Raw genomic sequence first — 72,089 nt, 5'->3', positions numbered from 1 at the left:
CTTGATAATCCGAGTGAAACTCTTCCTGAGCCTTTTACTTCAATTCTCAAACCAGAACAACAACCCATAAGTGCAGTCAACGTGATGCCTCAGATTGCAGAGGAGACACAGGTCCAACCAGAACCATCACACGAGAGCCTGAATCATCCGGATCCGATTGAAAGTCCATCATCACATCTAGAAATTTCTTCAACTCAAATGGCAGACCCTACTCTCTCCAACAGTTCAGCACCACAACCCGATTCCAGTATTCCGATGGATCCACCTCCGCCAATGCGTGCATCACCTTATCCCTTACGCATTCGTGAACCAAAGCGTCAATGGAAATCTTTCCAGTCAATCGACACCCAGCAAGCAGAAGTCTCTGAACCATCAAGTTTTTCTGAAGCTATGGAGTCCTCTGACGCGCATCTGTGGAAGGCCGCCATCCAAGAGGAATACGGTTCTCTCATGTCCAACAAGACCTGGTACCTTACAACACTACCACCTAATCGCACATCGATCAAGTCCCGATGGGTATTTAAAGTCAAACCGGGAGTCAATGGATCATCCCCTCGTTATAAAGCAAGATTGGTCGCGAAAGGCTTCTCCCAACGACCCGGGATCGATTTCGAAGAAACTTTCTCACCAGTTGTCAAGTATGACACTTTCCGAGTAATTCTTTCTCTTGTGGCTGCTCTTGATTTAGATATGTCGCAGCTGGATGTAAAGACAGCATTTCTTTACGGGGAGATAAGCGAAGAAATATATCTACAACAACCCGAAGGTTACGCTCTCGCCGGCCAAGAAAATCATGTGTGTCGCCTCCAGAAGTGTTTATATGGACTTAAACAAGCTTCACGAGATTGGAACCGACATTTTGACAGTTTTATCAAGAAGTTTGGATTGCAACCAAGTAACGCAGATCCCTGTCTTTACGTCCGCCGAAGCAAAAATGAACTTGTATTCGTAGTAATCTGGGTAGATGACTGTCTTGTCTTCAGTAACAACGGAGATATGGTAACTGAAATAATTGAATACTTGAGCAAGATATTTGAAATGCGGTGCACTCAGGCCAATCACTTTGTTGGCCTCTCCATTACTCGAAGCCGACAGGACAAAACTCTCTATTTATCTCAGCCCGACTACATCAAAAAAATTCTCAAACGTTTTCATATGACAGATTGACATCCTAAAGGAACTCCAGCTAAACCTGGATGCCGGTTGACCTACAATACAGATGGAGAATCCCTGAGTGATGTGCCATACAGAGAAGCGATCGGAAGTCTGCTGTATTTGACAATATCTTCCCGTCCAGATATAGCATTCGCCGTCGGCCAGGTGGCACAATTCGCCGAGAATCCTCAACAACATCATTGGGCTGCAGTTCGCAGAATTTTTCTTATCTCAAAGGCACGCAAGAATACGGAATTAGGTTCGGCCCAATCAATGACCAACTTAAAGGATATAGCGACTCGGATTTTGCCGGAGACACCACTACTCGACGATCAACCACAGGATTCATTTTTCTCCTCCATGGAGGTCCAGTCGCCTGGACCAGTCGACGTCAGCCATGTGTATCGTTGTCCTCCACAGAGGCAGAGTTTGTCGCGGCCAGTGAAGCAACCAAGGAAGCTGTCTGGCTCAAACGTTTGATGGAAGACATAACACCAGAATGGAACAAGCCCATACCTCTGATGTGCGACAATCAATCCGCAATTCAACTCATCAGAAACCCTGTATTTCACCAAAGAACCAAACACATTGATGTGAGGTATTATTTTGTTCGGGAGCGCCAAGAAGCCGGAGACGTGGATGTTTCATACATCTCTACCAAAGACCAGCTCGCGGATCCCCTCACTAAAGTCCTGCCGAATCCTCGATTCTCAGAACTGCGGCAATTGATTGGAATCGTATCTGTCCCATTCAAGGCATAGCAATAATTCTTTCTTTTGAAATTTTTCTAGCTTGAGTATGATCGTCACTGAAGGAAATATCAAATCTACTATCTCCGAAGAATGCATGAATAAGAAACCTACACACAAAATTCATTTATTTGCATTTATTTTATTTTATTATTATTATTTTATTAGTTCTATGAATTTTTATTTATTTTGTTATTTGTTTTGTTGTCTGTGAGTTCCCATTTCTGTATCATGTTAGAGGGGGAATGTTGAGAATTGCCAAACATGTTATAACCTAACGGCCGCCAGACGGCGCTGGTTGGAAGAACTCAGTGGGCTATCTCCTTTAATTTTCCTCTATTGCTGTTTAGAAACACCCTCTCTCTCTTCTACTGTCAGTCACGCTGGGACGACGTCCATTGACAGCCGTCAAGTATTCCTGTATTTCGTTTACTCACATTCATTCTATTCTGTTATCGGGTAATTGTCTTTTATCAACTTGTGTGCTTTGGTAATTATATAATGTGTCAAATAATGTTTATGCCAAGTATATTCAACAAGTTGGAACTATCTCATATCCTGTATTAAAGAATACAGAAGCCTCGCTCATACCTTTCCTTGTATATTTTCATCAGTATTCACATTGAATACAAGTATATTTGATTCTGATTACGTGTAGAAGTATAAACTCATAATATAACAGTGTATTCACATTGAATACAAGTATATTTGATTCTGTTTACATGTAGAAGGATAAACTCATAATATAACAGTGTAATCACAATAAATACAAGTATATTTGATCCTGTTTACATATAGAAGTAAAACTAATGGTATCACAGTGTATTCACATTGAATACAAGTATATTTGATTCTGTTTACATGTAGAAGTATAAACTCATAACATAACAGTGTATTCACATTTAATACAAGTATATTTGATCCTGTTTACATATAGACTTAAAAACTCATGGTATCACAGTGTATTCACATTGAATACAAGTATATTTGATTCTGTTTACATGTAGAAGTATCAACTCATAATATAACAGTGTATACACATTGAATACAAGTATATTTGATCCTGTTTACATATAGAAGTTAAAACACGTGATATCACAGTGTATTCACATTGAATACAAGTATATTTGATTATGTTTACATGTAGAAGTATATACTCATAATATAACAGTGTAATCACAATAAATACAAGTACATTTGATCCTGTTTACATATAGAAGTAAAACTAATGGTATCACAGTGTATTCTCATTGAATACAAGTATATTTGATCCTGTTTACATATAGAAGTAAAACTAATGATATCACAGTGTATTCACATTGAATACAAGTTTATTTGATTCTGTGTACATGTTGAAGTATAAACTCATAATATAACAGTGTATTCACATAGAATACAAGTATATTTGATTATTTTTACATGTAGAAGTATATACTCATAATATAACAGTGTATTTACATTGAATACAAGTATATTTGATCCTGTTTACATATAGAAGTTAAAACACGTGATATCACAGTGTATTCACATTGAATACAAGTATATTTGATTATGTTTACATGTAGAAGTATATACTCATAATATAACAGTGTATTCACATTGAATAGAAGTATATTTGAATCTGTTTACATGTAGAAGTAGAAACTCATAATATAACAGTGTATTCACACTGAATACAAGTATATTTCATTCTGTTTAGATGTAGAAATAAAAACTCATGGTATCACAGTGTATTCACATTGAATACAAGTATATTTGATTCTGTTTACATGTAGAAGTATAAACTCATAATATAACAGTGTATTCACATAGAATACATACACATAGTACATAGGCATATACTTGTATTCAATGTGAATACACTGTTATACCATGAGTTTTTACTTCTTTATGTAAACTGCATCAAATATACTTGTATTCAATGTGAATACACTGTTATACCATCAGTTTTTACTTCTATATGTAAACAGCATCAAATATACTTGTATTCAATGTGAATACACTGTTATACCATGAGTTTTTACTTCTATATGTAAACAGCATCACATATACTTGTATTCAATGTGAATACACTGTTATACCATGAGTTTTTACTTCTATTTGTATACTGCATCAAATATACTTGTATTCAATGTGAATACACTGTTATATCACGAGTTTTTACTTCTATATGTATACTGCATCAAATATACGAATTCTTATTATTTTTTCTAAACGAATTTTTTTAAACGCTTCTCTTTTTCCCAAAAAGCGATACCAAAGACCCCCCCAAATTTCAAAAATTTCAAAAACCCTATTTTTAACATGTAGTATCTCCCGAACGGCAGGGATTTTTAGAATTCTGAAAAAACAGGCAAATCCGGAGTAAAAAAATGGATAGGCCTGTATTTTTTAAAATTTTACAGCCCATAGCGGAATAAGAAAAAAAAACGGGGTCCATGAATTTGGTGCACTTGAGTGGTGGATTGCTTGTTAAACAGCATCAAATATACTTGTATTCAATGTGAATACACTGTTATACCATGAGTTTTTACTTCTATATGTAAACAGCATCAAATATACTTGTATTCAATGTGAATACACTGTTATACCACGAGTTTTTACTTCTATATGTAAACAGCATCAAATATACAGTACCCGCAAAAAGTGTCCGAACGCGGGCCTTGTTTTGGACTTTTTTACATTGAGTCTTACGGCGGCGGGTACCTAGCGCGGACCGGGAAATCGGGCTCAAATATGTCAGCAAAGCAATTAAATTTTACAGTTTTGCTGACAAAATAACAAGCTATAGGGTACTAATTTTTTAATTTTTTTTCTAATAGGATTTGTTGACCAGCATGCTGGTCAACAAATAAACGAACACTGCCCCTAATTTCTATAGCGTCTTATGGCACCATGCCCTATTTATAGATATTTATTTCGTATGTAAGGAATCATTATGTACATAATACAATTATTCCGTTACATAAAAAACTCTTTCGTTAATATTCTATGTTAATGGCTATAGTGTAATATCAATATTTAATTAAGGAGAATTTTTTTAAACAGGGAAGGTCATATCTTGTTACCCGACAAAACTAGTTTAATTTTTTTCCACCAGGGGCGCTGGTTTTACAAACGAAAAGGTTTTTTGTTTACTATATACTATTTAAAATGAATACCTGAATCTGTTTGACAAAAGGAGAAACACTTTTCAAAAACTCGACAAGGATTTGTCTACAAAAAATAGCGACTGCTGTCACCACAGATAGTTAGCTGTCAAAAAACTACTGGGCGAATACATCGCCCCTGGTGGAAAAAAATTAAACTAGTTTTGTCGGGTAACAAGATATGACCTTCCCTGTTTAAAAAAATTCTCCTTAATTAAATATTGATATTACACTATAGCCATTAACATAGAATATTAACGAAAGAGTTCTTTATGTAACGGAATAATTGTATTATGTACATAATGATTCCTTACATAAGAAATAAATATCTATAAATAGGGCATGGTGCCATAAGACGCTATAGAAATTAAGGGCAGTGTTCGTTTATTTGTTGACCAGCATGCTGGTCAACAAATCCTATTAGAAAAAAAATTAAAAAATTAGTACCCTATAGCTTGTTATTTTGTCAGCAAAACTGTAAAATTTAATTGCTTTGCTGACATATTTGAGCCCGATTTCCCGGTCCGCGCTAGGTACCCGCCGCCGTAAGACTCAATGTAAAAAAGTCCAAAACAAGGCCCGCGTTCGGACACTTTTTGCGGGTACTGTACTTGTATTCAATGTGAATACACTGTTATACCATGAGTTTTTACTTCTATATGTAAACAGCATCAAATATACTTTTATTCAATGTGAATACACTGTAATATCATGAGTTTTTACTTCTATATGTAGGGGAGAGCGGGGCTATTCTGAACAAAATTGTAAAAACTTTGTTAGAGTGAAAATATCTTTTAGTTCTTGAAAATAAACTTAATTATCTAATTACCATTTTGTAACCCTTTCTTTCTCCTTTAAAGCTACAATTGAAATTTTTTTTATGACTTATAGTTTTCTTTGTAGACATTGTTTAGTGAAACCGCTTTTTTGTTCAAAATAGCCCCCCCCCCTTTGGGCTAAACTGAACAGCTTAAAATATCATTTATTTCAAGCTTTATATTCATTTTTTGGATATATAAATGCAAAAATGTAATCAAACTAGCATTTTCTATATAAATTTATCAATATATTTCATGATTATGAAAACAAAAAAATAGAATTAATAAAAAAAGAAAAAATTGAAGAAAACAAGGGAATTTTTAAGGGAGGGAATTTTAAGGCGAAGCTTATTGTAGCAGACTGATTTTTTTATCAAGTCATAACGTGTTGAAAAACAGGCTGTTATTTCCTTTTAAATAGTTTTCTTATTTTGTAAAGTCTGTGGATCTTTTTATAATGGTGCGTGTATACAATAGGTTAAAGGAGAAACCTCCACCTACTGATAAAGAGATCCTTGATGCTTTAACCATGATTAAAATAAATGGCAAATCGTTTAGAGAAGTTGCTTTGTTAAGTGGTATCCCTATATCAACACTTCATTCCTACTTAAAACGCGTGAAAGACCCTTACAACGTATCACCAAACACGAAAATAAAACCATCATTCACCATCTTCAAGTGTTATCCCCAACACACGAGAAACATTTGTCAGATTATTTGATCGAATCTCAACAGAGAAGCCATGGCCTCAGTCCAACAAATTTGAAAAAGCTCGTCTACTCTTTTGCTATTTTTAATTCCATTCCGGTCCCTCCAAGTTGGGTGAAGAGTGAGACAGCTGGAAAAGATTGGTTCACCAACTTCCTGAAGCGAAACCAAAGACTCTCAATCCGTAAACCAGAAGCCACAAGCCAGGCTAGAGCTGCGGGTTTGAATAAAGTTGTTATGAAAAATTTTTATGGACAGGTAATTTGTTTTTGATAATAATTCTTTAGAAACTGTTACATATCACAGTTTTTTGTAGGTTAAGGAGCTCTATGAGAAGTACACATTTGGTCCAGAATCAATTTTTAATGAAGATGAGACAAACAACCCTACTGTTGTGGAGCTAGCAAAAATTATTGCCCAAAAAGGCAGTCATCAGGTATTATTTTTGTTTCTTTCAATAACTGTTCTTAATTAAATTTTTAAAACATTATAGGTGCATCAAATGACGTCTGCTGAAAGAGGCGTCAACGTAACCATGTTACCATTCGTGAATGCAGCTGGCAAGTTATTCCCTGGTGTTTTCGTTTTTCCCCGTAAAAAAGTGAATGACAAAATGAAGAACATGCCAGAAGGTTTCCTTCCATTGGCACACCCTTCTGGTTGGATGACAGAGGACACTTTTTTGATTGCCCTTAAACATTTACACTCAAAAGTGAAATGCACGAAAGAAAAGCCTATCTTACTTTTTATGGACAACCACATTAGTCATATGGGCTATTCTATTTGTGTTTTTGCAAAAGAAAACGGTGTCATCCTACAAACTTTGCCACCACACACTTCTCATGCATCTCAACCATTAGATAGAACAATCTATGGTCCATTTAAGTGTCATCTTGCCGAAAGTCATGCAAATTGGATGAGAGAGCATCCCGGACAACAAGTGTCAATTTATGATGTCCCGCTTCTTTCCAAACCAGCGATTCTGCGAGCATTTACCGAGACTAACATCAAGAAAGGGTTTCAGGCTACAGGTATATTCCCTTTAGATCAAAATGCCATCCCTAACAGTATGTTTGCTGAATCTATAATAACAGATTTACCAGGTATGCGTGTCATTAAACTATTTATTTTGTTTAAAAAATTTCATTTTTCCTTTACTTTTTTTAGCTACGCCCTCTTCTCAAAATGCTTCGCGCAGTAGTAATGGTCTAACGCTATCATCAATTATTAATCATTTTCCTATTCAAGGTTAAATTCTCTTGTATAAAATTATGTAATGTTGGTATAACCTTCTTTTTTGTTTATATAGACAATCAAACAATTGGAATTGAGATCCCACCAACTTTTACTATCGCTGAAAACAATGTGCAAACTCAAGAAGCACATAAGAGTCAGTATTTATTGAGCGTATCTTCTGCTGGAAAACTGACGTTGACTCCAATTACTATGGACTCCGTATTGCAAGAAGCATCGTCATCTTCCTCGTGTGAAATGATCTCATCTCAAATCACCTCATCTCACAAACAGCAGCAAGGGTCGTCACCGTCACTGTCAACAACCACGCCTTCTACCGTTGCTACTTCCCCAATTCCAAGAACAGAAATGCTGTTATCTACTCCAGTCAAATTTGTAGAACCTGTCTCTTTTCGTTCAATGTAAACAGCATCAAATATACTTGTATTCAATGTAAATACACTGTTATACCATGATTTTCTACTTCTACATGTAAACAGGATCAAATATACTTGTATTTAATGTGAATACACTGTTATACCATGAGTTTTTACTTCTATATGTAAACAGCATCAAATATACTTGTATTCAATGTGAATACACAGTTATACCATGAGTTTTTACTTCTATATGTATAATGCATCAAATATACTTGTATTCAATGTGAATACACTGTTATACCATGAGTTTTTACTTCTATAAGTAAACAGCATCAAATATACTTGTATTCAATGTGAATACACTGTTATACCAGGAGTTTTTACTTCTATATGTAAACAGCATCAAATATACTTGTATTCAATGTGAATGCACTGGTATAGCATGAGTTTTTACTTCTATATGTAAACAGCATCAAATATACTTGTATTAAATGTGAATACACTGTTATACCATGAGTTTTTACTTCAATATGTAAACAGCATCAAATATACTTGTATTCAATGTGAATACACTGTTATACCATGAGTTTTTACTTCAATATGTATACTGCATCAAATATACTTGTATTCAATGTGAATACACTGTTATACCATGAGTTTTTAATTCTATATGTAAACAGCATCAAATATACTTGTATTCAATGTGAATACACTGTTATACCATGAGTTTTTACTTCTATATATTTAAACAGCATCAAATATACTTGTATTCAATGTGAATACACTGTTATACCAGGAGTTTTTACTTCTATATGTAAACAGCATCAAATATACTTGTATTCAATGTGAATACACTGTTATAAAAAAATTTTTTTTTTTTTTTTAAAAAGTGAATACACTGTTATACCATGAGTTTTTACTTCTATATGTAAACAGCATCAAATATACTTGTATTCAATGTGAATACATTATTTTTTTTATAAATTTTTTTTTTTTTTTATTTAAAAAAATTAAAAAATATTTTTTTTTAATGTGAATACACTGTTATACCATGAGTTTTTACTTCTATATGTAAAAATTTTTTTTTTTTTTTAATAAAAAAAAAAAATATTTTTTTTTTAAAATAAAAAAATTTTTTTTCTATGAGTTTTTACTTCTATATGTAAACAGCATCAAATATACTTGTATTCAATGTGAATACATTTACATGAGTTTTTACTTTTTTTTTATTATAAAAAAAAATATATTTTTTTAAAACACTGGTATACCATGAGTTTTTACTTCTATATGTAAACAGCATCAAATATACTGGTATTCAATGTGAATACACTGTTATACCATGATTTTTTACTTCTATATGTAAACAGCATCAAATATACTTGTATTCAATGTGAATACACTGTTATACCATTAGTTTTTACTTCTATATATTTAAACAGCATCAAATATACTTGTATTCAATGTGAATACACTGTTATACCATGAGTTTTTACTTCTATATGTAAACAGCATCAAATATACTTGTATTCAATGTGAATACACTGTTATACCATGAGTTTTTACCTCTTTATGTAAACAGGATCAAATATACTTGTATTCAATGTGAATTCACTGTTATACCAAGAGTTTTTACTTCTATATGTATGCTGCACCAAATATACTTGTATTCAATGTGAATACACTGTTATACCATGAGTTTTTACTTCTATATATTTAAACAGCATCAAATATAGTTGTATTTAATGTGAATACACTGTTATACCATGAGTTTCTACCCTTATATGTAAACAGGATCAAATATACTTGTATTCATTGTGAATACACTGTTATACCATGACTTTTTACTTCTATATGTAAACAGCATAAAATATACTTGTATTCAATGTGAATACACTGTTATACCATGAGTTTTTACTTCTATATGTAAACAATGAATACACTGTTATACCATGAGTTTTTACTTCCATATGTAAACAGCATCAAATATACTTGTATTCAATGTGAATACACTGTTATACCATGAGTTTTTACTTCTATATGTATACTGCATCAAATATAGTTGTATTCAATTTGAATACAAGTTTTTACTTCTATATGTAAACAGCATCAAATATACTTGTATTCAACGTGAATACACTTTTATATCATGAGTTTCTACTTCAATATGTAAACAGCATCAAATATACTTGTATTCAATGTGAATACACTGTTATACCATGAGTTTTTACTTCAATATGTATACTGCATCAAATATACTTGTATTCAATGTGAATACACTGTTATACCATGAGTTTTTACTTCTATAAGTAAACAGCATCAAATATACTTGTATTCAATGTGAATACACTGTTATACCATGAGTTTTTACTTCTATATATTTAAACAGCATCAAATATACTTGTATTCAATGTGAATACACTGTTATACCAGGAGTTTTTACTTCTATATGTAAACAGCATCAAATATACTTGTATTCAATGTGAATACACTGTTATACCATGAGTTTTTACTTCTATATGTAAACAGTGAATACACTGTTATACCATGAGTTTTTACTCCTATATGTAAACAGCATCAAATATACTTGTATTCAATGTGAATACACTGGTATACCATGAGTTTTTACTTCTATATGTAAACAGCATCAAATATACTTGTATTCAATGTGAATACACTGTTATACCATGATTTTTTACTTCTATATGTAAACAGCATCAAATATACTTGTATTCAATGTGAATACACTGTTATACCATTAGTTTTTACTTCTATATATTTAAACAGCATCAAATATACTTGTATTCAATGTGAATACACTGTTATACCATGAGTTTTTACTTCTACATGTAAACAGCATCAAATATACTTGTATTCAATGTGAATACACTGTTATACCATGAGTTTTTACTTCTATACGTAAACAGCATCAAATATACTTTTATTCAATTTGAATACACTGTTATACCATGAGTTTTTATTTCTATATGTAAACAGCATCAAATATACTTGTATTCAATGTGAATACACTGTTATACCATGAGTTTTTACTTCTATATATTTAAACAGCATCAAATATAGTTGTATTCAATGTGAATACACTGTTATACCATGAGTTTCTACCCTTATATGTAAACAGGATCAACTATACTTGTATTCATTGTGAATACACTGTTATACCATGAGTTTTTACTTCTATATGTAAACAGCATAAAATATACTTGTATTCAATGTGAATACACTGTTACACCATGAGTTTTTACTTCTATATGTAAACAATGAATACACTGTTATACCATGAGTTTTTACTTCTATATGTAAAGAGCATCAAATATACTTGTATTCAACGTGAATACACTTTTATATCATGAGTTTCTACTTCTATATGTAAACAGGATAAAATATACTTGTATTTGTTGTGAATACACTGTTATACCATGAGTTTTTACTTCTATATATATACTGCATCAAATATACTTGTATTCAATGTGAATACACTGCTATACCATGAGATTTTACTTCTATATGTAAACAGCATCAAATATAGTTGTATTCAATGTGAATACACTGTTATACCATGAGTTCCTACTTCTACATGTAAACAGGATCAAATATACTTGTATTCAATGTGAATACACTGTTATACCATGAGTTTTTACTTCTATATATTTAAACAGCATCAAATATAGTTGTATTCAATGTAAATACACTGTTATACCATGAGCTTTTACTTCTATATGTAAAAAGGATCAAATAAACTTGTATTCAATGTGAATACACTGTTATACCATGAGTTTTTACTTCTATATGTAAACAGCATCAAATATACTTGTATTCAATGTGAATACACTGTTATACCATGAGTTTTTACTTCTATATGTATACTGCATCAAATATAGTTGTATTCAATTTGAATACAAGTTTTTACTTCTATATGTAAACAGCATCAAATATACTTGTATTCAATGTGAATACACTTTTATATCATGAGTTTCTACTTCTATATGTAAACAGGATCAAATATACTTGTATTTGTTGTGAATACACTGTTATACCATGAGTTTTTACTTCTATATGTATAATTCATCAAATATACATGAATTCAATGTGAACACACTGTTATACCATGATTTTTACTTCTTTATGTATACTGCATCAAATATACTTGTATTCAATGTGAATACACTGTTATACCATGAGTTTTTACTTCTATATGTAAACAGTGAATACACTGTTATACCATGAGTTTTTACTTCTATATGTAAACAGCATCAAATATACTTGTATTCAATGTGAATACACTGTTATACCATGATTTTCTACTTTTATATGTAAACAGGATCAAATATACTTGTATTCAATGTGAATACACTGTTATACCATGAGTTTTTACTTATATATGTAAACAGCATCAAATATACTTGTATTCAATGTGAATACACTGTTATACCATGAGTTTTTACTTCTATATGTAAACAGCATCAAATATACTTGAATTCAATGTGAATACACTGTTATACCATGAGTTTTTACTTCTATATATTTAAACACCATCAAATATAGTTGTATTCAATGTGAATACACTGTTATACCATGAGCTTTTACTTCTATATGTAAAAAGGATCAAATAAACTTATATTCAATGTGAATACACTGTTATACCATGAGTTTTTACTTCTATAAGTAAACAGCATCAAATATACTTGTATTTAATGTGAATACACTGTTATACCATGTGTTTTTACTTCTATATGTAAACAGCATCAAATATACTTTTATTCAATGTGAATACACTGTTATACCATGAGTTTTTACTTCTATATGTAAACAGCATCAAATATACTTGTATTCAATGTGAATACACTGTTATACCATGAGTTTTTACTTCTATATGTAAACAGCATCAAATATACTTGTATTCAATGTGAATACACTGTTATACCATGAGTTTTTACTTCAATATGTATACTGCATCAAATATACTTGTATTCAATGTGAATACACTGTTATGCCATGAGTTTTTACTTCTATATGTAAACAGCATCAAATATACTTGTATTCAATGTGAATACACTGTTATACCATGAGTTTTTACTTCTATATGTTAACAGCATCAAATATACTTGTATTCAATGTGAATACAATGTTATACCATGAGTTTTGACTTCTATATATTTAAACAGCATCGAATATACTTGTATTCGATGTGAATACACTGTTATACCAGGAGTTTTTACTTCTATATGTAAACAGCATCAAATATACTTGTATTCAATGTGAATAACTGTTATACCATGAGTTTTTACTTCTATATGTAAACAGTGAATACACTGTTATACCATAAGTTTTTACTTCTATATGTAAACAGCATCAAATATACTTGTATTCAATGTGAATACACTGGTATACCATGATTTTCTACTTTTATATGTAAACAGGATCAAATATACTTGTATTCAATGTGAATACACTGTTATACCATGTGTTTTTACTTCTATATGTAAACAGCATCAAATATACTTGTATTCAATGTGAATACACTGTTATACCATGAGTTTTTACTTCTATATGTAAACAGCATCAAATATACTTGAATTCAATGTGAATACACTGTTATACCATGAGTTTTTACTTCTATATATTTAAACACCATCAAATATAGTTGTATTCAATGTGAATACACTGTTATACCATGAGCTTTTACTTCTATATGTAAAAAGGATCAAATAAACTTGTATTCAATGTGAATACACTGTTATACCATGAGTTTTTACTTCTATAAGTAAACAGCATCAAATATACTTGTATTTAATGTGAATACACTGTTATACCATGAGTTTTTACTTCTATATGTAAACAGCATCAAATATACTTTTATTCAATGTGAATACACTGTTATACCATGAGTTTTTACTTCTATATGTAAACAGCATCAAATATACTTGTATTCAATGTGAATACACTGTTATACCATGAGTTTTTACTTCTATATGTAAACAGCATCAAATATACTTGTATTCAATGTGAATAACTGTTATACCATGAGTTTTTACTTCTATATGTAAACAGTGAATACACTGTTATACCATAAGTTTTTACTTCTATATGTAAACAGCATCAAATATACTTGTATTCAATGTGAATACACTGGTATACCATGAGTTTTTACTTCTATATGTAAACAGCATCAAATATACTTGTTTTCAATGTGAATACACTGTTATACCATGAGTTTTTACTTCTATATATATACTGCATCAAATATACTTGTATTCAATGTGAATACACTGCTATACCATGAGATTTTACTTCTATATGTAAACAGCATCAAATATAGTTGTATTCAATGTGAATACACTGTTATACCATGAGTTCCTACTTCTATATGTAAACAGGATCAAATATACTTGTATTCAATGTGAATACACTGTTATACCATGAGTTTTTACTTCTATATATTTAAACAGCATCAAATATAGTTGTATTCAATGTAAATACACTGTTATACCATGAGCTTTTACTTCTATATGTAAAAAGGATCAAATAAACTTGTATTCAATGTGAATACACTGTTATACCATGAGTTTTTACTTCTATATGTAAACAGCATCAAATATACTTGTATTCAATGTGAATACACTGTTATACCATGAGTTTTTACTTCTATATGTATACTGCATCAAATATAGTTGTATTCAATTTGAATACAAGTTTTTACTTCTATATGTAAACAGCATCAAATATACTTGTATTCAATGTGAATACACTTTTATATCATGAGTTTCTACTTCTATATGTAAACAGGATCAAATATACTTGTATTTGTTGTGAATACACTGTTATACCATGAGTTTTTACTTCTATATGTATAATTCATCAAATATACATGAATTCAATGTGAACACACTGTTATACCATGATTTTTTACTTCTTTATGTATACTGCATCAAATATACTTGTATTCAATGTGAATACACTGTTATACCATGAGTTTTTACTTCTATATGTAAACAGTGAATACACTGTTATACCATGAGTTTTTACTTCTATATGTAAACAGCATCAAATATACTTGTATTCAATGTGAATACACTGTTATACCATGATTTTCTACTTTTATATGTAAACAGGATCAAATATACTTGTATTCAATGTGAATACACTGTTATACCATGAGTTTTTACTTATATATGTAAACAGCATCAAATATACTTGTATTCAATGTGAATACACTGTTATACCATGAGTTTTTACTTCTATATGTAAACAGCATCAAATATACTTGAATTCAATGTGAATACACTGTTATACCATGAGTTTTTACTTCTATATATTTAAACACCATCAAATATAGTTGTATTCAATGTGAATACACTGTTATACCATGAGCTTTTACTTCTATATGTAAAAGGATCAAATAAACTTATATTCAATGTGAATACACTGTTATACCATGAGTTTTTACTTCTATAAGTAAACAGCATCAAATATACTTGTATTTAATGTGAATACACTGTTATACCATGTGTTTTTACTTCTATATGTAAACAGCATCAAATATACTTTTATTCAATGTGAATACACTGTTATACCATGAGTTTTTACTTCTATATGTAAACAGCATCAAATATACTTGTATTCAATGTGAATACACTGTAATAGCATGAGTTTTTACTTCTATATATTTAAACAGCATCAAATATAGTTGTATTCAAAGTGAATACACTGTTATACCATGAGCTTTTACTTCTATATGTAAAAAGGATCAAATTAACTTATATTCAATGTGAATACACTGTTATACCATGAGTTTTTACTTCTATATGTAAACAGCATCAAATATACTTGTATTTAATGTGAATACACTGTTATACCATGAGTTTTTACTTCTATAAGTAAACAGCATCAAATATACTTGTATTCAATGTGAATACACTGTTATACCATGAGTTTTTACTTCTATATGTTAACAGCATCAAATATACTTGTATTCAATGTGAATACAATGTTATACCATGAGTTTTGACTTCTATATATTTAAACAGCATCGAATATACTTGTATTCGATGTGAATACACTGTTATACCAGGAGTTTTTACTTCTATATGTAAACAGCATCAAATATACTTGTATTCAATGTGAATAACTGTTATACCATGAGTTTTTAATTCTATATGTAAACAGTGAATACACTGTTATACCATAAGTTTTTACTTCTATATGTAAACAGCATCAAATATACTTGTATTCAATGTGAATAACTGTTATACCATGAGTTTTTACTTCTATATGTAAACAGTGAATACACTGTTATACCATAAGTTTTTACTTCTATATGTAAACAGCATCAAATATACTTGTATTCAATGTGAATACACTGGTATACCATGAGTTTTTACTTCTATATGTAAACAGCATCAAATATACTTGTTTTCAATGTGAATACACTGTTATACCATGAGTTTTTACTTCTATATGTAAACAGCATCAAATATACTTGTATTCAATGTGAATACACTGTAATAGCATGAGTTTTTACTTCTATATATTTAAACAGCATCAAATATAGTTGTATTCAAAGTGAATACACTGTTATACCATGAGCTTTTACTTCTATATGTAAAAAGGATCAAATTAACTTATATTCAATGTGAATACACTGTTATACCATGAGTTTTTACTTCTATATGTAAACAGCATCAAATATACTTGTATTTAATGTGAATACACTGTTATACCATGAGTTTTTACTTCTATAAGTAAACAGCATCAAATATACTTGTATTTAATATGAATACACTGTTATACAATGAGTTTTTACTTCTATATGTAAAAAGCATCAAATATACTTGTATTCAATGTGAATACACTGTTATACCATGAGTTTTTACTTCTATATGTAAACAGCATCAAATATACTTGTATTTAATGTGAATACACTGTTACACCATGAGTTTCTAAATCTATGTGTAAACAGCATAAGATATACTTGTATTCATTGTGAATACACTGTTATACCATGAGTTTTTACTTCTATATGTAAACAGCATCAAATATACTTGTATTCAATGTGAATACACTGTTATACCATGAGTTTTTACTTCTATATGTAAACAGCTTCAAATATACTTGTATTCAATGTGAATACACTTTTATACCATGAGTTTTTACTTCTATAAGTAAACAGCATCAAATATACTTGTATTTAATGTGAATACACTGTTATATTATGAGTTAATACTTCTACATCTAAACAGAAACAAATATACTTGTATTCAATGTGAATACACTGTAATACCATGAGTTTTTACTTCTATATGTAAACAGGATCAAATATACTTGTATTCAATGTGAATACACTGTTATATTATGAGTTTATACTTCTACATGTAAACAGCATCAAATATACTTGTATTCAATGTGAATAAATTGTGATACCATGAGTTTTTACTTCTATATGTAAACAGGATCAAATATACTTGTATTCAATGTGAATACACTGTTATACCATGAGTTTTTACTTCTATATGTAAACAGGATAAATATACTTGTATTCAATGTGAATACACTGTTATATTATGAGTTTATACTTCTACATGTAAACAGAATCAAATATACTTGTATTCAATGTGAATACACTGTTATATTATGAGTTTATACCTCTACATGTAAACAGAATCAAATATACTTGTATTCAATGTGAATACACTGTTATACCATGAGTTTATACTTCTAAATGTAAACAGAATCAAATATACTTGTATTCAATGTGAATACACTGTTATATTATGAGTTTATACTTCTACATATAAACAGAATCAAACATACTTGTATTCAATGTGAATACACTGTTATATTATGAGTTTATACTTCTACATGTAAACAGAATCAAATATACTTGTATTCAATGTGAATACACTGATATACCATGCGTTTTTACTTCTATATGTAAACAGGATCAAATATACTTGTATTCAATGTGAATACACTGTTATATTATGAGTTTATACTTCTACATGTAAACAGGATCAAATATACTTGTATTCAATGTGAATACACTGTTATATTATGCGTTTATGATTCTACATGTAAACAGGATCAAATATACTTGTATTCAATGTGAATACACTGTTATACCATGAGTTTTTACTTCTATATGTAAACAGGATCAAATATACTTGTATTCAATGTGAATACACTGTTATATTATGAGTTTATACTTCTACATGTAAACAGAATCAAATATACTTGTATTCAATGTGAATATACTGTTATATTATGAGTTTATACTTCTACATGTAAACAGAATCAAATATATTTGTATTCAATGTGAATACACTGTTATACCATGAGTTTTTACTTCTATATGTAAACAGGATCAAATATACTTGTATTGAATGTGAATACACTGTTATATTATGAGTTTATACTTCTACATGTAAACAGAATCAAATATACTTGTATTCAATGTGAATACACTGTTATATTATGAGTTTATACTTCTACATGTAAACAGAATCAAATATACTTGTATTCAATGTGAATACACTGTTATATTATGAGTTTATACTTCTACATGTAAACAGAATCAAATATACTTGTATTCAATGTGAATACACTGTTATACCATGCGTTTGACTTCTATATGTAAACAGGATCAAATATACTTGTATTCAATGTGAATACACTGTTATATTATGAGTTTATACTTCTACATGTAAACAGAATAAAATATACTTGTATTCAATGTGAATATACTGTTATATTATGAGTTTATACTTCTACATGTAAACAGAATCAAATATATTTGTATTCAATGTGAATGCACTGTTATATTATGAGTTTATACTTCTACATGTAAACAGAATCAAATATACTTGTATTCAATGTGAATACACTGTTTTATTATGAGTTTATACTTCTACATGTAAACAGAATCAAATATACTTGTATTCAATGTGAATATACTGTTATATTATGCGTTTATGATTCTACATGTAAACAGAATCAAATATACTTGTATTCAATGTGAGTACACTGTTATACCATGAGTTTTTACTTCTATATGTAAACAGGATCAAATATACTTGTAATCAATGTGAATACACTGTTATATTATGAGTTTATACTTCTACATGTAAACAGAATCAAAAATACTTGTATTCGATGTGAATACACTGTTATACCATGCGTTTTTACTTCTATATGTAAACAGGATCAAATCTACTTGTATTCAATGTGAATACACTGTCATATTATGAGTTTATACTTCTACATGTAAACAGAATCAAATATACTTGTATTCAATGTGAATATACTGTTATATTATGAGTTTATACTTCTACATGTAAACAGAATCAAATATATTTGTATTCAATGTGAATGCACTGTTATACCATGAGTTTTTACTTCTATATGTAAACAGGATCAAATATACTTGTATTGAATGTGAATACACTGTTATATTATGAGTTTATACTTCTACATGTAAACAGAATCAAATATACTTGTATTCAATGTGAATACACTGTTATATTATGAGTTTATACTTCTACATGTAAACAGAATCAAATATACTTGTATTCAATGTGAATACACTGTTATTTTATGAGTTTATACTTCTACATGTAAACAGAATCAAATATACTTGTATTCAATGTGAATACACTGTTATACCATGAGTTTTTACTTCTACATGTAAACAGGATCAAACATACTTGTATTCAATGTGAATGCACTGTTATATTATGAGTTTATACTTCTACATGTAAACAGAATCAAATATACTTGTATTCAATGTGAATACACTGTTATATTATGAGTTTATACTTCTACATGTAAACAGAATCAAATATACTTGTTTTCAATGTGAATACACTGTTATACCATGCGTTTTTACTTCTATATGTTAACAGGATCAAATAAACTTGTATTCAATGTGAATACACTGTTATATTATGAGTTTATACTTCTACATGTAAACAGAATCAAATATACTTGTATTCAATGTGAATACACTGCTATATTATGAGTTTATACTTCTACATGTAAACAGAATCAAATATACTTGTATTCAATGTGAATACACTGTTATATTATGAGTTTATACTTCTACATATAAACAGAATCAAACATACTTGTATTCAATGTGAATACACTGTTATATTATGAGTTTATACTTCTACATGTAAACAGAATCAAATATACTTGTATTCAATGTGAATACACTGTTATACCATGCGTTTTTACTTCTATATCTAAAGAGGATCAAATATACTTGTATTCAATGTGAATACACTGTTATATTATGAGTTTATACTTCTACATGTAAACAGAATCAAATATACTTGTATTCAATGTGAATACACTGTTTTATTATGAGTTTATACTTCTACATGTAAACAGAATCAAATATACTTGTATTCAATGTGAATATACTGTTATATTATGAGTTTATACTTCTACATGTAAACAGAATCAAATATATTTGTATTCAATGTGAATGCACTGTTATACCACGAGTTTTTACTTCTATATGTAAACAGGATCAAATATACTTGTATTGAATGTGAATACACTGTTATATTATGAGTTTATACTTCTACATGTAAACAGAATCAAATATACTTGTATTCAATGTGAATACACTATTATATTATGAGTTTATACTTCTACATGTAAACAGAATCAAATATACTTGTATTCAATGTGAATACACTGTTATATTATGAGTTTATACTTCTACACGTAAGCAGAATCAAATATATTTGTATTCAATGTGAATACACTGTTATACCATGAGTTTTTACTTCTACATGTAAACAGGATCAAATATACTTGTATTCAATGTGAATACACTGTTATATTATGAGTTTATACTTCTACATGTAAACAGAATCAAATATACTTGTATTTAATGTGAATACACTGTTATACCATGCGTTTGAATTCTATATGTAAACAGGATCAAATATACTTGTATTCAATGTGAATACACTGTTATATTATGAGTTTATACTTCTACATGTAAACAGAATCAAATATACTTGTATTCAATGTGAATACACTGTTATATTATGAGTTTATACTTCTACATATAAACAGAATCAAACATACTTGTATTCAATGTGAATACACTGTTATATTATGAGTTTATACTTCTACATGTAAACAGAATCAAATATACTTGTATTCAATGTGAATACACTGTTATATTATGAGTTTATACTTCTACATGTAAACAGAATCAAATATACTTGTATTCAATGTGAATACACTGTTATACCATGCGTTTGAATTCTATATGTAAACAGGATCAAATATACTTGTATTCAATGTGAATACACTGTTATATTATGAGTTTATACTTCTACATGTAAAATGTAAACAGAATAAAATATACTTGTATTCAATGTGAATACACTGTTATATTATGCGTTTATGATTCTACATGTAAACAGAATCAAATATACTTGTATTCAATGTGAATACACTGTTATATCATGAGTTTTTACTTCTATATGTAAACAGGATCAAATATACTTGTATTCAATGTGAATACACTGTTATATTATGAGTTTATACTTCTACATGTAAACAGAATCAAATATACTTAATTCAATGTGAATATACTGTTATATTATGAGTTTATACTTCTAATTGTAAACAGAATCAAATATATTTGTATTCAATGTGAATACACTGTTATACCATGAGTTTTTACTTCTATATGTAAACAGGATCAAATAAAATTGTATTGAATGTGAATACACTGTTATATTATGAGTTTATACTTCTACATGTAAACAGAATCAAATATACTTGTATTCAATGTGAATACACTGTTATATTATGAGTTTATACTTCTACATGTAAACAGAATCAAATATACTTAATTCAATGTGAATATACTGTTATATTATGAGTTTATACTTCTAATTGTAAACAGAATCAAATATACTTGTATTCAATGTGAGTACACTGTTATACCATGAGTTTTTACTTCTATATGTAAACAGGATCAAATATACTTGTATTCAATGTGAATACACTGTTATATTATGAGTTTATACTTCTACATGTAAACAGAATCAAAAATACTTGTATTCGATGTGAATACACTGTTATACCATGCGTTTTTACTTCTATATGTAAACAGGATCAAATATACTTGTATTCAATGTGAATACACTGTCATATTATGAGTTTATACTTCTACACGTAAACAGAATCAAATATACTTGTATTCAATGTGAATATACTGTTATATTATGAGTTTATACTTCTACATGTAAACAGAATCAAATATATTTGTATTCAATGTGAATGCACTGTTATACCATGAGTTTTTACTTCTATATGTAAACAGGATCAAATATACTTGTATTGAATGTGAATACACTGTTATATTATGAGTTTATACTTCTACATGTAAACAGAATCAAATATACTTGTATTCAATGTGAATACACTGTTATATTATGAGTTTATACTTCTACATGTAAACAGAATCAAATATACTTGTATTCAATGTGAATACACTGTTATATTATGAGTTTATACTTCTACATGTAAACAGAATCAAATATACTTGTATTCAATGTGAATACACTGTTATACCATGAGTTTTTACTTCTACATGTAAACAGGATCAAATATACTTGTATTCAATGTGAATGCACTGTTATATTATGAGTTTATACTTCTACATGTAAACAGAATCAAATATACTTGTATTCAATGTGAATACACTGTTATATTATGAGTTTATACTTCTACATGTAAACAGAATCAAATATACTTGTATTCAATGTGAATACACTGTTATACCATGCGTTTTTACTTCTATATGTTAACAGGATCAAATAAACTTGTATTCAATGTGAATACACTGTTATATTATGAGTTTATACTTCTACATGTAAACAGAATCAAATATACTTGTATTCAATGTGAATACACTGCTATATTATGAGTTTATACTTCTACATGTAAACAGAATCAAATATACTTGTATTCAATGTGAATACACTGTTATATTATGAGTTTATACTTCTACATGTAAACAGAATCAAATATACTTGTATTCAATGTGAATACACTGCTATATTATGAGTTTATACTTCTACATGTAAACAGAATCAAATATACTTGTATTCAATGTGAATACACTGTTATATTATGAGTTTATACTTCTACATATAAACAGAATCAAACATACTTGTATTCAATGTGAATACACTGTTATATTATGAGTTTATACTTCTACATGTAAACAGAATCAAATATACTTGTATTCAATGTGAATACACTGTTATACCATGCGTTTTTACTTCTATATCTAAACAGGATCAAATATACTTGTATTCAATGTGAATACACTGTTATATTATGAGTTTATACTTCTACATGTAAACAGAATCAAATATACTTGTATTCAATGTGAATACACTGTTTTATTATGAGTTTATACTTCTACATGTAAACAGAATCAAATATATTTGTATTCAATGTGAATGCACTGTTATACCATGAGTTTTTACTTCTATATGTAAACAGGATCAAATATACTTGTATTGAATGTGAATACACTGTTATATTATGAGTTTATACTTCTACATGTAAACAGAATCAAATATACTTGTATTCAATGTGAATACACTGTTATATTATGAGTTTATACTTCTACATGTAAACAGAATCAAATATACTTGTATTCAATGTGAATACACTGTTATATTATGAGTTTATTCTTCTACATGTAAACAGAATCAAATATACTTGTATTCAATGTGAATACACTGTTATACCATGAGTTTTTACTTCTACATGTAAACAGGATCAAATATACTTGTATTCAATGTGAATGCACTGTTATATTATGAGTTTATACTTCTACATGTAAACAGAATCAAATATACTTGTATTCAATGTGAATACACTGTTATATTATGAGTTTATACTTCTACATGTAAACAGAATCAAATATACTTGTATTCAATGTGAATACACTGTTATACCATGCGTTTTTACTTCTATATGTTAACAGGATCAAATAAACTTGTATTCAATGTGAATACACTGTTATATTATGAGTTTATACTTCTACATGTAAACAGAATCAAATATACATGTATTCAATGTGAATACACTGCTATATTATGAGTTTATACTTCTACATGTAAACAGAATCAAATATACTTGTATTCAATGTGAATACACTGTTATATTATGAGTTTATACTTCTACATATAAACAGAATCAAACATACTTGTATTCAATGTGAATACACTGTTATATTATGAGTTTATACTTCTACATGTAAACAGAATCAAATATACTTGTATTCAATGTGAATACACTGTTATATTATGAGTTTATACTTCTACATGTAAACAGAATCAAATATACTTGTATTCAATGTGAATACACTGTTATACCATGCGTTTGAATTCTATATGTAAACAGGATCAAATATACTTGTATTCAATGTGAATACACTGTTATATTATGAGTTTATACTTCTACATGTAAACAGAATAAAATATACTTGTATTCAATGTGAATACACTGTTATATTATGCGTTTATGATTCTACATGTAAACAGAATCAAATATACTTGTATTCAATGTGAATACACTGTTATATCATGAGTTTTTACTTCTATATGTAAACAGGATCAAATATACTTGTATTCAATGTGAATACACTGTTATATTATGAGTTTATACTTCTACATGTAAACAGAATCAAATATACTTAATTCAATGTGAATATACTGTTATATTATGAGTTTATACTTCTAATTGTAAACAGAATCAAATATATTTGTATTCAATGTGAATACACTGTTATACCATGAGTTTTTACTTCTATATGTAAACAGGATCAAATAAAATTGTATTGAATGTGAATACACTGTTATATTATGAGTTTATACTTCTACATGTAAACAGAATCAAATATACTTGTATTCAATGTGAATACACTGTTATATTATGAGTTTATACTTCTACATGTAAACAGAATCAAATATACTTAATTCAATGTGAATATACTGTTATATTATGAGTTTATACTTCTAATTGTAAACAGAATCAAATATACTTGTATTCAATGTGAGTACACTGTTATACCATGAGTTTTTACTTCTATATGTAAACAGGATCAAATATACTTGTATTCAATGTGAATACACTGTTATATTATGAGTTTATACTTCTACATGTAAACAGAATCAAAAATACTTGTATTCGATGTGAATACACTGTTATACCATGCGTTTTTACTTCTATATGTAAACAGGATCAAATATACTTGTATTCAATGTGAATACACTGTCATATTATGAGTTTATACTTCTACACGTAAACAGAATCAAATATACTTGTATTCAATGTGAATATACTGTTATATTATGAGTTTATACTTCTACATGTAAACAGAATCAAATATATTTGTATTCAATGTGAATGCACTGTTATACCATGAGTTTTTACTTCTATATGTAAACAGGATCAAATATACTTGTATTGAATGTGAATACACTGTTATATTATGAGTTTATACTTCTACATGTAAACAGAATCAAATATACTTGTATTCAATGTGAATACACTGTTATATTATGAGTTTATACTTCTACATGTAAACAGAATCAAATATACTTGTATTCAATGTGAATACACTGTTATATTATGAGTTTATACTTCTACATGTAAACAGAATCAAATATACTTGTATTCAATGTGAATACACTGTTATACCATGAGTTTTTACTTCTACATGTAAACAGGATCAAATATACTTGTATTCAATGTGAATGCACTGTTATATTATGAGTTTATACTTCTACATGTAAACAGAATCAAATATACTTGTATTCAATGTGAATACACTGTTATATTATGAGTTTATACTTCTACATGTAAACAGAATCAAATATACTTGTATTCAATGTGAATACACTGTTATACCATGCGTTTTTACTTCTATATGTTAACAGGATCAAATAAACTTGTATTCAATGTGAATACACTGTTATATTATGAGTTTATACTTCTACATGTAAACAGAATCAAATATACTTGTATTCAATGTGAATACACTGCTATATTATGAGTTTATACTTCTACATGTAAACAGAATCAAATATACTTGTATTCAATGTGAATACACTGTTATATTATGAGTTTATACTTCTACATGTAAACAGAATCAAATATACTTGTATTCAATGTGAATACACTGCTATATTATGAGTTTATACTTCTACATGTAAACAGAATCAAATATACTTGTATTCAATGTGAATACACTGTTATATTATGAGTTTATACTTCTACATATAAACAGAATCAAACATACTTGTATTCAATGTGAATACACTGTTATATTATGAGTTTATACTTCTACATGTAAACAGAATCAAATATACTTGTATTTAATGTGAATACACTGTTATACCATGCGTTTTTACTTCTATATCTAAACAGGATCAAATATACTTGTATTCAATGTGAATACACTGTTATATTATGAGTTTATACTTCTACATGTAAACAGAATCAAATATACTTGTATTCAATGTGAATACACTGTTTTATTATGAGTTTATACTTCTACATGTAAACAGAATCAAATATATTTGTATTCAATGTGAATGCACTGTTATACCATGAGTTTTTACTTCTATATGTAAACAGGATCAAATATACTTGTATTGAATGTGAATACACTGTTATATTATGAGTTTATACTTCTAAATGTAAACAGAATCAAATATACTTGTATTCAATGTGAATACACTGTTATATTATGAGTTTATACTTCTACATGTAAACAGAATCAAATATACTTGTATTCAATGTGAATACACTGTTATATTATGAGTTTATTCTTCTACATGTAAACAGAATCAAATATACTTGTATTCAATGTGAATACACTGTTATACCATGAGTTTTTACTTCTACATGTAAACAGGATCAAATATACTTGTATTCAATGTGAATGCACTGTTATATTATGAGTTTATACTTCTACATGTAAACAGAATCAAATATACTTGTATTCAATGTGAATACACTGTTATATTATGAGTTTATACTTCTACATGTAAACAGAATCAAATATACTTGTATTCAATGTGAATACACTGTTATACCATGCGTTTTTACTTCTATATGTTAACAGGATCAAATAAACTTGTATTCAATGTGAATACACTGTTATATTATGAGTTTATACTTCTACATGTAAACAGAATCAAATATACTTGTATTCAATGTGAATACACTGCTATATTATGAGTTTATACTTCTACATGTAAACAGAATCAAATATACTTGTATTCAATGTGAATACACTGTTATATTATGAGTTTATACTTCTACATATAAACAGAATCAAACATACTTGTATTCAATGTGAATACACTGTTATATTATGAGTTTATACTTCTACATGTAAACAGAATCAAATATACTTGTATTCAATGTGAATACACTGTTATATTATGAGTTTATACTTCTACATGTAAACAGAATCAAATATACTTGTATTCAATGTGAATACACTGTTATACCATGCGTTTGAATTCTATATGTAAACAGGATCAAATATACTTGTATTCAATGTGAATACACTGTTATATTATGAGTTTATACTTCTACATGTAAACAGAATAAAATATACTTGTATTCAATGTGAATACACTGTTATATTATGAGTTTATACTTCTACATGTAAACAGAATCAAATATACTTAATTCAATGTGAATATACTGTTATATTATGAGTTTATACTTCTAATTGTAAACAGAATCAAATATTCTTGAATTCAATGTGAATACACTGTTATACCATGAGTGTTTACTTCTATATGTAAACAGGATCAAATATACTTGTATTCAATGTGAATACACTGTAATATTATGAGTTTATACTTCTACATGTAAAAAGAATCAACTATACTTGTATTCAATGTGAATACACTGTTATATTATGAGTTTATACTTCTACATGTAAACAGAATCGAATATACTTGTATTCAATGTGAATACACTGTTATACCATGAGTTTTTACTTCTATATGTAAACAGGATCAAATATACTTGTATTTAATGTGAATACACTGTTATTTTATTAGTTTATACTTGTACATGTAAACAGAATAAAATATACTTGTATTCAATGTGAATACACTGTTATATCATGAGTTTTTACTTCTATAGGTAAACAGGATCAAATATACTTGTATTCAATGTGAATACACTGTTATATTATGAGTTTATACTTCTACATATAAACAGAATCAAACATACTTGTATTCAATGTGAATACACTGTTATATTATGAGTTTATACTTCTACATGTAAACAGAATCAAATATACTTGTATTCAATGTGAATACACTGTTATACCATGCGTTTTTACTTCTATATCTAAACAGGATCAAATATACTTGTATTCAATGTGAATACACTGTTATATTATGAGTTTATACTTCTACATGTAAACAGAATCAAATATACTTGTATTCAATGTGAATACACTGTTTTATTATGAGTTTATACTTCTACATGTAAACAGAATCAAATATATTTGTATTCAATGTGAATGCACTGTTATACCATGAGTTTTTACTTCTATATGTAAACAGGATCAAATATACTTGTATTGAATGTGAATACACTGTTATATTATGAGTTTATACTTCTACATGTAAACAGAATCAAATATACTTGTATTCAATGTGAATACACTGTTATATTATGAGTTTATACTTCTACATGTAAACAGAATCAAATATACTTGTATTCAATGTGAATACACTGTTATATTATGAGTTTATTCTTCTACATGTAAACAGAATCAAATATACTTGTATTCAATGTGAATACACTGTTATACCATGAGTTTTTACTTCTACATGTAAACAGGATCAAATATACTTGTATTCAATGTGAATGCACTGTTATATTATGAGTTTATACTTCTACATGTAAACAGAATCAAATATACTTGTATTCAATGTGAATACACTGTTATATTATGAGTTTATACTTCTACATGTAAACAGAATCAAATATACTTGTATTCAATGTGAATACACTGTTATACCATGCGTTTTTACTTCTATATGTTAACAGGATCAAATAAACTTGTATTCAATGTGAATACACTGTTATATTATGAGTTTATACTTCTACATGTAAACAGAATCAAATATACTTGTATTCAATGTGAATACACTGCTATATTATGAGTTTATACTTCTACATGTAAACAGAATCAAATATACAGTACCCACGCCAGGTATTGGATCACCTCGGTCCAAAAACGGCGTTTTAACCCGCGCGAGATAGGCCTAACGGTGTCTCGCGCGTGAATTTTTTTTACATACTAAGATTGCTCGTACGAGGTTAATTTTTTTTTATCAGAAAGATAAAGAACTAGTCTTTATCTTTCTGATTTTTAATTTGTAAAAAGTATAGTTGTTATATGGGGAAAAGGATCATTTTGAAATATTGGATCACCCCCGACATGTGTTGCATTCGTTGTCCCTACCCGCGGCTACGCCGTCGGGTATGGGAGAGAGTCGAAAGGTGAAAAAGGGACCCAAATTACAATCAAGTTTCCCGACGGCATAGCCGCGGGTAGGGACAACGAATGCAGCACATGTCGGGGGTGATCCAATATTTCAAAACGATCCTTTTCCCCATATAACAACTATACTTTTTACAAATTAAAAATCAGAAAGATAAAGACTAGTTCTTTATCTTTCTGATAAAAAAAAATTAACCTCGTACGAGCAATCTTAGTATGTAAAAAAAATTCACGCGCGAGACACCGTTAGGCCTATCTCGCGCGGGTTAAAACGCCTTTTTTGGACCGAGGTGATCCAATACCTGGCGTGGGTACTGTACTTGTATTCAATGTGAATACACTGTTATATTATGAGTTTATACTTCTACATATAAACAGAATCAAACATACTTGTATTCAATGTGAATACACTGTTATATTATGAGTTTATACTTCTACATGTAAACAGAATCAAATATACTTGTATTCAATGTGAATACACTGTTATATTATGAGTTTATACTTCTACATGTAAACAGAATCAAATATACTTGTATTCAATGTGAATACACTGTTATACCATGCGTTTGAATTCTATATGTAAACAGGATCAAATATACTTGTATTCAATGTGAATACACTGTTATATTATGAGTTTATACTTCTACATGTAAACAGAATAAAATATACTTGTATTCAATGTGAATACACTGTTATATTATGCGTTTATGATTCTACATGTAAACAGAATCAAATATACTTGTATTCAATGTGAATACACTGTTATATCATGAGTTTTTACTTCTATATGTAAACAGGATCAAATATACTTGTATTCAATGTGAATACACTGTTATATTATGAGTTTATACTTCTACATGTAAACAGAATCAAATATACTTAATTCAATGTGAATATACTGTTATATTATGAGTTTATACTTCTAATTGTAAACAGAATCAAATATATTTGTATTCAATGTGAATACACTGTTATACCATGAGTTTTTACTTCTATATGTAAACAGGATCAAATAAAATTGTATTGAATGTGAATACACTGTTATATTATGAGTTTATACTTCTACATGTAAACAGAATCAAATATACTTGTATTCAATGTGAATACACTGTTATATTATGAGTTTATACTTCTACATGTAAACAGAATCAAATATACTTAATTCAATGTGAATATACTGTTATATTATGAGTTTATACTTCTAATTGTAAACAGAATCAAATATTCTTGAATTCAATGTGAATACACTGTTATACCATGAGTGTTTACTTCTATATGTAAACAGGATCAAATATACTTGTATTCAATGTGAATACACTGTAATATTATGAGTTTATACTTCTACATGTAAAAAGAATCAACTATACTTGTATTCAATGTGAATACACTGTTATATTATGAGTTTATACTTCTACATGTAAACAGAATCGAATATACTTGTATTCAATGTGAATACACTGTTATACCATGAGTTTTTACTTCTATATGTAAACAGGATCAAATATACTTGTATTTAATGTGAATACACTGTTATTTTATTAGTTTATACTTGTACATGTAAACAGAATCAAATATACTTGTATTCAATGTGAATACACTGTTATATCATGAGTTTTTACTTCTATATGTAAACAGGATCAAATATACTTGTATTCAATGTGAATACACTGTTATATTATGAGTTTATACTTCTACATGTAAACAGAATCAAATATACTTGTATTCAATATCAATACACTGTTATATTATGAGTTTATACTTCTATATGTAAACAGAATCAAAATACTTGTGTTCAATGTGAATACACTGTGATACCATGAGTTTTAACTTCTATATGTAAACAGGATCAAATATACTTGTATTCAATGTGAAAACACTATTATATTATGAGTTTATACTTCTACATGTAAACAGAATCAAATATACTTGTATTCAATATCAATACACTGTTATATTATGAGTTTATACTTCTACATGTAAACAGAATCAAATATACTTGTATTCAATGTGAATACACTGTGATACCATGAGTTTTAACTTCTATATGTAAACATGATCAAATATACTTGTATTCAATGTGAATACACTGTTATACCATGAGTTTTTACTTCTATATGTAAACAGGATCAAATATACTTGTATTTAATGTGAATACACTGTTATTTTATGAGTTTATACTTCTACATGTAAACAGAATCAAATGTACTTGAATTCAATCTGAATACACTGTTATACCAAGAGTTTTTACTTCAATATGTAAACAGGATCAAATATACTTGTATTCAATGTGAATACACTGTTATTTTATTAGTTTATACTTCTACATGAAAACAGAATCAAATATACTGGTATTCAATGTGAATACACTGTTATATCATGAGTTTTTACTTCGATATGTAAACAGGATCAAATATACTTGTATTCAATGCGAATACACTGTTATATTATGAGTTTATACTTCTACATGTAAACAGAATCAAATATACTTGTATTCAATATCAATACACTGTTATATTATGAGTTTATACTTCTACATGTAAAAAGAATCAAATATACTTGTATTCAATGTGAATACACTGTGATACCATGAGTTTTAACTTCTATATGTAAACAGGATCAAATATACTTGTATTCAATGTGAAAACACTATTATATTATGAGTTTATACTTCTACATGTAAACAGAATCAAATACACTTGTATTCAATGTGAATACTCTGTTATACCATGAGTTTTTACTCATATATGTAAAAAGGATCAAATATACTTGTATTCAATGTGAATACACTGTTATACCATGAGTTTTTACTTCTATATGTAAACAGGATCAAATTTACTTGTATTCAATGTGAATACACTGTTTATTCGATAAGTTTTAACTTCTTTATGTAAACAGGATCAAATATACTTGTATTCAATGTGAGTACACTGTGATACCATGAGTTTATACTTCTACATATAAACAGAATCAAATATACTTGTATTCAATGTGAATACACTGTTATACCATGAGTTTTTACTTCTATATGTAAACAGGATCAAATATACTTGTATTCAATGTGAATACACTGTAATATTATGAGTTTATACTTCTACATACATGTAAACAGAATCAACTATACTTGTATTCAATGTAAATACACAGTTATATTATGATTTTATACTTCTACATTTAAACAGAATCAAATATACTTGAATTCAATGTGAATACACTGTTATACCATGAGTGTTTACTTCTATATGTAAACAGGATCAAATATACTTGTATTCAATGTGAATACACTGTAATATTATGAGTTTATACTTCTACATGTAAAAAGAATCAACTATACTTGTATTCAATGTGAATACACTGTTATATTATGAGTTTATACTTCTACATGTAAACAGAATCGAATATACTTGTATTCAATGTGAATACACTGTTATACCATGAGTTTTTACTTCTATATGTAAACAGGATCAAATATACTTGTATTTAATGTGAATACACTGTTATTTTATTAGTTTATACTTGTACATGTAAACAGAATCAAATATACTTGTATTCAATGTGAATACACTGTTATATCATGAGTTTTTACTTCTATATGTAAACAGGATCAAATATACTTGTATTCAATGTGAATACACTGTTATATTATGAGTTTATACTTCTACGTGTAAACAGAATCAAATATACTTGTATTCAATATCAATACACTGTTATATTATGAGTTTATACTTCTATATGTAAACAGAATCAAAATACTTGTGTTCAATGTGAATACACTGTGATACCATGAGTTTTTACTTCGATATGTAAACAGGATCAAATATACTTGTATTCAATGTAAATACACTGTTATACCATGAGTTTTAACTTCTATGTGTAAACATGATCAAATATACTTGTGTTCAATGTGAATACACTGTGATACCATGAGTTTATACTTCTACATGTAAACAGAATCAAATATACTTGTATTCAATGTGAATACACTTATATATCACGAGTTTTTACTTCTATTTGTAAACAGGATCAAAAATACTTGTATTCAATGTGATTACACTGTTATATTATGAGCTTGTACTTCTACATGTAAACAGAATCAAATATACTTGTATTCAATGTGAATACGCTGTGATACCATTAGTTTTAACTTCTATATGTAAAAACGATCAAATATACTTGTATTCAATGTGAATACACTTTTATACCATGAGTTTTTACTTCTATATGTAAACAGGATCAAATATACTTGTATTCAATGTGAATACACTGTTATATTATGAGTTTATACTTCTACATACATGTAAACAGAATCAACTATACTTGTATTCAATGTAAATACACAGTTATATTATGATTTTATACTTCTACATGTAAACAGAATCAAATATACTTGAATTCAATGTGAATACACTGTTATACCACGAGTGTTTACTTCTATATGTAAAAAGGATCAAATATACTTGTATTCAATGTGAATACACTGTAATATTATGAGTTTATACTTCTACATGTAAAAAGAATCAACTATACTTGTATTCAATGTGAATACACTGTTATATTATGAGTTTATACTTCTACATGTAAACAGAATCGAATATACTTGTATTCAATGTGAATACACTGTTATACCATGAGTTTTTACTTCTATATGTAAACAGGATCAAATATACTTGTATTTAATGTGAATACACTGTTATTTTATTAGCATATACTTCTACATGTAAACAGAATCAAATATACTTGTATTCAATGTGAATACACTGTTATATCATGAGTTTTTACTTCTATATGTAAACAGGATCAAATATACTTGTATTCAATGTGAATACACTGTTATATTATGAGTTTATACTTCTACATGTAAACAGAATCAAATATACTTGTATTCAATATCAATACACTGTTATATTATGAGTTTATACTTCTACATGTAAGCAGAATCAAATATACTTGTATTCAATGTGAATACACTGTGATACCATGAGTTTTAACTTCTATATGTAAACAGGATCAAATATACTTGTATTTAATGTGAAAACACTATTATATTATGAGTTTATACTTCTACATGTAAACAGAATCAAATACACTTGTATTCAATGTGAATACTCTGTTATACCATGAGTTTTTACTTCTATATGTAAACAGGATCAAATATACTTGTATTGAATGTGAATACACTGTTATACGATAAGTTTTCACTTCTATATGTAAACAGGATCAAATATACTTGTATTCAATGTGAATACACTGTAATATAATGAGTTTATACTTCTACATGTAAACAGAATCAACTATACTTGTATTCAATGTAAATACACAGTTATATTATGATTTTATACTTCTACATGTAAACAGGATCAAATATACTTGTATTCAATGTGAATACTCTGTTATACCATGAGTTTTTACTCATATATGTAAAAAGGATTAAATATACTTGTATTCAATGTGAATACACTGTTATACGATGAGTTTTAACTTCTACATGTAAAAAGGATCAAATATACTTGTATTCAATGTGAATACACTGTGATACCATGAGTTTATACTTCTACATGTAAACAGAATCAAAAATACTTGTATTCAATGTGAATACACTGTTATATCATGAGTTTTTACTTCTATATGTAAACAGGATCAAAAATACTTGTATTCAATGTGAATACACTGTTATATTATGAGCTTGTACTTCTACATGTAAACAGAATCAAATATACTTGTATTCAATGTGAATACACTGTGATACCATGAGTTTTTACTTTTATATGTAAACAGGATCAAATATACTTGTATTCAATGTGAATACACTGTTATATTATGAGTTTATACTTCTACATGTAAACAGGATCTAATATACTTGTATTCAATGTGAATACACTGTTATATTATGAGTTTATTCTTCTACATGTAAACAGAATAAAATATACTTGTATTCAATATGAATATAGTGTGATACCATGAGTTTTAACTTCTATATGTAAACAGGATCAAATATACTTGTATTCAATAAGAATACACTGTGATACCATGAGTTGTTACTTCTATATGTAAACAGAATCAAATATACTTGTATTCAATGTGAATACACTGTAATATTATGAGTTTATACTTCTACATGTAAACAGGATGAAATATACTTGTATTCAATGTGAATACACTGTTATATAATGAGTTTATACTTCTACATGTAAACAGAATCAAATATACTTGTATTCAATGTGAATACACTGTTATACCATGAGTTTTTACTTCTATATGTAAACAGGATCAAATATACTTGTATTCAATATGAATACACTGTTATATTATGAGTTTATACTTCTACATGTAAACAGAATCAAATATACTTGTATTCAATGTGAATACACTGTTATACCATGAGTGTTTACTTCTATATGTAAACAGGATCAAATATACTTGTATTTAATGTGAATACACTGTTATATTATGACTTTTTACTTCTACATGTAAACAGAATCAAATATACTTGTATTCAATGTGAATACACTGTTATATCACGAGATTTTACTTCTATATGTAAATAGGATCAAATATTTTTGTATTCAATGTGAATACACTGTTATATTATGAGTTTATACTTCTACATGTAAACAGAATCAAATATACCTGTATTCAATATCAATACACTGTTATATTATGAGTTTATACTTCTACATGTAAACAGAATCAAATGTACTTGTATTCAATTATGAATACACTGTTATACCATGAATTTTTACTTCTATATGTAAACAGGATCAAATATACTTGTATTCAATGTGAATACACTGTTATATTATTAGTTTATACTTCTACATGTAAACAGAATCAAATATACTTGTATTCAATGTGAATACACTGTTATCCCATGAGTTTTTACTTCTATATATAAACAGGATCAAATATACTTGTATTTAATGTGAATACACTGTTATTTTATGACTTTATTCTTCTACATGTAAACAGAATCAAATATACTTGTATTCAATCAGAATACACTGTTATACCATGAGTTTTAACTTCTATATGTAAACAGGATCAAATATACTTGTATTCAATGAATACACTGTTATATTATTAGTTTATACTTCTACATGTAAACAGGATCAAATATACTTGTATTCAATGTGAATACACTGTTATATTATTAATTTATACTTCTACATGTAAACAGAATCAAATATACTTGTATTCAATGTGAATACACTGTTATACCATGAGTTTTTACTTCTATATGTAAACAAGATCAAAAATACTTGTATTCGATGTGAATACACTGTTATATTATGAGTTTATACTCATATATGTAAAAAGGATCAAATATACTTGTATTCAATGTGAATACACTGTTATACGATGAGTTTTTACTTCTATATGTAAACAGGATCAAATATACTTGTATTCAATGTGAGTACACTGTGATACCATGAGTTTATACTTCTACATGTAAACAGAATCAAATATACTTGTATTCAATGTGAATACACTGTTATATCATGAGTTTTTATTTCTACATGTAAACAGGATCAAAAATACATGTATTCAATGTGAATACACTGTTATATTATGAGCTTATACTTTTACATGTAAACAGAATCAAATATACTTGTATTCAATGTGAATACACTGTTATACCATGAGTTTTTACTTCTATATGTAAACAGGATCAAATATACTTGTATTCAATGTGAATATACTGTTATATTATGAGTTTATACTTCTACATGTAAACAGAATCAAATATACTTGTATTCAATGTGAATACACTGTTCTACCATGAATTTTTACTTCTATATGTAAACAGGATCAAATATGTAGCGGCGAGAAAAGCACATTTCAAATCTCTGCAATTTGGCAACGCCTAACTTTTCTTCAAGTGCGATTCTTACCCCTTCCTTACCGAGTCTTTGCGTGAATCCGTCTGCTAGCCTTCTTGCGACGTTAAGACCACGCTCGTTTCACTGTTGAAACGAGATAGTTACTGTCACGATTATTATACCTTTCTCTGTTTCGTGAAGCCATTTATTCAGTTTGTGAGTATATCTGTTTATAATTACCAATTGCCCGACCTGTCTAATCTATGAATGTGCTTGATCTTAGTTTGGCTCGTTTTTCTGTCCTGAACTGTCAGTTCAAACCTCATTCTGAGTGCTTTTTGCTTGTCTAGCATTGGTAATTATTATGATAATACTTATATTCTATTGTGTATGCTCATTACTGTTTATTTTAGGCTTCATATCTGTATTCCCTGTCTGTGTGTGTATTGGTCTGGGTGGCCACTCACATTTTCTCGTGTCATCCCAGGTACAATTCCTACTTGTTTCCTTTCCGTTCACTAATTAATTATTTTCTTTTGGTTTAGACATCACACGTATGTCATTTCACTGTATGTCAGCACAGTTTGAGTCCCACACATTCTTTCATTTGTGTCGTGCATGACCCAGCAACTTGCGAATAAACTACAGGGGCTGCTTACAACAGACCCCAGAAGGAACTCTGAAGGCTCCCAATTCTTAGCGTCGAAACATTGGTCCTTCGAACCGGAGTCATCCACAGAGATTCTTCTTGGCCTATTCGTCGTTTCAAGTTGATCCTACGTCTATGCTCGTTTTTCCAGAACTTGTCAACGTTCCTGCTGGTCGAACACTGTCGACCATTAGTCCATTCTCTCACCTGGGTTGACTCCTTTCTCTTCATTCACTTTCGGAGGAGCTTCTGCTCGCTGTCTCATCTAGCTTCCAGCCAGTTAGCTGTCTACTCTCGCCTCATTCATCAGTATGGCCGGTGTAAATGGAGACAACGAGGTTCCTCAAGAGACGACCACACCTACAACCCAAAGGGACCTTCAAGATGCTGCTACCTGGAAGAAGCAACGCAGTGCCTTACGTCAGCAGATCACCAAGACAATGCGGTACCTAGGCAACCTAGTTACTGACAGAGGTTCCAGAGGATCCACTTCCAGTTTGATGAAGCACCTTGAGACTCTATTGGCCGCAGCCACTAAAATCCATACCAATCTGTCGACAGTCGAAGATCAGACAGAAAATGATCGTCAAGACGAGTTTCATCTAAAGTACGTTGAGCTGGCTGGAGACGCGTTGGAGAGAGGTCAACAATATTTGAATTCAAGAGTAGGTGAACCTCCCTCTGTAACTGCAGGCAATCGGGCACCATCTATTTCAGCATCCGAGCAAAATCGTCAAGAGGTTGAACGCAAGTTGGCCCAACAAAGAGCAGATGCAGCCGCTCTACAAGCAGACGAAGCCCGTCGTCAAGCCAACGAAGCGCCCAACCGAGCAGATCAGGCCCGACGTGAAGCCACTGCGGCACAGCAAGCATTACAAGAACTAGATGTTGATGAAGATCGTGCTAGTGCAGTCACGCACGTTTCTCAGCGACTTTCTCAACTTGGTCAAGATTGGAGACAGAACCAACGCCGGCTTAATTCTTCGATTTCACCAGCAGCTCCTGACGAGTGGATCGACCGTTATGCCGCCGGTCAGCTGAAGCCAAACGTTACAGCGAGTTCCCGTTCTTCAGTCAAGACAGAGTTAGAAATTTATTCCGGAAAGTCCCTCGACTGGTTTGAATGGATAGATTTGTACAGAGCTCTTGTGCACGATTCCGGAAAATCCGCTGGAGAAAAATTGGCCATTCTTAAACGCCATCTGAAAGGCGATTGCCTCGACCTGGTTCAAGGTCTCGGAGGTGGCGAGTCAGCCTACATCGAAGCCTTAGTCCGTCTCAAACAGAACTCTGGCAGACGGGATGTTATGCGAGCTGCCACTCTACAGGCCATCGAGAAAGTGGAACTGAGAAATGACCCGGCCATTTTCAAACGTTTTGCCGAGCGGATTAGGACTCATCTATTCGATCTCAGCCGTATCGGAGAATCCAACGCCCCAGATTTGATCGAGAGGATTAGCATGAGACTCCAGCCACCAGATCGTCTTGAGTGGAACCGTGGACGACGAGGAGGATTGGAAACAAGAAGTCTCAACGCCTTTGGATCCTGGCTGTGTGAGAGAGCGGCAGAGTACCAAAATGCATACAGCATTGCATCCGAGCAAGCTTCTTCTTCCGTACCCAAACCACATCGGTCTCATGCTCGCAGCCACCCTGCTTCATCCACAAAGGCAACTGACAACCACTCAGCACCTAAGGTCACCTTCCGGCCATTCTGTTTCAAGTGTGAAGGCGACCACAAATTGGAAAATTGTAGCCAGTTCAAAGCTTTAGTCGTTGCAGACCGAGTTTCTTTCTGCGCCAAGCACAGGTTATGTTTCGGATGTCTTGGAGCGAAGCACTCCGTCCGGAATTGTTTTACGAGGAAGCCGTGCAAGATCGCTGGTTGCAGCCTCCACCATCATGAATTGGTTCATGACCCCGATAGACCAGCCGCTGTATCCACGCCGCATGCAACGAAGACCGAAATGACAAGAACAGCGACGGCCCACCTCCGGAAGCAGAGTCCACAACAAGTCGCCATGGGGATGATGCGGTTGAGAGTTTTCAGTGCCGATAACGGAGCGGTATGGGCGAACGTCTTAATAGACGAAGGGAGCGATTCTACACTCATGCGGCAAAGTTTCGCCAGCGCAAACAAGATTTCCGGTGTTCATTAGATTCTGACCGTAGAAGGCGCGGGCGGTGTAGTCAAGCGCTACCGTTCTCAACGTGTTAATTTCCAGATAGACACGGTTTATTGCGAGAAGTTGGATCTCTCGTGTTCTACCCTGCCCACTACCGTCGCGAGTACTACCCCGGTTACAGATTGGGGAAATTTGAAGACCCGTTGGTCGCATCTGGCCGACCTTCCTGTTGGAGAAACGGGCGGCAGAGTGGACATCCTGATCGGCAACGATTACTCGCACCTCATCGTCGCTTTGGAATCCAGAGTCGGAGATGACTATGAACCAACCGCCATCAGAAGCAGACTAGGCTGGATCATCCGTGGTGTCGTCAACGATGGTGCTTCCGTCCCAGCCGCCCGGACTCATACCGTCAATAGTTCGACGCAGTTGGTTGAGATTGCGGCAGAACTACGCCGTTTCTGTGACACTGAAAATTTTGGAACGGAGTCGAAGACAAAAGGAATGTCAGACGACGATCGACAAGCCATCGTAATTTTAGAAGCTGGAACAAAGAAGCTGGACGTAGGCTACGAGGTTCCCATCACCTGGAAGACGGGGGAGCCAGCTTTAGTTTGCAACAAGCAGATGACTCAACAACGACTCGGTGGTCTACTTCGGCGTTTCAGCAGAGAGCCAGCGTTCGAGAAGGATTACCGCGCTGCCGTTCGGAAAACTATCGACAAAGGATACGCCTCTGTGTTATCTGAAGAGGAAGCGGAGTCCGCCAAATACTTTCTCGCGCATCACGGCGTTTACAAAGGCCCTAAGTTACGTGTCGTCTTTGATGCCGCAGCCCCCTTCCAGGGAAAGTGTTTGAATGACGCCATACTCAGTGGTCCCGCTCTCCAGCCTCCTCTTCCATCCGTTTTAATCCAATTCCGTGAGGGAGCCATAGCCTGGGCTTCAGATGTGGAAGCGATGTTTAGCCGTTTTAGGCTTAATCTCTCCGACGCAAACTATTTTTGCTTTTTGTGGCAAGAGTCCCCACCGAAGACTGTCGTTTGCCGGATGGATCGGTTGCCGTTTGGCGCTACTTGTTCTCCCTTCATCGCCATACAAACCACCCGCCGTGCAGTTTCTGATGCCGGATTAGGAGAAAAAGCGGTCGAAGCAGTTCAAAGAAGAATGTATGTTGACGATTATTTGGGATCCGCAAGGAGTGCCGACGAAGGCGTAGCAGAAGCGTCCACCGTAAGAAAAGCTCTGGCCGGAGCCGACCTTCACTTTCAAGATTGGATCTCCAATTCAGCAGAATTCGTAGCAGCCATGCAGGAAGAAAAGAAGCCAATTCCGCAAATCTCCAGTCTTTCCACGGACAGCGAAAGTACGAAGGTGCTCGGTGTGGTGTGGAACACCACCTCAGACGCTCTAGGCTTCCAGATAAATCGCTCGACGGAGGAAGAATACACACGGCTCAGTTTGACTAGCCACGTCGCCGGAATATTCGATCCGCTAGGGTTAGCGGCTCCTATCATCATAAAGGCAAAGGTCCGCCTTCGCGATTTGGTCGTCAAGGGGCTAAAATGGTCCGACCCTGAAGAAGGAGCTGATCGAGCGTGGTGGGAGTCATGGTTCCAGATCGTCCAAGAATTGGCCCATGTGTCCATCGAACGCTGTTTATTTCCAGAAGAGGACGATATCGTCGAGTCTCAGCTACACACGTTTGGAGATGCCTCAGAGGAGGCCTACGCTACGGTGGTGTACATCCGCAACCAGTACCGCTGCGGTAAAATCATTATCAGAATTGTGAAGGCAAGCAGTAAGTTGGCCCCAAAGAAGAGTCTGTCGGTGCCAAAATTGGAGCTAAACGCCGCCCTATTGTCCGCCCGTGTTGCTGCCACCGTCCAGAACTGTCTCACCCATTCCATCGACCACAGATATTTCTGGACGGACTCCAGTACTGTCCGTAATTGGATAAGAGCAACCGCCTCGTTTTACCAAATCTTCGTCGCCAACCGAGTCGGAGAGATCCAGACGTTAACAGAGAGCGACGAATGGCGTTTTATTCCCGGCAAACTCAACCCCGCTGACGCTGCGACCCGTTCCGCCATCGGAGAAGAGGTATGGCCAAAGATCTGGCAAGATGGCCCGGAATTTCTACTACAACCTGAATCAACCTGGCCCACAGATCTGCCGTGGATGGCCACGACGTTCGAAATCAAAGCCATCAAATTATATTCCGTCCAGTCCAATCCGGATCCGTTTGGTTGGTCAGCAGTCGGTTTGGACTGTTCTAACCTTTCATCTTTCTTAAAATTAGAAGGGGAAACGAAGAACCTCCTCAAACGATGTCAATCAGAAGCTTTTCCGGAAGACATCGCCAGACTTAAACGAGGAAAGCCACTTCGTTCCTCTTCCCATCTACTGGTTTTAAGCCCGACGCTAGACGAAGATGGAATCTTACGTCTCGGCGGCCGGATTGATAGAGCGAAGCTGCCGTACGATGCCCGTCACCCTCCGTTACTGCCCAGCAAGCACCCGCTCACGGAGAAAATAGTCGAAGTCGTGCACGGTCAGATGCATCACGCCGGAACCGACAATTTATTCGCCAAATTGTGTCAACATTTTTGGATCATTCGCGGGCGAGAGCTGGTCAAGAAGGTGCGTCGAATGTGCCCAACGTGCATCAAGGAGAGGGCGGTTCCAGCCGCTCAACTGATGGGCAATCTACCAGCCGTGCGACTTGATTCCTATTCTCCCCCTTTCTTCCACACTGCAGTTGACTATTTCGGTCCTATAGAGACAAGTCCCGGCCGGAACAGAGTGACAAAGCGGTACGGTGCCCTCTTCACTTGTCTGGCGACAAGAGCGGTACATTTGGAATTAGCCGAATCATTGTCATCTGAACTTTTTTTTGTCTCACTTTCATAATAAACTTAAGATTTTCTGCTGGTTTTTCGTCGATTCATCGGCCTTTTTGGCAAACCTGCCACCGTCCACTCCGATAATGGGACGAATTTCGTCGGAACGGAGCGAGAGTTGAACGATCTTGTTGATCAACTCGAAAAGGACCCGAGGCTGTCGCAGTTCCGAAAAGAAAAAGTGATTGATTGGAACTTCCAGCCTCCACGAGCACCACACTTCGGCGGAGCTCACGAAAGTTTGGTCCGTTCTACAAAACGTGCCCTGTACCAAGCCTTAGATCTGGAGAAGAAAGCTTTACGCTACCCCACGGACGAGATGCTTCGGACTCTATTTGCCGAAATAGCCGGATTCCTCAATTCTCGCCCTCTGACCTACGCTAGTTCGGATCCGGAGGACTTTCGGCCCTTAACGCCGAATGACTTTTTGAATCGCCCACCTACTTTCGATCTGCTGCCCGGCAAATTCAGTGACGCCTTGCCCCGAGAACGGTTCCGTTACGTTCAGAAGATGGCCCAGTTATTCTGGGATTTATGGACTAAATTGTATCTTCCGACACTAGTCCCGCGAAAGAAATGGCAATCGGCTCAAGAGAACCTTACCGTCGGTGACGTCGTCCTTCTGCTGGATCCTAACCTACCGCGTGGTCTCTGGAAAATCGGCCACGTCAATCAAGTTTATCCGGGAGGCGATGGACTAGTACGCGTCGTCAAGGTGAAAACGGAGGACGGCGAGTACACCCGAGCGATTCACCGCCTAAGTCTCCTCGAGAAAGCTGTCGTAGCCGATGTTCATCCGGAAGAACCTCATCCATCTTTATCAAAATAGTCTCGTCATTTCATTATCGTTCTTTTCTCTCTTTAATTTTCTCATCTGTTCCTTCTTTACTCATCTTGTCGCCGGATGTAACAGATTCGGGGGGAGAATGTAGCGGCGAGAAAAGCACATTTCAAATCTCTGCAATTTGGCAACGCCTAACTTTACTTCAAGTGCGATTCTTACCCCTTCCTTACCGAGTCTTTGCGTGAATCCGTCTGCTAGCCTTCTTGCGACGTTAAGACCACGCTCGTTTCACTGTTGAAACGAGATAGTTACTGTCACGATTATTATACCTTTCTCTGTTTCGTGAAGCCATTTATTCAGTTTGTGAGTATATCTGTTTATAATTACCAATTGCCCGACCTGTCTAATCTATGAATGTGCTTGATCTTAGTTTGGCTCGTTTTTCTGTCCTGAACTGGCAGTTCAAACCTCATTCTGAGTGCTTTTTTGCTTGTCTAGCATTGGTAATTATTATGATAATACTTATATTCTATTGTGTATGCTCATTACTGTTTATTTTAGGCTTCATATCTGTATTCCCTGTCTGTGTGTGTATTGGTCTGGGTGGCCACTCACATTTTCTCGTGTCATCCCAGGTACAATTCCTACTTGTTTCCTTTCCGTTCACTAATTAATTATTTTCTTTTGGTTTAGACATCACACGTATGTCATTTCACTGTATGTCAGCACAGTTTGAGTCCCACACATTCTTTCATTTGTGTCGTGCATGACCCAGCAACTTGCGAATAAACTACAGGGGCTGCTTACAACAGACCCCAGAAGGAACTCTGAAGGCTCCCAATTCTTAGCGTCGAAACAAAATATACTTGTATTCAATATGAATACAATGTTATATTATGAGTTTATACTTCTACATGTAAACAGAATAAAATATACTTGTATTCAATGTGAATACACTGTTATACCATGAGTTTTTACTTCTATATGTAAACAGGATCAAATATACTTGTATTTAATGTGAAGACACTGTAATATTATGAGTTTATACTTCTACATGTAAACAGAATCAACTATACTTGTATTCAATGTGAATACACAGTTATACGACGAGTTTTTACTTCTATATGAAAACAGGATCAAATATACTTGTATTCAATTTGAGTATAATGTGATACCATGAGTTTATACTTCTACATGTAAACAGAATCAAATATACTGTATTCAATGTGAATACACTGTTATACCATGAGTTTTTACTTCTATATGTAAACAGGATCAAATATACTTGTACTCAATGTGAATACACTGTTATATTATGAGTTTATACTTCTACATGTAAACAGAATCAACTATACTTGTATTCAATGTAAATTCACAGTTATATTATGATTTTATACTTCTACATGTAAACAGAATAAAATATACTTGAATTCAAAGTGAATACACTGTTATACCATTAGTGTTTACTTCTATATGTAAACAGGATCAAATATACTTGTATTCAATGTGAATACACTGTAATATTATGAGTTTATACTTCTACATGTAAACAGAATCAACTATACTTGTATTCAATGTGAATACACAGTTATATTATGAGTTTATACTTCTACATGTGAACAGAATCGAATATACTTGTATTCAATGTGAATACACTGTTATAGCATGAATTTTACTTCTATATGTAACCAGGATCAAATATACTTGTATTCGATGTGAATACACTGTTATACCATGAGTTTTTACTTCTATATGTAAACAGGATCAAATATACTTGTATTCAATGTGAATACACTGTTGTATTATGAGTTTATACTTCTACATGTAAACAGAATCAACTATTCTTGTATTCAATGTAAATACACAGTTATATTATGATTTTATACTTCTACATGTAAACAGAATCAAATATACTTGAATTCAATGTGAATACACTGTTATTCCATGAGTGTTTACTTCTATATGTAAACAGGATCAAATATACTTGTATTCAATGTGAATACACTGTAATATTATGAGTTTATACTTCTACATGTAAACAGAATCAACTATACTTGTATTCAATGTGAATACACTGTTATATTATGAGTTTATACTTCTAAATGTAAACAGAATCGAATATACTTGTATTCAATGTGAATACACTGTTATAGCATGAATTTTACTTCTATATGTAACCAGGATCAAATATACTTGTATTCAATAAGAATACACTGTTATATTATGAGTTTATACTTCTACATGTAAACAGAATCAAATATACTTGTATTCAATGTGAATACACTGTTATACCATGAGTTTTTACTTCTATATGTAAACAGGATCAAAAATACTTGTATTCGATGTGAATACACTGTTATATTATGAGTTTATACTTCTACATGTAAACAGATTCAAATATACTTGTATTCAATGTGAATACACTTTGATACCATGAGTTTTTACTTCTATATGTAAACAGGATCAAATAAACGTGTATTCAATGTGAATACTCTGTTATACCATGAGTTTTTACTCATATATGTAAAAAGGATCAAATATACTTGTATTCAATGTGAATACACTGTTATACGATGAGTTTTTACTTCTATATGTAAACAGGATCAAATATAGTTGTATTCAATGTGAATACACTGTTATACGATGAGTTTTAACTTCTATATGTAAACAGGATCAAATATACTTGTATTCAATGTGAGTACACTGTGATACCATGAGTTTATACTTCTACATGTAAACAGAATCAAACTTACTTGTATTTAATGTGAATACACTGTTGTATCATGAGTTTTTACTTCTATATGTAAACAGGATCAAAAATACATGTATTCAATGTGAATACACTGTTATATTATGAGCTTATACTTTTACATGTAAACAGAATCAAATATACTTGTATTCAATGTGAATACACTGTGATACCATGGGTTTTAACTTCTATATGTAAACAGGATCAAATATACTTCTATTCAATGTGAATACACTGTTATACCATGAGTTTTTACTTCTATATGTAAACAGGATCAAATATACTTGTACAAAATGTGAATACACTGTTATTTAATGAGTTTGTACTTCTACATGTAAAAAGAATCAAATGTACTTGTATTCAATCTGAATACACTGTTATACCATGAGTTTTAACTTCTATATGTAAACAGGATCAAATATACTTGTATTCAATGTGAATACACTGTTATATTATTAGTTTATATTTCTACATGTAAACAGAATCAAATATACTTCTATTCAATATGAAAACACTGTTATATTATGATTTTATACTTCTACATGTAAACAGAATCAAATATACTTGTATTCAATGTGAATACACTGTGATACCATGAGTTTTAACTTCTATATGTAAACAGGATCAAATATACTTGTATTCAATGTGAATATACTGTTATACCATGAGTTTTTACTTCTATATGTAAACAGGATCAAATATACTTGTATTCAATGAGAATACACTGTTATATTATGAGTTTATACTTCTACATGTAAACAGAATCAAATATCCTTTTATTCAATGTGAATACACTGTTATACCATGAGTTTTTACTTCTATATGTAAACAGGATCAAATATACTTGTATTTAATGTGAATACACTGTTATATTATGAGTTTATACTTCTATATGTAAACAGGATCAAATATACTTTTATTCAATGTTAATACACTGTTATACCATGAGTTTTTACATCTATATGTAAACAGGATCAAATATAGTTGTATTCAATGTGAATACACTGTTATACCATGAGTTTTTACTTCTATATGTAAACAGGATCAAATATACTTGTATTCAATGTGAATACACTCTTATATTATGAGTTTATACTTCTACATGTAAACAGAATCAACTATACTTGTATTCAATGTAAATACACAGTTATATTACGACTTTATACTTCTACATGTAAAGAGAATGAAATATACTTGAATTAAATGTAAATACACTGTTATACCATGAGTGTTTACTTCTATATGTAAACAGGATCAAATAAACGTGTATTCAATGTGAATACACTGTTATACGATGAGTTTTTACTTCTATATGTAAACAGGATCAAATATAGTTGTATTCAATGTGAATACACTGTTATACGATGAGTTTTAACTTCTATATGTAAACAGGATCAAATATACTTGTATTCAATGTGAGTACACTGTGATACCATGAGTTTATACTTCTACATGTAAACAGAATCAAACTTACTTGTATTTAATGTGAATACACTGTTGTATCATGAGTTTTTACTTCTATATGTAAACAGGATCAAAAATACATGTATTCAATGTGAATACACTGTTATATTATGAGCTTATACTTTTACATGTAAACAGAATCAAATATACTTGTATTCAATGTGAATACACTGTGATACCATGGGTTTTAACTTCTATATGTAAACAGGATCAAATATACTTCTATTCAATGTGAATACACTGTTATACCATGAGTTTTTACTTCTATATGTAAACAGGATCAAATATACTTGTACAAAATGTGAATACACTGTTATTTAATGAGTTTGTACTTCTACATGTAAAAAGAATCAAATGTACTTGTATTCAATCTGAATACACTGTTATACCATGAGTTTTAACTTCTATATGTAAACAGGATCAAATATACTTGTATTCAATGTGAATACACTGTAATATTATTAGTTTATATTTCTACATGTAAACAGAATCAAATATACTTCTATTCAATATGAAAACACTGTTATATTATGATTTTATACTTCTACATGTAAACAGAATCAAATATACTTGTATTCAATGTGAATACACTGTGATACCATGAGTTTTAACTTCTATATGTAAACAGGATCAAATATACTTGTATTCAATGTGAATACACTGTTATACCATGAGTTTTTACTTCTATATGTAAACAGGATCAAATATACTTGTATTCAATGAGAATACACTGTTATATTATGAGTTTATACTTCTACATGTAAACAGAATCAAATATCCTTTTATTCAATGTGAATACACTGTTATACCATGAGTTTTTACTTCTATATGTAAACAGGATCAAATATACTTGTATTTAATGTGAATACACTGTTATATTATGAGTTTATACTTCTATATGTAAACAGGATCAAATATACTTTTATTCAATGTTAATACACTGTTATACCATGAGTTTTTACATCTATATGTAAACAGGATCAAATATACTTGTATTCAATGTGAATACACTGTTATACCATGAGTTTTTACTTCTATATGTAAACAGGATCAAATATACTTGTATTCAATGTGAATACACTGTTATATTATGAGTTTATACTTCTACATGTAAACAGAATCAAATATACTTGTATTCAATGTGAATACACTGTTGTACCATGAGTTTTTACTTCTATATGTAAACAGGATCAAATATACTTGTATTCAATGTGAATACACTATAATATTATGAGTTTATACTTCTACATGTAAACAGAATCAACTATACTTGTATTCAATGTAAATACACAGTTATATTACGACTTTATACTTCTACATGTAAAGAGAATGAAATATACTTGAATTAAATGTAAATACACTGTTATACCATGAGTGTTTACTTCTATATGTAAACAGGATCAAATATACTTGCATTCAATGTGAATACACTGTAATATTATGTTTTTATACTTCTACATGTAAACAGAATCAACTATACTTGTATTCAATGTGAATACACTGTTATATTATGAGTTTATACTTCTACATGTAAACAGAATCGAATATACTTGTATTCAATGTGAATACACTGTTATACCATGATTTTTACTTCTATATGTAAACAGGATCAAATATACTTGTATTCAATGTGAATACACTGTTATATTATGAGTTTATACTTCTACATGTAAACAGAATCAAATATACTTGTATTCAATGTGAATACACTGTTATACCATGAATTTTTAATTCTATATGTAAACAGGATCAAAAATACTTGTATTCCATGTGAATACACTGTTATATTATGAGTTTATACTTCTACATGTAAACAGAATCAAATATACTTGTATTCAATGTGAATACACTTTGATACCATGAGTGTTTACTTCTATATGTAAACAGGATCAAATATACTTGTATTCAATGTGAATACTCTGTTATACCATGAGTTTTTACTCATATATGTAAAAAGGATAAAATATACTTGTATTCAATGTGAATACACTGTTATACGATGAGTTTTTACTTCTATGTGTAAACAGGATCAAATATACTTGTATTCAATGTGAATACACTGTTATACGATGATTTTTAACTTCTATAAGTAAACAGGATCAGATATACTTGTATTCAATGTGAGTACACTGTGATACCATGAGTTTATACTTCTACATGTAAACAGAATCAAATATACTTGTATTCAATGTGAATACACTGTTATATCATGAGTTTTTACTTCTATATGTAAACAGGATCAAAAATACATGTATGCAATGTGAATACACTGTTATATTATGAGCTTATACTTCTACATGTAAACAGAATCAAATATACTTGTATTCAATGTGAATACACTGTAATATCATGAGTTTTTACTTCTATATGTAAACAGGATCAAAAATACATGGATTCAATGTGAATACACTGTTATATTATGAGCTTATACTTCTAAATGTAAACCGAATAAAACATGGGTTTTAACTTCTATATGTAAAGAGGATCAAATATACTTGTATTCAATGTGAATACACTGTTATACCATGAGTTTTTACTTCTATATGTAAGCAGGATCAAATATACTTGTATTCAATGTGAATACACTGTTATATTATGAGTTTATACTTCTACATGTAAACAGAATTAAATATACTTGTATTCAATGTGAATACACTGTTCTACCATGAGTTTTTACTTCTATATGTAAACAGGATCAAATATACTTGTATTCAATGTGAATACACTGTTATATTATGAGTTTATACTTCTACATGTAAACAGAATCAAATATACTTGTATTCAATGTGAATACACTGTTATACCATGAGTTTTTACTTCTATATGTAAACAGGATCAAATATACTTGTATTCAATGTGAATACACTGTAATATTATGAGTTTATACTTCTACATGTAAACAGTATCAAATATACTTGTATTCAATGTGAATACACTGTTATATCATGAGTTTTTACTTCTATATGTAAACAGGATCAAATATACTTCTATTCAATGTGAATACACTGTTATACCATGAGTTTTTACTTCTATATGTAAACAGGATCAAATATACTTGTACAAAATGTGAATACACTGTTATTTAATGAGTTTATACTTCTACATGTAAAAAGAATCAAATGTACTTGTATTCAATCTAAATACACTGTTATACCATGAGTTTTAACTTCTATATGTAAACAGGATCAAATATACTTGTATTCAATGTGAATACACTGTTATATTATTAGTTTATATTTCTACATGTAAACAGAATCAAATTTACTTCTATTCAATATGAAAACACTGTTATATTATGATTTTATACTTCTACATGTAAACAGAATCAAATATACTTGTATTCAATGTGAATACACTGTGATACCATGAGTTTTAACTTCTATATGTAAACAGGATCAAATATACTTGTATTCAATGTGAATACACTGTTATACCATGAGTTTTTACTTCTATATGTAAACAGGATCAAATATACTTGTATTCAATGAGAATACACTGTTATATTATGAGTTTATACTTCTACATGTAAACAGAATCAAATATCCTTTTATTCAATGTGAATACACTGTTATATTAGGAGTTTATACTTCTACATGTAACAGAATCAAATATACTTGTATTCAATGTGAATACACTGTTATATCATGAGTTTTAACTTCTACATGTAAACAGGATCAAATATACTTGTATTCAATATGAATACACTGTTATATTATGAGTTTATACTTCTATATGTAAACAGGATCAAATATACTTGTATTCAATATGAATACACTGTTATATTATGAGTTTATACTTCTACATGTAAACAGAATCAAATATACTTGTATTCAATGTGAATACACTGTGATACCATGAATTTTAACTTCTATATGTAAACAGGATCAAATATACTTGTATTCAATGTGAATACACTGTTATATCATGAGATGTTACTTCTATATGTAAACAGGATCAAATATACTTGTATTCAATGTGAATACACTGTTATATTATGAGTTTATACTTCTACATGTAAACAGAATCAAATATTCTTGTATTCAATATGAAAACGCTGTTATATTATGATTTTATACTTCTACATGTAAACAGAATCAAGTATACTTGTATTCAATGTGAATACACTATTATACCATGAGTTTTTACTTCTATATGTATTCTGCATCAAATATACTTGTATTCAATGTGAATACACTGCTATACCATGAGTATTTACTTCTATATGTATACTGCATAAAATTAACTTGTATTCAATGTGAATACACTGTTATACCATGAGTTTTTACTTCTATATGTAAACAGCATCAAATATACTTGTATTCAATGTGAATACACTGTTATACCATAAGTTTTTACTTCTATATGTATACTTCATCAAATATACTTGTATTCAGTGTGAATACACTGTTATACCATGAGTTTTACTTCTATATGTAAACAGCATCAAATACACTTGTATTCAATGTGAATACACTGTTATACCATGAGTTTTTACTTCTATATGTAAACAGCATTAAATATACTTGTATTCAATGTGAATACACTGTTATACCATGAGTTTTTACTTCTATATGTATACTACATCAAATATACTTGAATATATGTGAATACACTGTTATACCATAAGTTTTTACTTCTATATGTATACTGCATCAAATGTACTTGTATTCAATGTGAATACACTGTTATACCATGAGTTTTTACTTCTATATGTATGCTGCATCAAATATACTTGTATTCAATGTGAATACACTGTTATACCATGAGTTTTTACTTCTATATGTAAATAGCATCAAATATACTTGTATTCAATGTGAATACACTGTTATACCATGAGTTTTTACTTCTATATGTAAACATCATCAAATATACTTGTATTCAATGTGAATACACTGTTATACCATGAGTTTTTACTTCTATATGTAAACTGCATGGAATATACTTGTATTCAATGTTAATACACTGTTATACCATGAGTTTTTACTTCTATATTTATACTGCATCAAATATACTTGTGGGTCATTCCACGCCAAAACATCCAGAGCTCGTTGCGACCATCTCACGGATTTTGATAATTTTTGGTGGGTGGGTGGGTTCTTTATAGTTAGAAAATAAGGAATGCCAAAGGATTTTACCCAAATATTATTCGTTCGGATGATATTTGGGTTCAAAGTTTCGATTTTTTCAAAAAAGTCGAAAATTGGGTATTGAGCGCAATAATTTTTAAACCCGATTTAAACAAAAGAATAAATTTTTTTTATGATTAGAATATAAAAAGGGTATAGAAAACTTAATTTTAAGACCATTGCGACCTTTATCAGAAGTTATTATCCCCCCAACGTCATCAGTTAAAAAAAATAAGTTTTTGACAACTTTCATAAGCTTTTTGAGGTTTTTAAAATCGTTGTAGGTGTATGATTTTTCTACCAAATATAGTTCACGGTAAAGAGATTTGACTGTCAAAAAATAAATAGTTTATCTTTTATACAAAAAAAGATATTAATCTTTAAAGTTAGGAAAAACCCCAATTTTGACGAAAATTGGTCTTTTTCAAAAAATTATATCTCAAAACTATAATTTTTGTTTTATATGAAACTTATAGATACTATTGCTCATTATGTCTTCTAAAACATATCAAAAAATTAGAAAGGTATTATTTTTTGTTCTCAAGATATTTTTATTTTAGTCGGTGACATTTGAAAGTGATTTTATTTCGACTTTGTATTCTAAATATCTGGCAACAACTAATGTTGACATTTTAATCAGAAAACAATCATAGTTGATGAGATGACAAAATGTTTAACTTGGCTTACACAATATTTATGATAACAAAGACACGAGTCAAGTATATAATAAAGAATAACTCCGAAATGGAAGAATAAGAAGAAACAAAAAATAAACAAAAACAAAAACACGTCACACATTTTTTTTCTCTCTTGTCTAATAATAATAATAATTGAGAAAAAAAAAAGACTCTTGGTGTGGGCATAGACAACGAAGTGGAAGACCACGAAGGGGGCCATAAGGCTGAGAGGACGGTAGGTAGCGATGCGCGTAAGATGCCGCATAGTGGCGCTGAGTCCGCTAAGATAATAATTTTGGGTTTCCCTACTGATCCAATGCTTCACACACCGTAATGTAATAATATGCTGAATTTTTGTGCTTAATTTACATGTGCATACCAAAGTGATACCGTGCATGATTTAATTAAAAATTACGGTGTGTGAAGATCTGTGGCGTTAGCGGTCTTCCACTTCGTTGTCTATGGTGTGGGAAACCGATACACAATAGTTATAATGGTTGCTTCACGATTGAAAAATAAAATAATAGTATTTGAATAAAAAATGGGCTTATTTCTCAACTCTATATGAATATATAGAGTAGAATCGATCGGATCGGATATCGATCGGATTATATATATATATATATAATCCGATATATATATATATATATATATATAATCCGATGGAAAAAATTTGATTTCTAAAGAATTCGAATTGTATATGTCACTAATCTCCACCTGAATATCAATTTTCTATCGCTTTCAAATGTAACCGACTAAAATAAAAATATCTTGAGAACAAAAAATAATACCTTTCTAATTTTTTTATATGTTTTAGAAGACATAATAAGCAATAGTTTCTATAAGTTTCATATAAAACAAAAATTATAGTTTCGAGATATAATTTTTTGAAAAAGACCAATTTTCGTCAAAATTGGGGTTTTTCCTAACTTTAAAGATTAATATCTTTTTTTGTATAAAAGATAAACTATTTATTTTTTGAAAGTCAAATATCTTTACCATGAACTATACTTGGTAGAAAAATCATACACCTACAACGATTTTAAGACCCTCAAAGAGCTTATGAAAGTAGTCAAAAACTCATTTTTTTTAACTGATGACGTTGGGGGGATAATAACTTCTGATAAAGGTCGCAATTGTCTTAAAATTAAGTTTTCTATACCTTTTTTATATTCTAATCATAAAAAAAATTGATTCTTTTGTTTAAATCGGTTTTAAAAATTATTGCGCTCAATACCCAATTTTCGACTTTTTTGAAAAAATCGAAACTTTGGACCCCTATATCATCCGAACGAATAATATTTGGATAAAATCCTTTGGCATTCCTTATTTTCTAACTATTAAGAACCCACCCACCAAAAATTATCAAAATCCGTGAGATGTCGCAACGAGCTCTGGATGTTTTGGCGTGGAATGACCCTTGTATTCAATGTGAATACACTGTTATACCATGAGTTTCTATTTCTATATGTATACTGCATCAAATATACTTGTATTCAATGTGAATACACTGTTATACCATGAGTTTTTACTTCTATATGTATACTGCATCAAATATACTTGTATTCAATGTGAATACACTGTTATACCATGAGTTTATACTTCTACATGTAAACAGAATCAAATATACTTGTATTCAATGTGAATACACTGTTATACCATGAGTTTTTACTTCTATATGTATGCTGCATCAAATATACTTGTATTCAATGTGAATACACTGTTATATTATGAGTATATATTTCTACATGTAAACAGGATAAAATAAACTTGTATTCAATGTGAATACACTGTTATATTATGAGTTTATACTTCTACATGTAAACAGAATAAAATATACTTATATTCAATGTGAATACACTGTTATATTATTAGTTTATATTCTACATGTAAACAGAATCAAATATACTTGTATTCAATGTGAATACACTATTATACCATGAGTTTTTACTCATATATGTAAACAGGATCAAATATACTTGTATTTAATGTTAATACACTGTTATACCATGAGTTTTTACTTCTATATGTAAACAGGATCAAATATACTTGTATTCAATGTGATTACACTGTTATATTATGAGTTTTTACTTCTACATGTAAACAGAATCAAATATACTTGTATTCAATGTGAATACACTGTTATTTCATGAGTTTTTACTTCTATATGTAAAGAGGATCAAATATACTTGTATTCAATGTGAATACACTGTTATATTATGAGTTTATACTTCTACATGTAAACATTATCAAATATACTTGTATTCAATATCAATACACTGTTATATTATGAGTTTATACTTCTAAATGTAAACAGAATCAAATATACTTGTATTCAATGTGAATACACTGTGATACCATGAGTTTTAACTTCTATATGTAAAAAGGATCCAATATACTTGTATTCAATTTGAATACACTGTTATACCATGAGTTTTTACTTCTATATGTAAACAGGATCAAATATACTTGTATTTAATGTGAATACACTGTTCTACCATGAGTTTTTACTTCTATATGTAAACTGCATGGAATATACTTGTATTCAATGTGAATACACTGTTATACCATGAGTTTTTACTTTTATATTTATACTGCATCAAATATACTTGTATTCAATGTGAATACACTGTTATACCATGAGTTTTTACTTCTACATGTATACTTCATCAAATATACTTGTATTCAATGTGAATACACTGTTATACCTTGAGTTTTTACTTCTATATGTAAACAGCATCAAATATACTTGTATTCAATGTGAATACACTGTTATACCATGAGTTTTTACTTCTATGTGTAAACATCATCAAATATACTTGTATTCTATGTGAATACACTGTTATACCCTGAGTTTTTACTTCTATATGTAAACAGCATCAAATATACTTGTATTCAATGTGAATACACTGTTATACCATGAGTTTTTACTTCTATATGTAAAAAGCATCAAATATACTTGTATTCAATGTGAATACACTGTTATACCATGAGTTTTTACTTCTATATGTAAACTGCATAGAATATACTTGTATTCAATGTGAATACACTGTTATACCATGAGTTTTTACTTCTATATTTATACTCCATCAAATATACTTGTATTCAATGTGAATACACTGTTATACCATGAGTTTCTATTTCTATATGTTATCTGCATCAAATATACTTGTATTCAATGTGAATACACTGTTATACCATGAGTTTATATTTCTACATGTAAACAGAATCAAATATACTTGTATTCAATGTGAATACACTGTGATACCATGAGTTTTAACTTCTTTATGTAAAAACGATCAAATATACTTGTATTCAATGTGAATACACTGTTATACCATGAGTTCTTACTTCTATATGTAAACAGGATCAAATATACTTGTATTCAATGTGAATACACTGTTATATTGAGTTTATACTTCTACATGTAAACAGAATCAAATATACTTGTATTCAATGTGAATACACTGATGTACCATGAGTTTTTACTTCTATATGTAAACAGGATCAAATATACTTGTATTCAATGTGAATACACTGTTATATTATGAGTATATATTTCTACATGTAAACAGGATCAAATAAACTTGTATTCAATTTGAATACACTGTTATACCATGAGTTTTTACTTCTATATGTAAACAGGATCAAATATACTTGTATTTAATGTGAATACACTGTTCTACCATGAGTTTTTACTTCTATATGTAAACTGCATGGAATATACTTGTATTCAATGTGAATACACTGTTATACCATGAGTTTTTACTTTTATATTTATACTGCATCAAATATACTTGTATTCAATGTGAATACACTGTTATACCATGAGTTTTTACTTCTACATGTATACTTCATCAAATATACTTGTATTCAATGTGAATACACTGTTATACCTTGAGTTTTTACTTCTATATGTAAACAGCATCAAATATACTTGTATTCAATGTGAATACACTGTTATACCATGAGTTTTTACTTCTATGTGTAAACATCATCAAATATACTTGTATTCTATGTGAATACACTGTTATACCCTGAGTTTTTACTTCTATATGTAAACAGCATCAAATATACTTGTATTCAATGTGAATACACTGTTATACCATGAGTTTTTACTTCTATATGTAAAAAGCATCAAATATACTTGTATTCAATGTGAATACACTGTTATACCATGAGTTTTTACTTCTATATGTAAACTGCATAGAATATACTTGTATTCAATGTGAATACACTGTTATACCATGAGTTTTTACTTCTATATTTATACTCCATCAAATATACTTGTATTCAATGTGAATACACTGTTATACCATGAGTTTCTATTTCTATATGTTATCTGCATCAAATATACTTGTATTCAATGTGAATACACTGTTATACCATGAGTTTATATTTCTACATGTAAACAGAATCAAATATACTTGTATTCAATGTGAATACACTGTGATACCATGAGTTTTAACTTCTTTATGTAAAAACGATCAAATATACTTGTATTCAATGTGAATACACTGTTATACCATGAGTTCTTACTTCTATATGTAAACAGGATCAAATATACTTGTATTCAATGTGAATACACTGTTATATTGAGTTTATACTTCTACATGTAAACAGAATCAAATATACTTGTATTCAATGTGAATACACTGATGTACCATGAGTTTTTACTTCTATATGTAAACAGGATCAAATATACTTGTATTCAATGTGAATACACTGTTATATTATGAGTATATATTTCTACATGTAAACAGGATCAAATAAACTTGTATTCAATTTGAATACACTGTTATACCATGAGTTTTTACTTCTATATGTAAACAGGATCAAATATACTTGTATTTAATGTGAATACACTGTTCTACCATGAGTTTTTACTTCTATATGTAAACTGCATGGAATATACTTGTATTCAATGTGAATACACTGTTATACCATGAGTTTTTACTTTTATATTTATACTGCATCAAATATACTTGTATTCAATGTGAATACACTGTTATACCATGAGTTTTTACTTCTACATGTATACTTCATCAAATATACTTGTATTCAATGTGAATACACTGTTATACCTTGAGTTTTTACTTCTATATGTAAACAGCATCAAATATACTTGTATTCAATGTGAATACACTGTTATACCATGAGTTTTTACTTCTATGTGTAAACATCATCAAATATACTTGTATTCTATGTGAATACACTGTTATACCCTGAGTTTTTACTTCTATATGTAAACAGCATCAAATATACTTGTATTCAATGTGAATACACTGTTATACCATGAGTTTTTACTTCTATATGTAAAAAGCATCAAATATACTTGTATTCAATGTGAATACACTGTTATACCATGAGTTTTTACTTCTATATGTAAACTGCATAGAATATACTTGTATTCAATGTGAATACACTGTTATACCATGAGTTTTTACTTCTATATTTATACTCCATCAAATATACTTGTATTCAATGTGAATACACTGTTATACCATGAGTTTCTATTTCTATATGTTATCTGCATCAAATATACTTGTATTCAATGTGAATACACTGTTATACCATGAGTTTATATTTCTACATGTAAACAGAATCAAATATACTTGTATTCAATGTGAATACACTGTGATACCATGAGTTTAACTTCTTTATGTAAAAACGATCAAATATACTTGTATTCAATGTGAATACACTGTTATACCATGAGTTCTTACTTCTATATGTAAACAGGATCAAATATACTTGTATTCAATGTGAATACACTGTTATATTGAGTTTATACTTCTACATGTAAACAGAATCAAATATACTTGTATTCAATGTGAATACACTGATGTACCATGAGTTTTTACTTCTATATGTAAACAGGATCAAATATACTTGTATTCAATGTGAATACACTGTTATATTATGAGTATATATTTCTACATGTAAACAGGATCAAATAAACTTGTATTCAATTTGAATACACTGTTATACCATGAGTTTTTACTTCTATATGTAAACAGGATCAAATATACTTGTATTTAATGTGAATACACTGTTCTACCATGAGTTTTTACTTCTATATGTAAACTGCATGGAATATACTTGTATTCAATGTGAATACACTGTTATACCATGAGTTTTTACTTTTATATTTATACTGCATCAAATATACTTGTATTCAATGTGAATACACTGTTATACCATGAGTTTTTACTTCTACATGTATACTTCATCAAATATACTTGTATTCAATGTGAATACACTGTTATACCTTGAGTTTTTACTTCTATATGTAAACAGCATCAAATATACTTGTATTCAATGTGAATACACTGTTATACCATGAGTTTTTACTTCTATGTGTAAACATCATCAAATATACTTGTATTCTATGTGAATACACTGTTATACCCTGAGTTTTTACTTCTATATGTAAACAGCATCAAATATACTTGTATTCAATGTGAATACACTGTTATACCATGAGTTTTTACTTCTATATGTAAAAAGCATCAAATATACTTGTATTCAATGTGAATACACTGTTATACCATGAGTTTTTACTTCTATATGTAAACTGCATAGAATATACTTGTATTCAATGTGAATACACTGTTATACCATGAGTTTTTACTTCTATATTTATACTCCATCAAATATACTTGTATTCAATGTGAATACACTGTTATACCATGAGTTTCTATTTCTATATGTTATCTGCATCAAATATACTTGTATTCAATGTGAATACACTGTTATACCATGAGTTTATATTTCTACATGTAAACAGAATCAAATATACTTGTATTCAATGTGAATACACTGTGATACCATGAGTTTTAACTTCTTTATGTAAAAACGATCAAATATACTTGTATTCAATGTGAATACACTGTTATACCATGAGTTCTTACTTCTATATGTAAACAGGATCAAATATACTTGTATTCAATGTGAATACACTGTTATATTGAGTTTATACTTCTACATGTAAACAGAATCAAATATACTTGTATTCAATGTGAATACACTGATGTACCATGAGTTTTTACTTCTATATGTAAACAGGATCAAATATACTTGTATTCAATGTGAATACACTGTTATATTATGAGTATATATTTCTACATGTAAACAGGATCAAATAAACTTGTATTCAATTTGAATACACTGTTATACCATGAGTTTTTACTTCTATATGTAAACAGGATCAAATATACTTGTATTTAATGTGAATACACTGTTCTACCATGAGTTTTTACTTCTATATGTAAACTGCATGGAATATACTTGTATTCAATGTGAATACACTGTTATACCATGAGTTTTTACTTTTATATTTATACTGCATCAAATATACTTGTATTCAATGTGAATACTCTGTTATACCATGAGTTTTTACTTCTACATGTATACTTCATCAAATATACTTGTATTCAATGTGAATACACTGTTATACCTTGAGTTTTTACTTCTATATGTAAACAGCATCAAATATACTTGTATTCAATGTGAATACACTGTTATACCATGAGTTTTTACTTCTATATGTATACTGCATCAAATTTACTTGTATTCAATGTGAATACACTGTTATACCATGAGTTTTTACTTCTATACGTAAACTGCATCAAATATACTTGTATTCAATGTGAATACGCTGTTATAACATGAGTTTCTACTTCTATATGTAAACAGCATCAAATATACTTGTATTTAATGTGAATACACTGTTATACCATAAGTTTTTACTTCTATATGTATACTGTATCAAATATACTTGTATTCAATGTGAATACACTGTTATACCATGAGTTTTTACTTCTATATGTATGCTGCATCAAATATACTTGTATTCAATGTGAATACACTGTTATACCATGAGTTTTTACTTCTATATGTATATTGCATCAAATATACTTGTATTCAATGTGAATACACTGTTATACCATGAGTTTTTGCTTCTTTATGTAAACAGCATTAAATATACTTGTATTCAATGTGAATACACTGTTATACCATGAGTTTTTACTTGTATGTGTAAACATCATCAAATATACTTGTATTCTATGTGAATACACTGTTATACCCTGAGTTTTTACTTCTATATGTAAGCAGCATCAAATATACTTGTATTCAATGTGAATACACTGTTATACCATGAGTTTTTACTTCTATATGTAAAAAGCATCAAATATACTTGTATTCAATGTGAATACACTGTTATACCATGAGTTTTTACTTCTATATGTAAACTGCATAGAATATACTTGTATTCAATGTGAATACACTGTTATACCATGAGTTTTTACTTCTATATTTATACTCCATCAAATATACTTGTATTCAATGTGAATACACTGTTATACCATGAGTTTCTATTTCTATATGTATACTGCATCAAATATACTTGTATTCAATGTGAATACACTGTTATACCATGAGTTTATACTTCTACATGTAAACAGAATCAAATATACTTGTATTCAATGTGAATACACTGATGTACCATGAGTTTTTACTTCTATATGTAAACAGGATCAAATATACTTGTATTCAATGTGAATACACTGTTATATTATGAGTATATATTTCTACATGTAAACAGGATCAAATAAACTTGTATTCAATGTGAATACACTGTTATATTATGAGTTTATACTTCTACATGTAAGCAGAATAAAATATACTTGTATTCAATGTGAATACACTGTTATATTATTAGTTTATATTCTACATGTAAACAGAATAAAATATACTTGTATTCAATGTGAATACACTGTTATATTATTAGTTTATATTCTACATGTAAACAGAATCAAATATACTTGTATTCAATGTGAATACACTATTATACCATGAGTTTTTACTCATATATGTAAACAGGATCAAATATACTTGTATTCAATGTTAATACACTGTTATACCATGAGTTTTTACTTCTATATGTAAAGAGGATCAAATATACTTGTATTCAATGTGAATACACTGTTATATTATGAGTTTATACTTCTACATGTAACCAGTATCAAATATACTTGTATTCAATATCAATACACTGTTATATTATGAGTTTATACTTCTAAATGTAAACAGAATCAAATATACTTGTATTCAATGTGAATACACTGTGATACCATGAGTTTTAACATCTATATGTAAAAAGGATCCAATATACTTGTATTCAATTTGAATACACTGTTATACCATGAGTTTTTACTTCTATATGTAAACAGGATCAAATATACTTGTATTTAATGTGAATACACTGTTATTTTATGAGTTTATACTTCTTCATTTAAACAGAATCAAATATACTGGTATTCAATGTGAATACACTGTGAAACCATGAGTTTTAACTTCTATATGTAATCAGGATCAAATATACTTGTTTTCAATGTGAACACACTGTTTTACCATGAGTTTTTACTTCTGTATGTAAACAGGATCAAATATACTTGTATTCAATGTGAATACACTGTTATATTATGAGTTTATACTTCTACATGTAAACAGGATCAAATATACTTGTATTCAATGTGAAAACACTGTTATATTTTGAGTTTATACTTCTACATGTAAACAGGATCAAATATACTTGTATTCAATGTGAATACACTGTTTTATAATGAGTTTTTACTTCTATCTGTAAACAGGATCAAATATACTTGTATTCAATATGAATACACTGTTATATTATGAGTTTATACTTCTACATGTAAACAGAATCAAATATACTTTTATTCAATGTGAATACACTGTGATACCAGGAATTTTAACTTCTATATGTAAACAGGATCAAATATACTTGTATTCAATGTGAATACACTGTGATACCATGAGTTTTTACTTCTATATGTAAACAGGATCAAATATACTTGTATTCAATGTGAATACACTGTTATATTATGAGTTTATACTTCTACATGTAAACAGAATCAAATATACCTGTATTCAGTATGAAAACGCTGTTATATTATGATTTTATACTTCTACATGTAAACAGAATCAAATATACTTGTATTCAATGTGAATACACTGTGATACCATGAGTTTTAACATCTATATGTAAACAGGATCAAATATACTTGTATTCAATGTGAATACACTGTTATACCATGAGTTTTTACTTCTATGTGTAAACAGGATCAAATATACTTCTATTCAATGTGAATACACTGTTATATTATGAGTTTATACTTCTACATGTAAACAGAATCAAATATACTTGTATTCAATGTGAATACACTGTTATAGCATGAGTTTTTACTTCTATATGTAAACAGGATCAAATATACTTGTATTCAATGTGAATACACTGTTATACCATGAGTTTTAACTTCTATGTGTAAACAGGATCAAATATACTTGTATTTAATGTGAATGCACTGTGATACCATGAGTTTATACTTCTACATGTAAACAAAATCAAATATACTTGTATTCAATGTGAATACACTGTTATATCATGAGTTTTTACTTCTATATGTAAACAGGATAAAAAATACTTGTATTCAATGTGAATACACTGTTATATTATGAGCTTGTACTTCTACATGTAAACAGAATCAAATATACTTGTATTCTATGTGAATACACTGTGATACCATGAGTTTAAAATTCTATTTGTAAAAACGATCAAATATACTTGTATTCATTCATCTACATGTGAACAGAATCAAATAAACTTGTATTCAATGTGAATACACTGTTACACCATAAGATTTTACTTCTATATGTAAACAGGATCAAATATACTTTTATTCAATGTGAATACACTGTTATACCATGAGTTTTTACTTCTATATGTAAACAGGATCAAATATACTTGTATTCAATGTGAATACACTGTTATATTATGAGTTTATACTTCTACATGTAAACAGAATCAAATATACTTGTATTCAATGTGAATACACTTTGATACCATGAGTGTTTACTTCTATATGTAAACAGGATCAAATATACTTGTATTTAATGTGAATACACTGTTATATTATGAGTTTATACTTCTATATGTAAACAGGATCAAATATACTTTTATTCAATGTTAATACACTGTTATACCATGAGTTTTTACATCTATATGTAAACAGGATCAAATATACTTGTATTCAATGTGAATACACTGTTATACCATGAGTTTTTACTTCTATATGTAAACAGGATCAAATATACTTGTATTCAATGTGAATACACTGTTATATTATGAGTTTACACTTCTACATGTAAACAGAATCAAATATACTTGTATTCAATGTGAATACACTGTTGTACCATGAGTTTTTACTTCTATATGTAAACAGGATCAAATATACTTGTATTCAATGTGAATACACTGTAATATTATGAGTTTATACTTCTACATGTAAACAGAATCAACTATACTTGTATTCAATGTAAATACACAGTTATATTACGACTTTATACTTCTACATGTAAAGAGAATGAAATATACTTGAATTAAATGTAAATACACTGTTATACCATGAGTGTTTACTTCTATATGTAAACAGGATCAAATATACTTGCATTCAATGTGAATACACTGTAATATTATGTTTTTATACTTCTACATGTAAACAGAATCAACTATACTTGTATTCAATGTGAATACACTGTTATATTATGAGTTTATACTTCTACATGTAAACAGAATCGAATATACTTGTATTCAATGTGAATACACTGTTATACCATGATTTTTACTTCTATATGTAAACAGGATCAAATATACTTGTATTCAATGTGAATACACTGTTATATTATGAGTTTATACTTCTACATGTAAACAGAATCAAATATACTTGTATTCAATGTGAATACACTGTTATACCATGAATTTTTAATTCTATATGTAAACAGGATCAAAAATACTTGTATTCCATGTGAATACACTGTTATATTATGAGTTTATACTTCTACATGTAAACAGAATCAAATAAACTTGTATTCAATGTGAATACACTTTGATACCATGAGTGTTTACTTCTATATGTAAACAGGATCAAATATACTTGGATTCAATGTGAATACTCTGTTATACCATGAGTTTTTACTCATATATGTAAAAAGGATCAAATATACTTGTATTCAATGTGAATACACTGTTATACGATGAGTTTTTACTTCTATGTGTAAACAGGATCAAATATACTTGTATTCAATGTGAATACACTGTTATACGATGATTTTTAACTTCTATAAGTAAACAGGATCAGATATACTTGTATTCAATGTGAGTACACTGTGATACCATGAGTTTATACTTCTACATGTAAACAGAATCAAATATACTTGTATTCAATGAGAATACACTGTTATATCATGAGTTTTTACTTCTATATGTAAACAGGATCAAAAATACATGTATTCAATGTGAATACACTGTTATATTATGAGCTTATACTTCTACATGTAAACAGAATCAAATATACTTGTATTCAATGTGAATACACTGTTATATCATGAGTTTTTACTTCTATATGTAAACAGGATCAAAAATACATGGATTCAATGTGAATACACTGTTATATTATGAGCTTATACTTCTAAATGTAAACAGAATCAAACATGGGTTTTAACTTCTATATGTAAAGAGGATCAAATATACTTGTATTCAATGTGAATACACTGTTATACCATGAGTTTTTACTTCTATATGTAAACAGGATCAAATATACTTGTATTCAATGTGAATACACTGTAATATTATGAGTTTATACTTCTACATGTAAACAGTATCAAATATACTTGTATTCAATGTGAATACACTGTTATATCATGAGTTTTTACTTCTATATGTAAACAGGATCAAATATACTTCTATTCAATGTGAATACACTGTTATACCATGAGTTTTTACTTCTATATGTAAACAGGATCAAATATACTTGTACAAAATGTGAATACACTGTTATTTAATGAGTTTATACTTCTACATGTAAAAAGAGTCAAATGTACTTGTATTCAATCTGAATACACTGTTATACCATGAGTTTTAACTTCTATATGTAAACAGGATCAAATATACTTGTATTCAATGTGAATACACTGTTATATTATTAGTTTATATTTCTACATGTAAACAGAATCAAATATACTTCTATTCAATATGAAAACACTGTTATATTATGATTTTATACTTCTACATGTAAACAGAATCAAATATACTTGTATTCAATGTGAATACACTGTGATACCATGAGTTTTAACTTCTATATGTAAACAGGATCAAATATACTTGTATTCAATGTGAATACACTGTTATACCATGAGTTTTTACTTCTATATGTAAATAGGATCAAATATACTTGTATTCAATGTGAATACACTGTAATATTATGAGTTTATACTTCTACATGTAAACAGTATCAAATATACTTGTATTCAATGTGAATACACTGTTATATCATGAGTTTTTACTTCTATATGTAAACAGGATCAAATATACTTGTATTCAATGTGAATACACTGTAATATTATGAGTTTATACTTCTACATGTAAACAGAATCAAATATCCTTTTATTCAATGTGAATACACTGTTATACCATGAGTTTTTACTTCTATATGTTAACTGCATCAAATATACTTGTATTCAATGTGAATACACTGTTATACCATGAGTTTTTACTTCTTTATGTATACTGCATGGAATATACTTGTATTCAATGTGAATACACTGTTATACCATGAGTTTTTACTTCTATTTGTATACTGCATGGAATATACTTGTATTCAATGTGAATACACTGTTATACAACGATTTTTTACTTCTAGATGTATACTGCATCAAATATACTTGTATTCAATGTGAATACACTGTTATACCATGAGTTTTAATTTCTATATGTATACTGCATCAAATATACTTGTATTCAATGTGAATACACTGTTATACCATGAGTTTTTACTTCTATATGTATACTACATCAAATATACTTGAATATATGTGAATACACTGTTATACCATAAGTTTTTACTTCTATATGTAAACTGCATGGAATATACTTGTATTCAATGTGAATACACTGTTATACCATGAGTTTTTACTTCTATATTTATACTGCATCAAATATACTTGTATTCAATGTGAATACACTGTTATACCATGAGTTTCTATTTCTATATGTATACTGCATCAAATATACTTGTATTCAATGTGAATACACTGTTATACCATGAGTTTTTACTTCTATATGTATACTGCATCAAATATACTTGTATTCAATGTGAATACACTGTTATACCATGAGTTTATACTTCTACATGTAAACAGAATCAAATATACTTGTATTCAATGTGAATACACTGTGATACCATGAGTTTTAACTTCTTTATGTAAAAACGATCAAATATACTTGTATTCAATGTGAATACACTGTTATACCATGAGTTCTTACTTCTATATGTAAACAGGATCAAATATACTTGTATTCAATGTGAATACACTGTTATATTGAGTTTATACTTCTACATGTAAACAGAATCAAATATACTTGTATTCAATGTGAATACACTGATGTACCATGAGTTTTTACTTCTATATGTAAACAGGATCAAATATACTTGTATTCAATGTGAATACACTGTTATATTATGAGTATATATTTCTACATGTAAACAGGATCAAATAAACTTGTATTCAATGTGAATACACTGTTATATTATGAGTTTATACTTCTACATGTAAGCAGAATAAAATATACTTGTATTCAATGTGAATACACTGTTATATTATTAGTTTATATTCTACATGTAAACAGAATCAAATATACTTGTATTCAATGTGAATACACTATTATACCATGAGTTTTTACTCATATATGTAAACAGGATCAAATATACTTGTATTCAATGTTAATACACTGTTATACCATGAGTTTTTACTTCTATATGTAAAGAGGATCAAATATACTTGTATTCAATGTGAATACACTGTTATATTATGAGTTTATACTTCTACATGTAACCAGTATCAAATATACTTGTATTCAATATCAATACACTGTTATATTATGAGTTTATACTTCTAAATGTAAACAGAATCAAATATACTTGTATTCAATGTGAATACACTGTGATACCATGAGTTTTAACTTCTATATGTAAAAAGGATCCAATATACTTGTATTCAATTTGAATACACTGTTATACCATGAGTTTTTACTTCTATATGTAAACAGGATCAAATATACTTGTATTTAATGTGAATACACTGTTATTTTATGAGTTTATACTTCTTCATTTAAACAGAATCAAATATACTGGTATTCAATGTGAATACACTGTGAAACCATGAGTTTTAACTTCTATATGTAATCAGGATCAAATATACTTGTTTTCAATGTGAACACACTGTTTTACCATGAGTTTTTACTTCTGTATGTAAACAGGATCAAATATACTTGTATTCAATGTGAATACACTGTTATATTATGAGTTTATACTTCTACATGTAAACAGGATCAAATATACTTGTATTCAATGTGAAAACACTGTTATATTTTGAGTTTATACTTCTACATGTAAACAGGATCAAATATACTTGTATTCAATGTGAATACACTGTTTTATAATGAGTTTTTACTTCTATCTGTAAACAGGATCAAATATACTTGTATTCAATATGAATACACTGTTATATTATGAGTTTATACTTCTACATGTAAACAGAATCAAATATACTTTTATTCAATGTGAATACACTGTGATACCATGAATTTTAACTTCTATATGTAAACAGGATCAAATATACTTGTATTCAATGTGAATACACTGTGATACCATGAGTTTTTACTTCTATATGTAAACAGGATCAAATATACTTGTATTCAATGTGAATACACTGTTATATTATGAGTTTATACTTCTACATGTAAACAGAATCAAATATACCTGTATTCAATATGAAAACGCTGTTATATTATGATTTTATACTTCTTCATGTAAACAGAATCAAATATACTTGTATTCAATGTGAATACACTGTGATACCATGAGTTTTAACATCTATATGTAAACAGGATCAAATATACTTGTATTCAATGTGAATACACTGTTATACCATGAGTTTTTACTTCTATGTGTAAACAGGATCAAATATACTTCTATTCAATGTGAATACACTGTTATATTATGAGTTTATACTTCTACATGTAAACAGAATCAAATATACTTGTATTCAATGTGAATACACTGTTATAGCATGAGTTTTTACTTCTATATGTAAACAGGATCAAATATACTTGTATTCAATGTGAATACACTGTTATACCATGAGTTTTAACTTCTATGTGTAAACAGGATCAAATATACTTGTATTTAATGTGAATGCACTGTGATACCATGAGTTTATACTTCTACAAGTAAACAAAATCAAATATACTTGTATTCAATGTGAATAGACTGTTATATCATGAGTTTTTACTTCTATATGTAAACAGGATAAAAAATACTTGTATTCAATGTGAATACACTGTTATATTATGAGCTTGTACTTCTACATGTAAACAGAATCAAATATACTTGTATTCTATGTGAATACACTGTGATACCATGAGTTTAAAATTCTATTTGTAAAAACGATGAAATATACTTGTATTCATTCATCTACATGTGAACAGAATCAAATATACTTGTATTCAATGTGAATACACTGTTATACCATAAGTTTTTACTTCTATATGTAAACAGGATCAAATATACTTTTATTCAATGTGAATACACTGTTATACCATGAGTTTTTACTTCTATATGTAAACAGGATCAAATATACTTGTATTCAATGTGAATACACTTTTATACCATGAGTTTTTACTTCTATATGTAAACAGGAACAAATATACTTGTATTAAATGTGATTACACTGTTATATTATGAGTTTTTACTTCTACATGTAAACAGAATCAAATATACTTGTATTCAATGTGAATACACTGTTATATCATGAGTTTTTACTTCTATATGTAAACAGGATCAAATATACTTGTATTCAATGTGAATACACTGTTATATTATGAGTTTATACTTCTACATGTAAACAGAATCAAATATACTTGTATTCAATATCAATACACTGTTATATTATGAGTTTATACTTCAAAATGTAAACAGAATCAAATATACTTGTATTCAATGTGAATACACTGTGATACCATGAGTTTTAACTTCTATATGTAAACAGGATCAAATATACTTGTATTCAATTTAAATACACTGTTATACCATGACTTTTTACTTCTGTATGTAAACAGGATCAAATATACTTGTATTCAATGTGAATACACTGTTATATTATGAGTTTATACTTCTACATGTAAACAGGATCAAATATACTTGTATTCAATGTGAAAACACTGTTATATTATGAGTTTATACTTCTACATGTAAACAGAATCAAATATACTTGTATTCAATGTTGAATACCTTGTTATATTTTGAGTTTATACTTCTACATGTAAACAGGATCAAATATACTTGTATTCAATGTGAATACACTGTTATGTAATGAGTTTTTACTTCTACATGTACACAGGATCAAATATACTTGTATTCAATATGAATACACTGTTATATTATGAGTTTATACTTCTTCATGTAAACAGAATCAAATATACTTGTATTCAATGTGAATACACTGTGATACCATGACTTTTTAACTTCTATATGTAAACAGGATCAAATATACTTGTATTCAATGTGAATACACTGTTATATTATGAGCTTGTACTTCTACATGTAAACTGCATCAAATATACTTGTATTCAATGTGAATACACTGTTATACCATAAGTTTTTACTTCTATATGTAAACTGCATGGAATATACTTGTATTTAATGTGAATACACTGTTATACCATGGGTTTTTACTTCTATATGTATACTACATCAAATATACTTGTATTCAATGTGAATACACTGTTATACCATGAGTTTTTACTTCTATATGTAAACAGCATCAAATATACTTGTATTCAATGTGAATACACTGTTAT

The 72,089-nt window shown here is 29.6% G+C and overlaps 2 protein-coding genes and 1 pseudogene across 2 annotated transcripts; all 3 read left to right on the top strand.

Moving 5' to 3' along the window:
• Positions 1 to 6,908: 6,908 nt before the first annotated feature.
• Positions 6,909 to 8,238, top strand: LOC116935364 (annotated as a pseudogene).
• Positions 8,239 to 38,573: 30,335 nt separating this feature from the next.
• LOC123470257 lies at positions 38,574 to 41,512 on the top strand. Its single transcript, XM_045170334.1, has 3 exons — positions 38,574 to 40,328; positions 40,422 to 41,350; positions 41,410 to 41,512. The coding sequence occupies exons 1-3, from the start codon at positions 38,574 to 38,576 to the stop codon at positions 41,510 to 41,512; spliced, it is 2,787 nt and encodes a 928-aa protein (XP_045026269.1).
• A 43-nt stretch (positions 41,513 to 41,555) lies between these two features.
• LOC116917407 lies at positions 41,556 to 44,120 on the top strand. The gene is made up of 2 exons (XM_045170333.1): positions 41,556 to 43,176; positions 43,312 to 44,120. Exons 1-2 carry the CDS (start codon positions 41,556 to 41,558, stop codon positions 44,118 to 44,120), a joined length of 2,430 nt encoding a protein of 809 aa, XP_045026268.1.
• The last annotated feature ends 27,969 nt before the right edge of the window (positions 44,121 to 72,089 follow it).

This window comes from Daphnia magna, linkage group LG2 (assembly GCF_020631705.1).
Source record: "Daphnia magna isolate NIES linkage group LG2, ASM2063170v1.1, whole genome shotgun sequence".
In the NCBI taxonomy this organism is placed as follows: domain Eukaryota; kingdom Metazoa; phylum Arthropoda; class Branchiopoda; order Diplostraca; family Daphniidae; genus Daphnia; species Daphnia magna.
The sequence above is the reverse complement of the archived record's forward strand: the minus strand, read 5'-3'. Positions and strand labels throughout refer to the sequence as shown.

Excerpts from the sequence above, each read along its gene's own strand:
- LOC116917407 (XM_045170333.1), top strand. The coding sequence starts at position 41,556 with ATGTATGTTGACGATTATTTGGGATCCGCAAGGAGTGCCGACGAAGGC. Across the intron at positions 43,177-43,311 it reads TTTCGGTCCTATAGAGACAA|ATTTTCTGCTGGTTTTTCGT; the intron begins GTCCCGGCCGGA and ends AATAAACTTAAG.
- LOC123470257 (XM_045170334.1), top strand. The coding sequence starts at position 38,574 with ATGGCCGGTGTAAATGGAGACAACGAGGTTCCTCAAGAGACGACCACA. Across the intron at positions 40,329-40,421 it reads TCAGTGCCGATAACGGAGCG|ATTCTGACCGTAGAAGGCGC; the intron begins GTATGGGCGAAC and ends GGTGTTCATTAG. Across the intron at positions 41,351-41,409 it reads GCTTCAGATGTGGAAGCGAT|AGTCCCCACCGAAGACTGTC; the intron begins GTTTAGCCGTTT and ends TTTTGTGGCAAG.